This window comes from Aegilops tauschii, chromosome 6, assembly GCF_002575655.3.
Source record: "Aegilops tauschii subsp. strangulata cultivar AL8/78 chromosome 6, Aet v6.0, whole genome shotgun sequence".
Lineage (NCBI taxonomy): Eukaryota > Viridiplantae > Streptophyta > Magnoliopsida > Poales > Poaceae > Aegilops > Aegilops tauschii.
Window position 1 is genome coordinate 400,948,246 of NC_053040.3, and position 72,089 is coordinate 401,020,334.

The 72,089-nt window shown below is 45.1% G+C and overlaps 1 protein-coding gene across 1 annotated transcript; it reads right to left on the reverse strand.

The window, feature by feature from the left end:
* Positions 1-25,401: 25,401 nt before the first annotated feature.
* Positions 25,402-26,342, reverse strand: LOC141026118 (uncharacterized). Its single transcript, XM_073502091.1, has 3 exons — positions 25,685-26,342; positions 25,547-25,609; positions 25,402-25,436 (listed from the first exon to the last, which is right to left on the reverse strand). The coding sequence occupies exons 1-3, from the start codon at positions 26,340-26,342 to the stop codon at positions 25,402-25,404; spliced, it is 756 nt and encodes a 251-aa protein (XP_073358192.1).
* Between the last annotated feature and the right edge of the window lie 45,747 nt (positions 26,343-72,089).

Sequence of the window (72,089 nt, forward strand, 5' to 3'; positions counted from 1 at the left end):
CTTGTTATCCTCGATGGCAACAATACAATACGTGCCTTGCTGCCCCTACTGTCACTGGGAAAGGACACCGCAAGATTGAACCCAAAGCTAAGCACTTCTCCCATTGCAAGAAAGATCAATCTAGTAGGCCAAACCAAATTGATAATTCGAAGAGACTTGCAAAGATAACCAATCATACATAAAATAATTCAGAGAAGATTCAAATATTGTTCATAGATAATCTTGATCATAAGATAACTCCAAATGATAGGCGCTCCCACCCCCACCCCGGCGATCGCCACCACCTCCGGTGATCTCCTCCCCTAGCCACCAAATTTCATTTCCTTTCCACTAGATCTCTCTGGCGCACTGAGATCTACGTTTTAATACCCATCTCTATGGGTTCTGCTGATGGATCCACCCTTGGCTTGGACTTCTCCAAGGGTCTGGTTTTTGCGGAGAAGGTTTTTCAATCTACGGGTTTTCCGGTGCACCCCATGGATGACACGGGCTTCTTCACCATGGTAATTTCTTTTGGCCGGCATGATTTTCGTTTGACTGAGGATTCGGTGGCAGCGGCGCTTGAGGCGGCCATCGGAGGTTCTGCTATTGAGTTCATGGTTTTTATGATCACGGAGAGGGTTTTTGGTTTTCACGTTTCTTGCAAGGCTGTGGCTTTAATCATTCTCAGGCTCCGTTCTTTCTCTTGTGATCATTTTAAATGCTTCTTTCATCTTTGGGGTAATGGTGGCCCAAATTGGGGCCGTGAGTTCAAGCTTTGGAAATTGGAATGTGATGCCGAGTGGATCATTGTTAGCCCGTCCAAACGTCGAGCTACCCTTGGCATGTTGGCTATGCACACCAAGCCCCGTAAATCTTCGATAAGATCATCGCATGCCCCTGCCAAGAAGCTCTCGTTTTCACAGTTCCAGAATTATCCTGCTTGTCGTGGTTATCGTTATCCGGCCACGCAGACTTGCATTCAAACTGTTGAGGATGCGGGGTACACGCTTCCTGCGCATGAACGGGTGGTCATCCACCCTTCGCCGCCGGCTGAGCTCCGGTGGACGACAACTACCCCCTCCATTTCCTTTGGAACGGTTAGGGATCTTCAACCAGCTGCGAATGGGTCGCCGTCTATCTCGGGCGGAAATTTTGGCTCTCTGAATGTGGACGTGCCTTCCCATGTTGGGCCGTCTCCTTCACGGTCCACGGTCCAGGTGGAGCCGGTGCTATCTTCTGGGCTTTCCATTCCGTCTTCTCAGCAAGCAGACGAAGATTTTGATAATTTGATTACGGGCATGGTAGATGAAATTTTAACGTGTCAGATCTGCTTATCTAAGGGTCATTTTGCTGTGGCGTGCACATCTAAATTGCGTTGTACCTCTTGTCTGCGGGTGGGGCATGGTAAAAAGGATTGTAACAAGTTTGCTAGTATTTTGGGTTTGGTTTGGAAACCAAAACCCGGTAACGTTGCAACTTCCGAGGATCGCTCAGCTCCCACCGAGAATATCTCTCTGACACAGCTTTTACCAAACTTGGACTCCTCTTGCACTTCCGCATTTACTGCTCCGCCTTGTTCCATCAGTCCTGGTCCCAAAACGCCTTCGACAGCGCCGCCTGCGACCCCTCCCCCACCGGACTTCTTGCCACCTAAGACCCCTCCCCCACCGGACTTCTTGCTGCCTGCTTCCAGCCCGGACTGTTCCCCTCCGATGGCTAACTTCCCTCTCAACCCCATGCTCTATGTGCCGGCTGGCCATCACATTGTGGACGGCGGTGATGCTCGTCTGCCTCGGACCTATGTGACGCCACATACCCCACTTGTGCGCCGCCATGAGGAATTCATGCTTGCTGAGGTAATGCCCATCCCCCCTCCCGATCAGATTGGTGCTGCTAGGGAGGAAGTGGTCCAGTGGTTGCAAGCCCATGGGGTGTTGGTGAGGTCTGCTCAGCCTTGGATTAGATCGGTCGGTCTTTTCGAGCTTCGGGATGCTGCAGTTCGGTTTTCTCTTCTTCAGATGCCGCCCCAACCTCTAGGCAATGATCGTTTTGTGCGTTTTATGAAGCACTATGAGGGTGATTCGTTTCGAGGAGCTCAGGGTTTCCGTCAGGGTCTGCTCATGTTCTTGGGGATTCCGCTCGATCTTCGTAATGAGGAGAATATTCGGGCAGCGGTCAACACATTTGGGAAATTTCAGCATTGGATTAGTGAGGATCCCTACCTCGTGCGCACTTTGGTTTTTGCGTCTTTTCCAAAAGATATTTTAGTTCCAAGAGATGTGGTGTTCATGGATTATGCTGCTTGGGGTGGTGCCCGGGTGTCTTGGACGGTGCCGCTGTATATCCCGGGGGCAAATTTTGCTGAACAGATGCCCCAGGATGAAGACTGGATGCCCATGAATGGCAATCCCCATCCCATGCCTGGTGTTCCCTTCCCGGAGATGCCACCTTTTATTCTGCCTCCATTCCCGGCCTTGGGGTGGAACGATGTGCCCCCACCTCCGCCTGAACCTACGCATAATGAGGTGCATGAGGACAATTGGGGCCACTGGGAGGAACCTGCTGCGGAGCCTGCTGTGGAGGATCAAGAATCTGTGGTTTTGAATGCCTCGGCACAACCTAATTCAGCCCACCAAAGCTCTGAAGATCAACCCCAGGTGTCCCCTGCTCCTATCGTTCTTATTGATGGGGCTTCTCCTGCTAATTCGAATGATCAAATGGTAGCACCGGATATGGAGGATGCTAATAATTGGGCCATTGTGGTGTATCAACCTCCCCCTTTTGATGTCCGCACTTTGGAGCAGCCTGTGGTTCCAATTCCTTTTGGTCTCCCTCTGCCGCCGGAGATGATTTGGAGGCGATCGTTTGAAAATTTGCTGACTGCTCCAATGGTGTTTGAGGTGCCTAAACCTCTGCTGTCTCAGCCCCTGTCGCCTGTCATTTTGAGCAAGAGAACCTGGGACTTTGCTTTCCAGCAGGATGCCCTTCCTTTGCTGACATGGAAGGAGTCGGTATCTACTAGACCTGTGGCTAGAGCACTTTTTGTGGATGAATCTGATAGGGTTGTGACTGTGGTTCCTCCTCCTCCTGAGCGTGCACCTGTCAGGAGGCCACGCAAAGTTTTGGCGCCTACTCCACTTGTTGAAACTTCTGTTCGTAGGTGTACCAGAAGTTCGGCCCAGCGGGATGGGTTTAAGCCCACTTTCCATGAGCTGGTTCTGCAGCCCAAGAAGAAGAAGCCCAAGGCCAAGCCACTCTCTGCTGAGAAGTCTGAAGACCCTGCATTTGGAGCTGTCCCTCCGCCTACGCCCATCAGTCACCTGCAAGCTATTGGCAAGGAGCTGGAGATCGATGCAGCTCTGCTCACGGAGGATGCACTTATGGTGGACCCCTCTGCTGCTACAACTCAAGACCCCAATGAATAGTGAACTCCAATACTGTTGGGTTTGGCGAGCCCCCAAATATGCTTTATGTGTTTGGTTTTCTTTTTCTGATCCGGGGCTATGTAATAATGCTGGTTTGGAACTCTTGTGTGCTTTTGGGCATTTGGCACTGTGTGTCCTGTGCATGGGTGACTTGTTTATGTTATTCCTTTATGAATAATCTCTGTAGAAACTGGAATGTTCTGTGCTGGAATGTCAGGGGTTTAAATTCTGAAGCTAGGCAAAGAGCTGTTAGACAAAAGATTGATGAAAGCCACTGTGCTATTGCCTGCCTGCAAGAAACTAAATGTGCTTCATTTGATTCCTGCATGATTAAAAGTTTTTGCCCCAAGAGATTTGATAGCTTTGCTTTCTCTCCTTCCTTGGGGGCCTCTGGTGGAATTCTAGTTGTTTGGAATTCGTCTATATTTGGGGGGACTTTATTGCAAGTCCAACAATTTGCAGTGGTAATTGAGTTTGTTTCTAGGCACAACAATGAGCGCTGGACTCTTGTGGTGGTCTATGGACCCTGTCAGGGGGAAGCCAGGGATAATTTTGTAAACTGGTTGTATCACCTGAACATTCCTGTGGATGAGAATTGGCTGTTATTGGGGGATTTTAACTTCTTGCGGTCTATGGATAACAGGAATCTACCTGGTGGTGATCTGAATGACATGTTTATCTTTAATGAGATAATTGGACACCTCGGCCTTTTAGAGTTGCCCATCAAAGGCAGGTCCTACACTTGGTCCAATATGCAGGATGATCCACTTCTTGAGCAGCTAGACTGGTTCTTCACTTCTGTTGATTGGATCTCTGATTATCCCATGACTGAGGTGTTACCTCTTGCCAGGACTGCTTCTAACCATGTGCCCTGTATGGTTACAATTAAAACCTCTATTCCCAAGTCTAATATCTTTAGGTTTGAGAACTATTGGTTGGAGTTGGAGGGTTTTATGGATTGTGTGGATTCCTCATGGCAGAAACAATCCAGAAAGGGCCATATTACTGCCAGGATAGCTGACAAATTTAAGTCCTTGCGAATGTGTCTCAAAAGGTGGCAGAAGAGCATTTCTAAACTGAAAACTCTCATTTGTAAATGCAATAGTGTTATCCTGCTCTTGGATGAGCTTGAGGAATATAGATCACTCTACAGACAGGAATCAAATTTTAGGATTGTGGTTAAATGCCATATTGAGAAATTGCTCCACCTTCAATGTCTTTATTGGAGGAAACGATGTACTATCAGATACATCAAAGTGGGTGGTGAGAACACCAAGTTCTTTCATGCCATGGCCATGGAGAGATACCGAAGAAATTCTATTGCTAGCTTAAAACTGCATGATGGTACCGTGGTGACTGATCATTCCCAAATGGAGGGTATTATCTGGGACTGTTTCAAGAACAGAATGGGTTCTTCTAGGGGCATTAAAATGGGCTTTGATCTTTCTTCCCTTATTAAACCCGTGGTGGGACTGGATGTTCTCACTAAGCCTTTTGAGAAGGAGGAAATGGACTTGATTGTCAAGCACATGCCAGTTGATAAAGCTCCAGGTCCAGATGGTTTTAATGGTCTTTTCTTCAAAAGATGCTGGCACATAATTTCTCAGGATTTCTATGAATTGGCCCAGGCTTTCTTTCTGGGTACTGCCCATCTGGAGAATATCAATGACTCTTACATAACTTTGGTGCCCAAGAAGCCCTCCCCTGAGGAGGTGGGTGACTACAGACCTATATCTTTAACAGGAATGGGTCTTAAGTTTCTGTCTAAGATGGCAGCCAATAGGTTTCAAGAGGTGATTATGCAGTGTGTTCACAAGAACCAATATGGTTTCATAAAAAGTAGAACAATTCAGGATTGTATTGGGTGGACCTTTGAGTATTTGCACCAGTGCCATCAGTCCAAGAAGCCTATTGTGATTCTAAAGTTGGATTTTGAAAAGGCTTTTGACTCCCTCGAGCATGAGGCCATTGTGCAAATTCTGAGACATAAGGGCTTTAATGAGAAGTGGATCCTTTGGATGAAGGAGCTTCTCTCCACAGGTACCTCCTCTGTTCTGCTTAATGGTGTCCCTGGTAGGAAGTTCAGGTGCAAAAAGGGTGTCAGACAGGGTGATCCAGTCTCTCCTCTCTTGTTTGTCCTAGCTGCTGATCTTCTGCAGACTGTAATTAATGACATGTTCAGAAGGGGCATTCTCCAGTTACCTATTCCTTGTCATGATCAGGATTACCCTGTAGTTCAGTATGCAGATGATACCCTTATTATCTTGCCTGCTGACAAGGATCAGCTTTTAGCTCTAAAGGATATGCTCAAGATCTTCTCTGAATCCACTGGTCTGGATGTCAACTATCATAAATCCTTTATTATTCCCATCAATGTGGACACTGTTGTCATGGCTGAATTAGCTTCTGCTTTTGGATGCCAGATTGGGAAAATGCCTTTTACCTACCTTGGGTTGCCAGTGGGAACTACAAGGCCTAAAATGCTAGATTTTATGCCCCTGGTTGATTGCATGGAGAGGAGAATGACAGCTAGTTCATCTTTTCTGAATCAGGGGGAAAGGCTACAGTTCCTTAATTCTGCTTTGTCATCTATGCCCATCTTCTTCTTGTGCAGTTTGGCTGTCCCAGCTGGAATCCTTAAACAATTGGAAAGAATCTAGAGGCAATGTCTCTGGAGGAGGAATAGGGGTCAGCCTGCACCCTCCCTAGCTGCTTGGGACCTTATTTGCAGGCCAAAAAACAGGGGAGGTCTTGGCATCCTCAACCTTGGTTCCCAGAATGTTGCACTTTTGATCAAACATGCCAATAATTTCCTTAATAGAAAGGATCTTCCTTGGGTTTCTTTAATTTGGGATACTTACTACCATAATAGGGTCCCTCAGGGAACTTCTGATTGTGGATCATTCTGGTGGAAGGATATTTGCAAGGTCATGCATCATTTTAGGGAGTGTGCTTGGGTTCAGATTAATGCAGGGAACACTGCCCTCATGTGGTCAGATAACTTGCAGTTTGATGGTCAGGTGTCTAGCCTTCAGCTCAGATTTCCCAGGCTTTACTCTTATGTCAAGGACCCCTGGGTTACTGCTATGGAATTCTTGGGCTCCCAGGATATTTTCCAGCACTTCTACCTTCCTTTGTCCAGCCAGGCTTTTGATGAACTGGCTATTCTTCAGTCTATGTTGGGTGGCCTCATTAGAGCACCTGGGTCCAAGGATGTTTGGTTTTGGAAGGGAACTACCAAGGGATACTCACCAAAGCTGTTTTACACACATACTTTTGTCTCTGCATCTTTCAACCCTTTGACAGCTTGGATCTGGAAGTCCTCTTGTACAATGAAAATCAAAGTTTTTTCTTGGATGCTTATTATGGACAGGTTGAACACCAAGGACATGGTGGAGAGGAGGCATTGGCACTTGGAGGATGGAGTGAGCTGTGTCCTGTGCCCTTTGCAGACTAGGGAGACAAGAGACCATTTGTTTTTCAATTGCAACTTTAGTATCAGAATTTGGAACTATCTGCAAATTGATTGGTCTTCTGGTGACTCCATGGCTCATTTGGTCCTTAATGCTAGAAGGAGTTTTAGGAAGCCCTTCTTCACTGAAGTGGTGTTCATTGCTTGCTGGAATATCTGGATCATCAGGAATGCTAAGGTCTTCAGGCATGAGAGGGCTAGATTTAACAAATGGAGGTCTGCTTTTATACATGACATCAACTTAATGCAATATAGAGTGAAAGCTGCCTACAAAGATGATCTTCTACGCTGAATTTCATTCCTGCCACCTTGAGGACTTTTATATGTACCTTCTACCCTGTTTTTCTACTTCTTCCCCTAGATTCTTTGATTACCTCTTGTAATCCCCCATTGTTTTATACCTGTACTGTATATATTTTCTCAATAAAGTTTTGATATGCTGTGGGGGTTTCCCCTACAGTTACCAGTCAAAAAAAAATCTTGATCATAAACCCACAATTCATCGGTCTCAACAAACACACCACAAAAAGAAGATTACATCGAATAGATCTCCACGAGAGAGGGGGAGAACATTGTATTGAGATCCAAAAAGAGAGAAGAAGCCATCTATCTACTAACTATGGACCCGAAGGTCTGAGGTAAACTACTCACACTTCATCGGAGAGGCTATGGTGTTGATGTAGAAGCCCTCCGTGATGATGCCCCCTCCGGCGGAGCTCCGGAACAGGCCCCAAGATGGGATTTCGTGGGTACAGAAGGTTGCGGCGGTGGAATTAGGTTTTTGGCTCCATATCTGATCATTTGGGGGTACGTAGGTATATATAGGAGGAAGAAGTACGTCGGTGGAGCAACGTGGGGCCCACGAGGGTGGAGGGCGCGCCCCTACCTCCTGGCCTCCTGGAAGCTTCTCTTACGTAGGGTCCAAGTCTCCTGGATCATGTTCGTTCCAAAAATCACGCTCCCGAAGGTTTCATTCCGTTTGGACTCCGTTTGATATTCTTTTTCTGCGAAACTCTGAAATAGGCAAAAAAACAGCAATTCTGGGCTGGGCCTCCGGTTAATAGGTTAGTCCCAAAAATAATATAAAAGTGGATAATAAAGCCCAATATTGTCCAAAACATTAGATAATATAGCATGGAGCAATCAAAAATTATAGATACGTTGGAGACGTATCAAGCACCCCCAAGCTTAATTCCTGCTCATCCTCGAGTAGGTAAATGATAAAAATAGAATTTTTGATGCGGAGTGCTACTTGGCATAATTTCAATGTAATTCTTCTTAATTGTGGTATGAATATTCAGATTCGAAAGATTCAAGATAAAAGTTCATATTGACATAAAAAATAATAATACTTCAAGCATACTAACTAAGCAATTATGTCTTCTCAAAATAACATGGCCAAAGAAAGTTCATCCCTACAAAATCATATAGTTTAGTCATGCTCCATTTTCGTCACACAAGAATGCTCTCATCATGCACAATCCCGATGACAAGCCAAGCAATTGTTTCATACATTAGTAATCTCAAACTTATAAACTTTCACGCAATATATGAGCGCGAGCCATGGACATAGCACTATGGGTGGAATAGAGTATAATGATGGGGGTTATGTGGAGAAGACAAAAAAGGAGAAAGTCTTACATCAACGAGGCTAATCAATGAGCTATGGAGATGCCCACCGATTGATGTTAATGCAAGGAGTAGGGATTGCCATGCAACGGATGCACTAGAGCTATAAATGTATGAAAGCTCAACAAAAGAAACTAAGTGGGTGTGCATCCAACGTGCTTGCTCACGAAGACCTAGGGCACTTGAGGAGGCCCATTGTTGGAATATACAAGCCAAGTTCTATAATGAAAAATTCCCACTAGTATATGAAAGTGACAAAACAAGAGACTCTCTATCATGAAGATTATGGTGCTACTTTGAAGCACAAGTGTGGAAAAAAGGATAGTAGCATTGCCCCTTTTTATTTCTTTTTTTGGGCCTTTTTTTTTATTTGGCCTTTTTTTATTGGGACAATGCTCTATTAAATGATGATCATCACACTTCTATTTATTTACAACTCAATGATTACAACTTGATACTAGAACAAAGTATGACTCTATATGAATGCCTCCGGCGGTGTACCGGGATATGCAATGAATCAATAGTGACATGTATGAAAGAATTATGAACGGTGGCTTTGCCACAAATACTATGTCAACTACATGATCATGCTAAGTAACATGACAATGATGAATGTGTCATGACAAACGGAATGGTGGAAAGTTGCATGGCAATATATCTCGGAATGGCTATGGAAATGCCATAATAGGTAGGTATGGTGGCTGTTTTGAGGAGGATATAAGGAGGTTTATGTGTGAAAGAGCGTATCATATCACGGGGTTTGGATGCACCGGCGAAGTTTGCACCAACTCTCAATGTGAGAAAGGGCAATGCATGGTACCGAAGAGGCCAGCAATGATGGAAGGGTGAGAGTGCGTATAATCCATGGACTCAACATTAGTCATAAAGAACTCACATACTTATTGCAAAAATCTACAAGTCATCAAAAACCAAGCACTACGCACATGCTCCTAGGGGGATAGATTGGTAGGAAAAGACCATCGCTCGTCCCCGACCGCCACTCATAAGGAGGACAATCAAAGAACACCTCATGTTTCAAATTTGCTACATAACGTTTACCATACGTGCATGCTACGGGACTTGCAAACTTCAACACAAGCATTTCTCAAATTCACAACTACTCAACTAGCACGACTTTGATATTATTACCTCCATATCTCAAAACAATCATCAAGCATCAAACTTCTCTTAGTATTCAACACACTCATAAGAAAGTTTTTACTAATCTTGAATACCAAGCATAGTAGGATTATTTAAGCAAATTACCATGCTATTTAAGACTCTCAAAATAATCTAAGTGAAGCATGAGAGATCAATAGTTTCTATAAAACAAATCTACCACCGTGCTCTAAAAGATATAAGTGAAGTACTAGAGCAAAACCATATAACTCAAAAGATATAAGTGAAGCACATAGAGTATTCTAACAAATTCCAAATCATGTATGGCTCTCTCAAAAGGTGTGTACAGCAAGGATGATTGTGGTAAACTAAAAAGCAAATACTAAAATCATACAAGACGCTCCAAGCAAAACACATATCATGTGGTGAATAAAAATATAGCTCCAAGTAAAGTTACCGATGGAAGTAGACAAAAGAGGGGATGCCTTCCGGGGAATCCCCAAGCTTAGGCTCTTGCCACTCCTTGTTCCATAATCCATCAAAATCTTTCACCCAAAACTTGAAAACTTCACAACACAAAACTCAACAGAAATCTCGTGAGCTCCGTTAGCGAAAGAAAACAAAAGACCACTTCAAGGTACTGTAATGAACTCATTCTTTATTTATATTGGTGTTAAACATACTGTATTCCAACTTCTCTATGGTTTATAAACTATTTTACTAGCCATAGATTCATCAAAATAAGCAAACAACACACGAAAAACAGAATCTGTCAAAAACAGAACAGTCTGTAGTAATCTGTAACTAACGCAAACTTCTGAACTCCAAAAAATTAGCCAAAATAGGACGACCTAGTAAAAATTTTTATTGATCAGAAGCAATTGGAATCACTATTTTATCACGTTCTGGTGATTTTTAACAATTATTTTCGTGAACAGAAAGTTTCTGGAAATTTCTGCAAGATCAAATAACTATCATCCAAGAAGATCCTATAGGTTTAACTTGGCACAAACACTAATTAAAACACATCTAACCAGAGGCTAGAACAAATATTTATTCCTAAACAGAAGCAAAAAGCAAAAAACTAAAAATAAAATTGGGTTGCCTCCCAACAAGCGCTATCGTTTAACGCCCCTAGCTAGGCATAGATAATTTTAATGATGCTCGCATGAGAGACAAGAATTGAAGCACAAAGAGAGCATCATGAAACACGTGACAAACACATCTAAGTCTAACATACTTCCTATGCATAGGCATCTTATAAGCAAACAAATTATCATAGCAAGCAAAAACTAGCATATGCAAGGAAGCGGAAAGAAACAATAGCAATCTCAACATAACGAGAGGTAATTTATTATCATGAAAATTTCTACAACCATATTTTCCTCTCTCATAATAATTACATGTGGGATCATAAGCAAATTCTACAAAATAGCTATCACATAAAATATTTTCAATACAATCCACATGCATGCAAAGTTGACACTCTTCCGAAATAGTGGGATTAACATTAACTAAAGTCATGACCTCTCCAAACCCACTTTTATCAAAAATTTCATAAGATTGAATATTCTCCAAATATGTGGGATCTAAAGTTGACACTCTTCCAAACCCACTTTCAATATTATTGCAAACAATATTATCAATCTCATATTCATCATGGGGATTAAATAAATTTTCAAGATCACAAGAAGAATCACCCCAATCATGATCATTGCAACAAGTAGTAGACATAGCAAAACTAGCATCCCCAAGCTTAGGGTTTTGCATATTATTAGCACAATTGACATCCAGAGAATTTATAGTAAAATCATTGAAATCATGCTTTTCATCGAGGGAACTATCAAGCATGGGTGCAATAGCAACGATCTCATTTTTAACATAAGGAACTATAGCAAATTCGTCTTCATAAATATTGGCATCATGGCCACAAGAATAGCAAGCATCATGTTCATCAAGGGATATTTCAACCAAATCATCGGAATCATCATTATCTATAGATTCATGCATATCATTATTTTCTTCCAAAGCAATGGTCATTCTTTCAATAAATTCTTGGACATAGACATTATGAGCAAGGTTTTCATTGCAATATTTAAGTGTGACGGAATTTTCAGATTTGGTGAGAGTAAAATCATACTTTTCAATCAAAGAAGCAACTTCATGAGCACCCTTAAAAACGACAAATTCTTCAATTTGTTCGATATCATAGTAACTATAAACACCCTTTGCATAGGAAGATAAGTTTTCATTATCATTGAACTCACATAGGTAGGGAAGGTGTTTTTTAGGGTTCTTAGAGCAACAAGTAAAATCACACATTTCACAAAGATTCCAAGCATAGCATAGCAAACTATTTATATGATACCATAAGAGCTTCCCTTTTTCAGACAAACGATGACGCACAAAATGAGCATGCTCATCTAAGGATTTCCCATCAACTAGGCTAGTTGGGGTTTCAGCACGAGCGCATAAGGATCGAAGATGATCCAAGTAGAACACTTTAAGTGGATCCATATCAATAGATTTTGAGCAAGCGAAGATGCAAGCATATAGAAGGCACATGGCAACACGAGAAAACAAGAAGCAAGCGAAAAAGAGGCGAACTAAAAAGAGAGGGCGAATAAAACGGCAAGGGTGAAGTGGGGGAGAGGAAAACGAGAGGCAAATGGCAAATAATGTAATGCGGGAGATAAGGGATTGTGATGGGTACTTGGTATGTTGACTTTTGCGTAGACCTCCCCGGCAACGGCGCCAGAAATCCTTCTTGCTACCTCTTGAGCACTGCATTGGTTTTTCCTTGAAGAGGAAAGGGTGATGCAACAAAGTAGCGTAAGTATTTCCCTCAGTTTTTGAGAACCAAGGTATCAATCCAGTAAGAGGCTACGCGCGAGTCCCTCGTACCTACACAAAACAAATAACTCCTCGCAACCAACACGATAAGGGGTTGTCAATCCCTTCACGGTCACTTACGAGAGTGAGATCTGATAGATATGATAGGATAATATTTTTGGTATTTTTGTGATAAAGATGCAAAGTAAAATAAAAGCAAAATAAAAAGCAAAGGAAATAACTAAGTGTTGGAAGATTAATATGATGAAGATAGACCCAGGGGCCATAAGTTTCACTAGTGGCTTCTCTCAAGAGCATAAGTATTTATGGTGGGTGAACGAATTACTGTTGAGCAATTGACAGAATTGAGCATAGTTATGAGAATATCTAGGTATGATCATGTATATAGGCATCACGTCCGAGACAAGTAGACCGACTCCTGCCTGCATCTACTACTATTACTCCACTCATCGACCGCTATCCAGCATGCATCTAGAGTATTAAGTTCATGAAAACAGAGTAACGCCTTAAGCAAGATGACATGATGTAGAGGGATAAACTCATGCAATATGATAAAACCCCCATCTTGTTATCCTCGATGGCAACAATACAATACGTGCCTTGCTGCTCCTGCTGTCACTGGGAAAGGACACCGCAAGATTGAACCCAAAGCTAAGCACTTCTCCCATTGCAAGAAAGATCAATCTAGTAGGCCAAACCAAACTGATAATTCGAAGAGACTTGCAAAGATAACCAATCATACATAAAAGAATTTAGAGAAGATTCAAATATTGTTCATAGATAATCTTGATCATAAACCCACAATTCATCGGTCTCAACAAACAGACCGCAAAAAGAAGATTACATCGAATAGATCTTCACGAGAGAGGGGGAGAACATTGTATTGAGATCCAAAAAGAGAGAAGAAGCCATCTATCTACTAACTATGGACCCGAAGGTCTGAGGTAAACTACTCACACTTCATCGGAGAGGCTATGGTGTTGATGTAGAAGCCCTCCGTGATGGATGCCCCCTCCGGCGGAGCTCCGGAACAGTCCCCAAGATGGGATCTCGTGGGTACAGAAGGTTGCGACGGTGGAATTAGGTTTTTGGCTCCGTATCTGATCGTTTGGGGGTACGTAGGTATATATAGGAGGAAGAAGTACGTCGGTGGAGTAACATGGGGCCCACGAGGGTGGAGGGCGCGCCCCCTACCTCGTGGCCTCCTGGAAGCTTCTCTTACGTAGGGTCCAAGTCTCCTGGATCATGTTCGTTCCAAAAATCACGCTCCCGAAGGTTTCATTCCGTTTGGACTCCGTTTGATATTCTTTTTCTGCGAAACTCTGAAATAGGCAAAAAACAGCAATTCTGGGCTGGGCCTCCGGTTAATAGGTTAGTCCCAAAAATAATATAAAAGTGGATAATAAAGCCCAATATTGTCCAAAACAGTAGATAATATAGCATGGAGCAATCAAAAATTATAGATACGTTGGAGACGTATCACCTGCGGGGGGCCCAGCTTTGTCTTTGGATCCGGCAATGTGTAGCCGGTCGTCTAGCGCGCGAACGACGCCGCTCGCCAGGCTCCGACTGCCTGGGCGATGTTGGTGCTCGCGGACCGTGGCCCGGGTCCTGTACGCGATCGGTCCACTGCTCGTCCGCACCGGCACGGGCCGTTCGGCTCCCAATGAGCCGATCGCCGTGGCTGTCTTCTTCTTAGGAGCCATGGCGACGAAGAACTGCTAGGCTAACTACGAGACTAGATTCTCACAATTGCGCCCCCTACGTGGCGCGCCAAAGATGTCGGTGTGAAACGACACCTATGGGATCACAAGAATCCCTACTACGGTTGACGGGGCGCGGGGTTGCGAGAAGGGCAGGGCTAGTAGACAGCACAAGGATCGTTTACCCAGGTTCGGGCCGCGAGGATGCGTAAAACCCTAGTCCTGCTTTGGTGGGTGTATTTCAGAGAGTTCTTGAGCTCTCGAACTAGCTGTGGTCAGTGTGTGGTTCAAAAGAGCCGAATCCTTCTCCAGTATGCCATGGGCCTCCTTTTATAGTTGGAAGGGGCTGCCACAGTGGCACACCGGAGGTGGAAAGGCGTACAGTGCCCTGAGCTCATCGCTCGTATTACAGGACAAGATGCATTTAATGCGTAGCTTAGGTGTCCCCTTGCTTTATTGGGGACGGGGGCGAGGCCCGTCCCGTCCGTCCCTGCTCCTCCTCGCCTTGACAAGCACCCTGGCCAGCGAGGTGCGTGGTGCCATGTAGGCAGGTAGGCAGCTGAGGTGGCGCAGTGGCGGAGCCTTCACGAAGATCTGCATGCCGCCACGCAGGCGCTCGATGAGTTGGCCTGGGAGCTGCATGTTGCCACGCAGGTGCCCGCCCAGCTTGTTGGGCTGGCAGCTGCATGTGAATGGCGGTGGAAGCTTGGTTGGCGCGGGCCTGGCGGTGGCCCCGCTGGCGTCCTTGGCGAGGGCCTTGCCGGGTGGCCCGGCAAGGGTTTTGCCGTGTGGCCCGGCAAGGGGCTTGCCGCGACGCGTTGTCGTCCACGGCAAGGACCTTCCGGGGGTCTGGTGGCCTTCCTTGGCAAGGATCTTGCCGAGGATCGTCATCATCTAATCCTCATCTGATCTTGAATATGTCTTCACAAAGATCTGCATGCCACCACAGAGGTGCCTTCCCGAGCCCTGGCCCCACGTGGATGATGGCGTTGGGGACCGTGGGCTCAAGGGTGGCTCGCTCTGTTGGTGTGGGGCGAGCTGCCCCGACAAGGGTCTTGCCGGGGCTGCTGAGGCTGCCCCGGCAAGGGTCTTGCCGGGGGAACCTGCTTCGTCCCTCTACTCTTTGTGGTCTTGGCCTTGGCGTTGCTCTGATTATCTTGGGCTTCAGTCTTACCTCGGCTCACCTCCCCTGTTCTGCTTGGCGTGACCGTAGGTGCGGCTCCGACTACCCGTGCACAGGTATAGGGGTACAAAAATGCACCCCTCTTTTTGTACACCGACAATATTTGATTCACCAAATGAAGGGATTGGAAGATGCTTGATGGCTAAAGGCCCCAAGGTATCACACCCCGAGTATGTTGATTTCAATAGTGATGAGGATGATTTGCTAGGTGATGATGATTTACTTGTTGACAACTCTAGTGATGAAAGCTATGATGAAATTGCTATTAATCATGCTAATCAAGATAAAACGAATGACGATGATAAGAAGGAGATTGAGCATCTAACTAAAGAACTAAACACTGTTAAGTTAGGTCATGAAACTACCTTAGAGGATCATCGAGAGCTTTTAAAGACTCTTGAAAAGCTATGCTTTGAAAAGCTAACCTAGAGCAAGATCATGGGTTCTTAACAGCAATCAATGATGATCTTCGTAAGAAAAGTTCTTCTTACATTGCCAAGAGTTTACTCTTGTCTACTTACATGCCACAAGTAAAATCTAGCAACAAGAGTAAGAAAGATTCTTCTTCTAGTAGTAACAATAATCATGTTAAATCCATTGTTGCTTCCAGTAGTTCTCTTGATCCCACTAATGATTCTCTTAGCCAAGTTACACTTGAGAAAGAAAATAGCTTATTGAAGGGAATTATAGAGAAAGGTGTTTACAAGAGCCTTGCCAGAAGTAAGCAATTTGAGGAAATTGTACGCAAGCAAGGAAGGCACTGGAAGAATCAAGGTATTGGTTTTGAACGCAAGTTCAATGCCAATGGAGTTGAGTGGGAAGAAGATCAATACCCCAAGACGAAGTTTGTTCCTCAACAAGAGAAGTATGATCCCACTTCTTTCAAGGGAACACAAGCTCAAGATGATCTTCCACCACAAGACCACAAGCTAAAAGGCAAGGACAAGCTTCAAGTGGAGATTGATGCATTTGAAGAAGCTCCTAAGGCCTTGGTCAAGTGGGTTCCCAAGACTATATCAAGTTCTACTTCATCAAGTATGACTACAACTCCAAGGATCCCCATCAAGATGATGTGGATCCCAAAGAAGAAGAACTAGAGTGTTCTCGAGGGTGACTCCGCCAACATACCTCACTCATATTCATTTCGGCAAGGACAAGTGCAATCAACTTTCACATCTTGCACTAGTTCAAGGAGTCACAAACCCTCTTGTTGGTAAGACAAGGGACAAGGTAACCTAATGCTTTCGTGGAGAACATCATGTGTGTATTTCACTCTATGTCTATGGATATCCTTGTGTGCTCGTTGTGGGACTAACCCATGTAGGTATTGAAAGTGCAACTCACTCCAATGGATTTCTCCAAATGATCTACATCAATATTGAGCATCTACATCTTCAACACCTACATGAAGTCATCATCGACAAAACCCAAGGTTAGTTCATCCCTCTTAGGGGGGATATCACATCTAGGGGGAGCTTTGCTCTAAGAATTGAGTTAAAGCAACTCTAATGGTGTGAACACAACAATGATTTATGTAAAAGTGGTAACCCCACTTGTGCTTAAACGATGAGTATGACCTACGATCAAATGTTCTCATTTGCCTCCTCAGTCAATATACTCATATATAGATCCCAGTCATCGCCAAATTGCTTGATAGATGCTAGAGTGTTTGTGCATGCTTTGTCACATATTTCATTTGCTATCTTATTGTGTGAGCATGTTGGTTGCATATGTTTTCTCATTCGAGGACATCCATTTGTTGGTTTGATTGTTTGGCTTTTCTTTTGCCAAATGGATGAACAAGAATGCCTAAGTACTCCCTCTAGCTATCTATGATTTTCTCGTCTCAAACTCTTTTCATGCTACATCACAAAGTTTTATCAAGTCGAATTCGGACCCTCCGGGTGAGGAGCACTCGGAGCCACCGATCCGTCAAGGGCTTAACTTCCAAAACCTCTCAATGACATCTCGGTCCGACCGATTCATTCCCCTCGGTCTCACTGAACTCATTGGGTTGATCTAGGTTTTCTCCTCGGTGCAACCGATTAGAACAGTTCGGTCACACCGAGTAACTCGGTGCCACCGAGTCATTCCACTCGGTTACACCGACGGTGACTGGGTATATATATCCGCGGGTTGAAAATTGGAAATTTCTTTAAACCTCCAACCGCGCCTGCCCAGCTCTGCCACCCCTCTGGTCTCCCGATCGTCTCCGTCGTTGCCTGCGACCTCCTGCCGCTGGTCGCCGCCACCGTCAATGGGATTCTCCTCCGCTGTTGTCGCCGTAGCGAGTTCATCAGCAAGTTAGGGTGAACTCGACCCCTTGTGCAATCTTTAACTACGATTCTTGCACAAAGGACAATGCCATGATTCTTGCCACGATTGAGATCCTTATATCCAACCAAAACATCCTCTAGATAAGATTTGATGCAAAAACTTAGGGTTAGGTTTCCGCCGAACTCGCCTTGGACCGACCGATTTGGAGTATTCGGTCTCATTGATTTGGCCCGGGCCATTGCACATGTACTACTCGGTCTGACTGAAGTGTACAAATTGGTGTGACCGAGTTCAATTTCTCTGTGAAACCCTAGCATCTCGGAGTCACCGAACTGTGTCTCGGTCTGACCTATTTCACATGTTCAAACTCCAAAGTTGCTTCGGTGTCACCGAGTGTGTCATATCGGTAGCTCCGAAATGCTTTCTGTAGAAATCTAAAATTAAGTTTTTGTCTCAACTTTTTGCCAAAAATAGCTGTGCTTTGTGATGCACATCTACTCTATCTCTACCTATCTATTCACAGGGTCCGTGTCAGCCATGTCAGACAACAGTAACAGCCAGAACATGTCAGAGGAGAATGCAAATCTCAGTGAGGGCACTAGCCCCTCAAACAGCAGCTATGATGAGCATAGCAGAAGCACCCCAAGCAACCTGCCTAAGGCTGCAACCAGGCAGAGGAGGAAGAGAAACTCTGAATCAAAATATGAAGACTTTATGGTTGATGAGGAGGTCACTTCCAAGAAGAAGGTGATCAAGAAGGAACAAGTTGTTGCTGCTGGCATCAAGCCAGGAATGAAGAAGAAGGCTCCTGCTCAGAGGAAGCCCATGTCCAAAGCTAGAGCCTCAACTCAGGAAACCATGGAGTTCAATCCTCAACCAAGAGAAGAAGAGGTTGCTGGAGGCAAGAAAAGGAAAGAAAGAGTCAAGAAGACCATTGCCAGAGTGATTGGCAGATCACCAATGATGAAAGATCCAGATGAAGATGATGAGGAAGAAGTAGATGCTGCACCAGCTCAGAAATCTCAGAAATTGATGGGAGATGCTATCAAGTCTGGGGCTGCTCCATCCAAGCCCAAGACAGCTCCCAAGGCATTAGCTCAAGCTCCAAAGCCAACAATACCTAAGAGAAGCACAAGAAATATCTCAACTGCAGAGAAGAACAAGGCCCCAGTGCCTGAAGTTCAAGAAGATGAGGAGCAACAAGTACTCGGGATGCTCAAACCAAAAATTCCATATCATGATGACACTCATCCAGTAGCAGAGAACATGAATGTGAGAAAATATGTAGGTCTCAGATTATGGAGGCAGACACACCCATATGCTACAAGGAGAAGGACTACTGTGGATTGCATGTTTCACACCAAGGAGCAACAAGACTTCTATGAGACAATTCTTTTGGACAAGAAGCCCATAGTCAGTGACATGAGATGGGTCGACTGGAAATTCATTGATGACAATGAAGATTACTTCCCTGGAGTTCATGAGAGCTGCAGAATGAATGGAGTGGTCATTTTTGTTGGTCAGAAATTAACTAAATGGAATGATGAGATGGTGATGCAATTTTATCCCACTGCACATTTTTACCCAGATGGCAAGATAGTTTGGATGACTGAAGGTACAAGGTACCAATCTTCAATTGCTGAGTGGGCCAAGCTGATCAATGCCCCTGAAGAGGCTGAGGATGACACAGATGTCTATGCCAAGCCCATGAAAGACCATAACTCCATGGCACACATGTACAAGGAGATTCCCGATTCTGCCTTGGAGACTCACAAATTTGGCTTTATTTACTATCTGTTGTGAGGGCTGCCAACCATCAACACTATATTGAGGCATACCTTGTTGTTGGGAAACGTAATATTTCAAAAATTTACCTACGATCACGCAATATCTATCTAGGAGAAGCATAGCAATGAGCGGGGAGAGTGTGTCCACGTACCCTCGTAGACCGAAAACGGAAGCGTTTAGTAACGCGGTTGATGTAGTTGAACGTCTTCGAGATCCAACCGATCCAAGTAGCAAACGCACGGCACCTCCGCGATCTGCACAAGTTCATCTCGGTGACGTCCCTCGAACTCTTGATCCAGTTGAGGCCGAGGGAGAGTTTCGTCAGCACTACGACAATATGACCGAGGTGTAAAACTGTGGAGGGGGGCACCACACACGGCTAAGAGAAACTTTGGTGTGCCTTTGGGGTTCCCCCTGCCTACGTATATAAAGGAGGGGGGAAGAGGAGGCCGGCCTAGGAGGGGCGCGCCTATAGGGGGAGTCCAACTAGGATTCCCAATCCTAGTTGGAGTCCCCTTCCTTTTCCAAGAGGGGAGAGAGGGAAGGAGTAGGAGAGGCAGAAGAAAAGAGGGGGCGCCGCCCCCTCCCTAGTCCTATTCGGACCAGCCCATGGGGGGGGCGTGGCCTCCCCTTGTGTCCCTTCTCTCCTTTCCACTAAGGCCCATGAAGGCCCAATACTTCCCCCAGCGAATTCCCGTAACTCTCCGGTACTCCAAAAAATACCCGAACCACTAAGAACCTTTCCGATGTCCGAATATAGCCTTCCAATATATCGATCTTTACATCTCGACCATTTCGAGACTCCTCGTCATGTCCGTGATCTCATCCGTGTAGGGGAACGCAACAGAAAATGAAATTTTTCGGTATAGCGAGCACGCCCAGGACCACTATGGAGACTACATACAAGGTTTGATCTGACCCGTACCGACTCGAAACGCAACGGAAGAAGAGTCGGTGTAGATCGTCGATGCAGATCCCCGCAGCTAGGATTTACAACCTCCCAACCGCGAGGATGTACTCCCTCTCCGGACAGCTCTTCGGGAGGCGGTCGGACAGTCCCCCGGACGATGTCGCAGACAGCCCTTCGGGAGGACCCTCGAAACTCGGACGGAGACTCGGACAGCCCTTCGGGAGGACACTCGAACAGCCCCTCGGGCAAAAGATCGAAACTACAATCTCTCTACGGGGTTGCACACATACGGTGTCAGCTATCCGGCAGGGCTTCGCCGTCCAGAACTAGTTCCTGCCGGAACCCAGACAACCTTACGGCTCTACGAAACTCTTTTCGTGGGAGGGAGAGAAGAAGCCAGATAATGCATGGCATGTGTATGAGAGAAAGGGATGAAGAGATGGCAGCCCTCACCTCCTCTATTTATAGGAAAACCAAGGGGTAGTGTGCCTCCACAAATTACCAAAAAACCCCATGCATTAGGTCACACATGAGGGTGTTAAGGACAAAATGGGATGCCATGTGGAGCTCCAAGGAGCTCCACCACCCATGGCCGGCCACCCCTAGGGGGCCCCCCAAATGGGGTTCCTTCCCTTGTAAGCCACTTCCTTCTAGAACTTTGACCAAGTCAAAAAGGTGGCTCTCCAAAAATATCCCAAAAAGCACTTTCACTATTCATGACGACATTTTTCAGCGTCCGTTCGAACTGAAAATATTTATGTGGGCTTAGAACATTTCCAGTACCCACTAAAATAATTTTCAACGTGTTCCGAAACAATTCCAGTTTTAGTGATTTTCATCTGCGAAACGCATCTGAAGTGGCTCCGGCAGCTCCGAAACATTTCCGGTTTTTATCTCAGAAAATTCCAAAAAGCTTCCAGAATGATTCTGGCACCCTCCAAGAATTATCAGGCATTTGCCGAAACCAATCTGACTTAATGGTATATCCCGAAACAACTTTTCGGTACCATCGAAACTTATCCGATGACCTCTCTCTGTGGTACGATTCCGCTGTCCGAAACCTTTCCGGTGTCCGAAACTTTTTCGGTGATTTTCTCTCATACTCCCTGTCTAGTATTCAGCAGATAGATGACCCTTAAGCGTGTGACCCTATAGGTTCGGTGAAGTATAGACATGACCCGGAACCCCTTCCGATCAAGGATCAACATCGGAGCCGTGGACACCCATATTGACCCCTATACCCACACGAATAAATATTCGAGTGAACCTCCAGTTGCAGTGAGCTATTCCTTTTGCTTCGCGATATGTCACAAACACCCGAGGTGAGATTTATTGCATTCCTGTGGATCAACAATTTGTCCAGCATGCAAGTTACCTCGTTACCGGTTTTGTTCTCTTATCTCGTTTCCGTGTTCCGGCATCCCAGTGATCAAATCACAATGTGTCTGGCCAGACGATGATGGATACCGTTACACCGAGAGGGCCCGAGTATATCTCTCCATCGTCGGAGGAGCAAATCCCAATCTTGAGCTATCTTGTTACTTCCTATACTTTTCCGTGAACCTGTAAGCTGCCGTAATAGCCACCCAGTTACGGATGACGTTTAACAAACCCCAAAGTTCACGAAGCAAGCACGAAGGAACTGATACTCTCATGGTCTAAGGAATTATGCAAACATTAACTATCTCAATGATATTAACCATAAACTTGTGACGAACGTATCTCATAGCATAACATCAATCCGGGTTGATTCAACACAAGCGTTCTACCAACATTGTGCCCTCAAAATTGCCGACATAGTCATGCCCATGATCAGGAAAACAAGATCATCATGCAATACTTGAGCTAGTCTCAGAGGCAAGACTAGGAATATATTTTACCGTTTATTATACCACACGTGCAGATGAGTTCCCTCCGAGCCTCGTGGATATTGTAGACTCGAGAATCATTGCAGTTATAGCATGGATCATAAACATTCATTACAAACTTGGAGATACAAAATAACTGTTATTACTGCCTCTAGGGCATATCTCCTACAGACTCCCACTTGCACTAGAGTCATAATCCAGTTACATGGCTTCCCTAACACCAATGGCTATCCTGTGCTGCTCATGTTTTGCTCATGGTAGAGGCTTTGTCATCGGGTTTGATACGTTCAGATCCGTGTGAACTTTGCGTACTTTCACTAAACCTTCTTCGACATGATGTCGAATGAGTTTATATTTGCGTTGAATATGTCTTGTCTTATGGTGCGAACTTGGCTCCCTTGCCTGAGCCACGGCGCCACTATTATCACAATAGATCTCCACCGGGTCCTGGGCACTAGGAACCACACCAAGGTCTTCAAGAAATTTCTTGATCCATACCGCCTCCTTGGAGGCTTCTGAAGCGGCAACATACTCCGCCTCCGTCGTAGAATCCGCCACAGTCTTTTGTTTGGAACTTTTCCAATCAACTGCGCCGCCGTTCAATATGAAAACATAGCCTGATTGAGATTTGAAGTCATCTGGGTCAGTCATGAAGCCTGCATCAGTGTAACCACTTACAATGAGCTCTTCATCACCTCCGTACACAAGGAGTAAATCCTTGGTCCTTCTGAGGTACTTAAGAATACCCTTGACTGCGGCCCAGTGTTCCAACCCTGGATCACTTTGGTACCGGCTGCTAACACTTAGCGCATAGATAACATCTGGTCTTGTACATAGCATGGCATACATAATAGAACCAATTGCCGAGGCATATGGAACATCATTCATTTGTACTCGCTCATCCAGAGTCCGAGGACTCTGGTTCTTGCAAAGCACTGTGCCAGGTGACATGGGGAGTAGGCCTTTCTTGGAGTTCTCCATGTTGAACCTTTTCAACACCTTGTCAATGTACGTGCTTTGGCTAAGCGCTATCAGGCGTTTTGATATATCTCTATAGATTCTGATGCCCAATACATATGCCGCTTCACCTAAGTCTTTCATTGAAAAACTTTTCTTCAATGAGTCTTTTATTTCGCTAAGAAAATTCACGTCATTTCCAATCAACAATATGTCATCCACATACAAGATTAGAAATGCTTTTGCGCTCCCACTAAACTTCTTGTAAACACAAGATTCTTTGTCATTCCTGATGAAGCCAAACTCTTTGACCACTTCATCAAAACGAATGTTCCAGCTCCTTGATGCTTGCTTCAGACCATAAATGGCTTTCTGAAGTTTGCATACCTTTCCAGCATCCTCATGAATGACAAAACCTTCTGGCTGTATCATGTATACATCCTCTTTGAGGTTTCCATTTAGGAAAGCCGTTTTGACATCCATCTGCCATATTTCATAGTCGAAATAAGCAGCAATTGCTAGCAATATCCGAACAGACCTAAGCATAGCTACTGGCGAGAAAGTCTCGTCGTAGTCCACTCCTGGAACTTGTGTGAACCCTTTCGCGACAAGTCTAGCTTTGTGGATAGTAATGTTACCATCCGCATCCGTCTTTCTTTTGAAAATCCATTTACAACCGATGGGCTTTACGCTTTCTGGAAGTTCTTCCAAGTTCCAAACTTGGTTTTCGTACATGGATTCCATTTCGGATCTCATGGCTTTGTGCCATTCTTTTGAGCTGGGCCCCGCCATCACTTCCTTGTAGTGCGCAGGTTCATCGTCTTCAAGAATGAAGATTTGTTTATGAAACCACTCAGGTGGCTGGATAGCCCTACCTGATCTGCGCGGTTCAGTTACAACATTGTCTGAAGTCTCCGCATCACATGCGACAACTTCCCGCTCGGTTGTAGGGATAATTAGCGGAATTTCTTCCGGTTCCTTAGCCATATCAACGGTTGCCGAAGATTCACTAATCTCATTAAGTTGTACTGTCCTCCCACTCACTTCTTTAGTGAGAAACTCTTTCTCTAGAAAGACTCCATGTTTTGCAACAAACACTTTGTTCTCGGAGGCGTGGTAGAAAGAATACCCAACCGTCTCCTTGGGATAACCTACAAAGTAACATTTGTCTGATCTGGGATCAAGTTTGCTTGGCTGTAAACGCTTTACATAAGCTTCACAACCCCAAATTTTGAAAAACGACAGGTCGGGTTTCTTCCCGTGCCACATCTCATGTGGCGTCGTCTCAACAGATTTAGACGGTGCTTTGTTTAGTGTGTGAGCAGCAGTAAGTAGTGCATGACCCCAAAAAGATATCGGAAGATTTGTAAGAGACATCATTGACCTTACCATGTCCAACAAGGTTCGGTTACGTCGTTCCGATACTCCATTTCTCTGTGGAGTTCCGGGAGGCGTAAGCTGTGAAACGATTCCACGATCACTCAAATGTTGGCCAAACTCATGACTAAGATATTCGCCTCCGCGATCAGACCGCATAAACTTAATCTTTTTGTTATGATGATTTTCTACCTCATTCTGAAATTCTTTGAACTTTTCAAAGGTTTCCGATTTATGCTTCATTAAGTAGATATAGTCATACCTACTCAAATCATCAGTAAAAGTCTCGAAGTAAAAATATCCACCCCGTGCGCCTGTGTTCATTGGACCACATACATCACTATGTATTATTTCCAATAATTCACCCGCCCGTTCAGGATGACCCGTGAACGGCGTCTTGGTCATTTTCCCCATCAGGCAAGCTTCACATGTGTCAAATGATTCAAAATCAAGGGTCGGTAAAACTCCACTTTATGGAGTCTTTGCATGCGTTTCTTACCGATGTGGCCAAGGCGACAGTGCCACATGAAAGTGGTGGTGGTATCAGCCTTCTTAAGGCGTTTAGCATTCACGTTAAAGACATCATTTCCACATTCAAGATTTAGTATGAAAAGGCCCCCAACAATGGGTGCAAATCCATAAAACATATCCTTACAATAAAGTGAACAACCATTGTTCTCAGACTTGTACGAATACCCATCGTGTACCAAACATGATCTGGAGATAATGTTTCTACACAACAGTGGAACAAAATAACAGTTACTTAGTTCTAAGATAAATCCTGAAGGGAGACGCAGAGGCATAATGCCGACGGCTTGAGCGGCGATCCCAGCGCCGTTCCCGACGCGCATCATGACTTCATTCTTTGCTAGCTTGCGCACCTTCTGAAGTCCCTGTATCGAGTTGCAAATGTGAGCAACCGATCCGGTATCAAATACCCAAGACTTAGAGTTTTCGCTAGCAAGCAAAACGTGAATGACATTAACTTGTATAACAATTATACCTTTTCCGGTTTTCCCGGTCTTCTTATCTTCCAAATACTTCTTGCAGTTTCTCTTCCAGTGTCCTGTGCCCTTGCAGTAAAAGCACTCAGTTTCATTCTTGGCTCCGCCCTTAGAGTTGCTTTGGGAGCCGGTCTTACCGGTGCCCTTGCCCTTCTTTGGCTTGCCTTTCTTCTTTTTGAAACTGGCGGTTTTATTCACAAGCAACACTTGCTTGCGATTTTTCCGCAGTCCTCCTTCTGTAGTTTTCAGCATGGCGAGCACCTCTTCCGGTGTCTTCTCCATCCCTGTCATGTTGTAGTTCATGACAAAACCGTCGTAAGACGGGGGGAGTGAAGAAAGCAACATGTCCATCATATGGCCAGGTGGAAGTGGAAATTCTAGGGCTTTAAGCCTTTCAGAATAGCCAATCATTTTGACCACGTGTTCGCCAACTGAACTACCCTCAGCCATCTTGCATTCCATCAAAGCCTTCATGATATCAAATCGTTCAGACTTTGCGGTTTCCTTGTACAGAGCATCCAATTCCCGGATCATATCACGGGCTTTATGGAATTCAAAACGTTTTTGAAGCCCTGGACTCATGCAAGCTAGCATGAGGCACTGCACTAAGTTGTGATCATCATCCTTAGTGGCCCAGAAATTTTGTTCATCTTCCGGTGCATCTGCCGCTGGTTTAGCTGGAAGAGCAGTTTCAAGCACGCACAATTTCTTAGCGCTCCTGAGGACAATCCTCAGGTTACGAACCCAGTCCGCATAGTTGTTTCCAGTCGTAGCTAACTTCTCTTTCTCTAACATCGGGCCTAAGTTGAACGCGGTGTTGTGAGCCATTTGATCTACAACGGAAACACAAGTTTCACTTAGACTTTGTTTATAATGAAATTTGCACTAGTGAATAAACATTTTATTCTAAAATGCACTCCCACTCAAATCAATATCTCTCAAAATTTATTATGAGTGATTCAAGATCCGTGTCTTGCATGTTCGCCATTGGTGTAACACCACTGATGACGAAAATCTTAACCGGTAGGCCAACTTGCCAATCACATCACTACGTGACTCTTGTTCATATTTTGATGCGTGTGTTCTGAGCTCATGACGGCCATGCCTGAAAGTCAAGACAACCAAGTGATCTCGCTGCGAGGTCTCAACTCACCCGCCTCACACTTCTCTAATCGTTCGTACCCGTGTGACACGGCGCACCCTGAAAAGATAGGTGCCGTGACGGTGCTACACTTGGGAGAACACTACCTACTTGATATCTTTAAGTGAGAGATCACCCTAATAAAAGCAACTACCGCGCAATCAAGAAGGGTGCATCATAGGGGATAAACATCTCAGGCAATTCATAATTAGCATGATATGGTATAGCGCTTTCTGACGGAGAAGTCTTTCAATTCTTCGTCTTCGGCATTTGCGTCGGTGTTCACCTTTGCGAAGATTGCCACCACCTTGTCGATGCACCAGATAATATTGCTATCTCTATAGCTAATAATATAAGTGCATTACTTAAGGTTGACACGCAGGTCATTAAAGTGCAATCATATGGCTCCAGCCATCATGCCGAATCATGACACGCAGGTCATGTTAATTACATCATATAGTCATCTCATACACAATCAAATTGAATATGAGCATTGCTATACCACATCACATGCACATCCTGCAAAACCAAGTTAGACGCCTCTAATCGGTTTATGCAAAATTTTATTTTACGTGGCTTCTAAGGTTTTGACTTAAACCGCAGCTACCAACGTTTTATCATCAAGTATGATTATTCAAGTTGCTAGATTAACATCTCGGGATGTATGAAACACGAGATAATTAAATCTCGAGCCCCATACTAAACTTCGTCATACGCATGACCCCCGTGCAGATCATATCTGCAATGCCCTTTCATCTGCGAATTTCATCTTTCTTTTGACTATGGCAGAACCCAAAGAACTGATAGCACTTCCACGATCAATCAGGATCACGGATTGCCAGAACTTTGTCAAATTCTACCATGCTGTCTCGAGATTGAGCAAACACAAATTCTAGGGAAGCAACAAGAACGTCGGGTAACAGATTTCATCTGTCACCCGCATAAATAATTTTTAGCAATAGATCATCTACTCCAAAATTTATATTATGCAATACCCAAACATCTCCATGTATTCTAGATCGTAACCTGCATCTACATATAGCACGGCTCTTGATGCCACTGTAGGGGAACGCAACAGAAAACGAAAATTTTCGGTATAGCGAGCACGCCCAGGACCACTATGGAGACTACATACAAGGTTTGATCTGATCCGTACCGACTCGAAACGCAACGGAAGAAGAGTCGGTGTAGATCGTCGATGCAGATCCCCGCAACTAGGATTTACAACCTCCCAACCGCGAGGATGTACTCCCTCTCCGGACAACTCTTCGGGAGGCGGTTGGACAGTCCCCCGGACGATGTCGCGGACAGCCCTTCGGGAGGACCCTCGAAACTCGGACGGAGACTCGGACAGCCCTTCGGGAGGACACTCGAACAGCACCTCGGGCAAAAGATCAAAACTACAATCTCTCTACGGGGTTGCACACATACGGTGTCAGCTATCCGGCAGGGCTTCGCCGTCCAGAACTAGTTCCTGCCGGAACCCAGACAACCTTACGGCTCTACGAAACTCTTTTCGTGGGAGGGAGGGAAGAAGCCATATATTGCATGACATGTGTATGAGAGCAAGGGATGAAGAGATGGCAGCCCTCACCTCCTCTATTTATAGGAAAACCAAGGGGTAGTGTGCCTCCACAAATTACCAAAAAAACCCCATGCATTAGGTCACACATGAGGGTGTTAAGGACAAAATGGGATGCCATGTGGAGCTCCAAGGAGCTCCACCACCCATGGCCGGCCACCCCTAGGCCCCCCCCAAATGGGGTTCCTTCCCTTGTAAGCCACTTCCTTCTAGAACTTTGACCAAGTCAAAAAGGTGGCTCTCCAAAAATATCCCACAAAGCACTTTCACTATTCACGACGACATTTTTCAGCGTCCGTTCGAACTGAAAATATTTATGTGGGCTTAGAACATTTCTAGTACCCACTAAAATAATTTTCAACGCGTTCCGAAACAATTCCGGTTTTAGTGATTTTCATCTGCGAAACGCATCTGAAGTGGCTCCGGCAGCTCCGGAACATTTCCGGTTTTTATCTCAGAAAATTCCAAAAAGCTTCCAGAATGATTCTGGCACCCTCCAAGAATTATCAGGCATTTGCCGAAACCAATCTGACTTAATGGTATATCCCGAAACAACTTTTTGGTACCATCGAAACTTATCCGATGACCTCTCTCTGCGGTACGATTCCGCTGTCCAAAACCTTTCCGATGTCCGAAACTTTTTCGGTGATTTTCTCTCATACTCCCTGTCTAGTATTCAGCAGATAGATGACCCTTAAGCGTGTGACCCTATAGGTTCGGTGAAGTATAGACATGACCCGGAACCCCTTCCGATCAATTATCAACATCGGAGCCGTGGACACACATGTTGACCCCTATACCCACACGAATAAATATTCAAGTGAACCTCTAGTTGCAGTGAGCTATTCCTTTTGCTTAGTGAAATGTCACAAACACCCGAGGTGAGATTTATTGCATTCCTGTGGATCAACAATTTGTCCAGCATGCAAGTTACCTCGTTACCGGTTTTGTTCTCTTTTCTCGTTTCCGTGTTCCGGCATCCCAGTGATCAAATCACAATGTGTCTGGCCAGACGATGATGGATACCGTTACACCGAGAGGGCCCGAGTATATCTCTCCATTGTCGGAGGAGCAAATCCCAATCTTGAGCTATCTTGTTACTTCCTATACTTTTCCGTGAACCTGTAAGCTGCCGTAATAGCCACCCAGTTACGGATGACGTTTAACAAACCCCAAAGTTCACGAAGCAAGCACGAAGGAACTTGATACTCTCATGGTCTAAGGAATTATACAAACATTAACTATCTCAATGATATTAACCATAAACTTGTGACGAAGGTATCTCATAGCATAACATCAATCCGGGTTGATTCAACACAAGCGTTCTACCAACATTGTGCCCTCAAAATTGTCGGCATAGTCATGCCCATGATCAGGAAAACAGGATCATCATGCAATACTTGAGCTAGTCTTAGAGGCAAGACTAGGAATATATTTTACCGTTTATTATACCACACGTGCATATGAGTTCCCTCCGAGCCTCGTGGATATTGTAGACTCGAGAATCATTGCAGTTATAGCATGGATCATAAACATTCATTACAAACTTGGAGATACAAAATAACTGTTATTACTGCCTCTAGGGCATATCTCCTACAATCCGAGACTCCGAACAAACTTCGGTCATCAAATCACATAACTCATAATACAAATCGTCATCGAACGTTAAGCGTGCGGACCTTACGTGTTTGAGAACTATGTAGACATGACCGATACACTTCTCCGGTCAATAACCAATAGCGGAACCTGGATGCTCATATTGGCTCCTACATATTCTACGAAGATCTTTATCAGTCAAACCACATAACAACATACGTTGTTCCCTTTGTCATCGGTATGTTACTTGCCCGAGATTCGATCGTCGGTATCATCTGACCTAGTTCAATCTTGGTACCGGCAAGTCTCTTTACTCGTTCTGTAATGCATCATCCCGCAACTAACTCGTTAGTCACATTGCTTGCAAGGCTTATAGTGATGAGCATTACCGAGAGGGCCCAGAGATACCTCTCCGACACTCGGAGTGACAAATCCTAATCTCGATATATGCCAACTCAACAAACACCATCGGAGACACATGTAGGGCATCTTTATAATCACCCAGTTATGTTGTGACGTTTGATAGCACACAAGGTGTTCCTCCGGTATTCGGGAGTTGCATAATCTCATAGTTAGAGGAACATGTATAAGTCATGAAGAAAGCAATAGCAATAAAACTCAACGATCATAATGCTAAGCTAACTGATGGGTCTTGTCCATCACATCATTCTCTAATGATGTGATCCCGTTCATCAAAGGACAACACATGTCTATGCTCAGGAAACATAACCATCTTTGATTAACGAGCTAGTCAAGTAGAGGCATACTCGGGACACTCTGTTTTGTCTATGTATTCACACATGCACTAAGTTTCCGGTTAATACAATTCGAGCATGAATAATAAACATTTATCATGATATAAGGAAATATAAATAACAACTTTATTATTGTCTCTAGGGCATATTTCCTTCAGTCTCCCACTTGCACTAGAGTCAGTAATCTAGTTCACATCGCCAACACCAATAGTTCACATCACCATGTGATTAGTTCACATCACCATGTGACTAATACCCAAAGGGTTTTACTAGAGTCAATAATCTAGTTCACATCGCTATGTGATTAACACCCAAAGAGTACTAAGGTGTGATCATGTTTTTCTTGTGAGAGAAGCTCAGTCTATGGGTCTGTCACATTCAGAGCCATATGTATTTTGCAAATTTTCTATGTCTACAATGCTCTACATGGAGCTACTCTAGCTAATTGCTCCCACTTTCAATATGTATCCAGATTGAGACTCAGAGTCATCTGGATCGGTGTAAAAGCTTGCATCGGCGTAACTCTTTACGACGAACTCTTTATCACCTCCATAACCGAGAAATATCTCCTTAGTCTTCTAAGGATAATTTTGACCGCTGTCAAGTGATCCACTCCTGGATTAATATCGTACCCCCTTGCCAAACTCATGGCAAGGTACACAATAGGTTTGGTACACAACATAGCATACTTTATAGAACCTATGGCTAAGGCATAGGGAATGACTTTCATTCTCTTTCTATTTTCTGCCGTGGTCGTGTTTTGAGTCTTACTCAACTTTACACCTTGAAATACAGGAAAGAACTCCTTCTTTGACTTCCATTTCGAACTACTTCAAAAATCTTTTCAAGGTATGTACTCACTGAAAAATCTTATCAAGCGTCTTGATCTATCTCTATAGATCTTGATGCCCAATATGTAAGCAGCTTTACCGAGGTCTTTCTTTGAAAAACTCCTTTCAAACACTCCTTTATGCTTTCCAGAAAATTCTACACCATTCCGATGAACAATATGTCATTCACATATACTTATCAGAAAGACTGTAGTGCTCCCACTCACTTTCTTGTAAATACAGGCTTCACCGCAAGTCTATATAAAACTATATACTTTGATCAACTCATCAAAGCGTATATTCCAACTCCGAGATGCTTGCACCAATCCATAGATGAATCACTGGAGCTTGCACACTTTGCTAGCACCTTTAGGATTGACAAAACCTTCTGGTTGTATCATATACAACTATTCTTTAATAAATCCATTAAGGAATGCAATTTTGATATCCATTTGTCCGATTTCATAAAATGTGGCAATTGCTAACATGATTCGGACAGACTTTAAGCATCGATACGAGTGAGAAAATTTCATCATAGTCAACATCTTGAACTTGTCAAAAACCATTTTTGACAAGTCGAGCTTTGTAGATAGTAACACTAATATCAGCGTCCGTCTTTCTCTTGAAGATCCATTTATTCTCAATGGCTTGCCGATCATCGGGCAAGTCCACCAAAGTCCACACTTTGTTCTCATACATGGATTCTATCTCAGATTTCATGGCCTCAAGACATCTGTCGGAATCTGGGCTCATCATCGCTTCCTCATAGTTCGCAGGTTCATCATGGTCAAGTAACATGAATTCCAGAACAGGATTACTGTACCACTCTCGTGCAGATCGTACTCTGGTTGACCTACGAGGTTCGGTAGTAACTTGATTGAAGTTTCATGATCATCATCATTAAGTTCCTCACTAATTGGTGTCGGCATCACTGGAACTGATTTCAGTGATGAGCTACATTCCAATTCGAGAGAAGGTACAATTACCTTATCAAGTTCTACTTTCCTCCCACTCACTTCTTTCAAGAGAAACTCCTTCTCTAGAAAGGATCCACTCTTAGCAACAAAGATCTTGTCTTCGGATCTGTGATAGAAGGTGTACCCAACAGTTTCTTTTGGGTATCCTATGAAGACACACTTCTCCGATTTGGGTTTGAGCTTATCAGGCTGAAACTTTTCCACATAAGCATCGCAACCCCAAACTTTAAGAAAGGACAGCTTAGGTTTCTTGCTAAACCACCGTTCATACGGTGTCATCTCAACGGATTTTTAGACGGTGCCCTATTTAACGTGAATGCAGGTGTCTCTAATGCATAACCCCAAAACGATAGTGGTAAATCGGTAAGAGACATCATAGATCACACCATATCTAATAAAGTACGGTTATGACGTTCGGACACACCATTACACTGTGGTGTTCCAGATGGCGTGAGTTGCGAAACTATTCCACATTGTTTCAAATGAAGGCCAAACTCGTAACTCAAATATTCGCCTCCGCGATCAGATCGTAGAAACTTTATTTTCTTGTTACGATGATTCTCAACTCCACTATGAAATTCTTTGAACTTTCGAAATGTTTTAGACTTGTGTTTCATTAAGTAGTTATATACATATCTTCTTAAATCATCTATGAAGGTCAGAAAATAACGATACCTGCCGCGAGCCTGAACACTCATCGGACCGCATACATCAGTATGTATTATTTCCAATAAGTTAGTGGCTCGCTCTATCGTTCCGGAGAACGGAGTCTTAGTCATCTTGCCTATGAGGCATGGTTCGCAAGCATCAAGTGATTCATAATCAAGTGATTCCAAAAAGCCCATCAACATGGAGTTTCTTCATGCGCTTTACACCAATATGACCTAAACGGCAGTGACACAAAATAAGTTGCACTATCATTATTAACTTTGTATCTTTTGACATCAATATTATGAATATGTGTATCACTACGATCGAGATTCAATAAACCATTCACCTTGGGTGTATGACCACAGAAGGTTTTATTCATGTAAACAGAATAACAATTATTCTTTGACTTAAATGAATAACCGTATTGCAATAAACATGATACAATCATATTATGCTCAACGCAAACACCAAATAACATTTATATTAGGTTCAAAACTAATCCCCAAGGTAAAGGGAGTATGCGATGGTGATCTTATCAACCTTGGAATCTCTTCCAACACACATCGTCACTTCGCCCTCAACTAGTCTATGTTCAATTTGTAACTCATGTTTTGAGTTACTAATATTAGCAACTGAACCGGTATCAAATACCTAGGGGTTACTATGAACACTAGTAAAGTACATATCAATAATCTATATATCAAATATAACTTTGTTCACTTTGCCATCCTTCTTATCCGCCAAATGTTTGGGGCAGTTCCGCTTCTAGTGACCATTTCTTTTGCAGTAGAAGCACTTGGTTTCAGGCTTAGGTCTAGCTTTGGCTTTCTTCACGGGAGCAACAACTTGCTTGCCATTCTTCTTGAAGTTCCCCTTCTTCCCTTTGCCCTTTTTCTTGAAACTAGTGGTCTTGTCAACCATCAACACTTGACGCTCCTTCTTGATTTCTACCTCCGCAGCTTTTAGCATCGCGAAGAGCTCGGGAATTGTCTTATCCATCCCTTGCATATTATAGTTCATCATGAAGTTCCAGTAACTTGGTGATAGTGACTAGAGAACTCTATCAATCACTATCTTATCTGGAAGATTAACTCCCACTTGATTCAAGCGATTGTAGTACTCAGACATTCTGAGCACATGCTCACTGGTTGAGCTATTTTCCTCCATCTTGTAGGAAAAGTACTTGTTAGAGGTCTCATACCTCTCGACTCGGGCATGAGTCTGAAATACCAATGCCAACTCTTGGAACATCTTATATGCTCCATGGTGTTCAAAACGTTTTTGAAGTCCCAGTTCTATGCCGTAAAGTATGGTGCACTAAACTATCAAGTAGTCATCATACCGAGCTTGTCAAACGTTCATAACGTCTGCATCTGCTCCTGCATCAAGGATATAATTCTTCTATGCAGCAATGAGGATAATCCTCAGATCATGGACCAAGTCCGCATCATTGCTACTATCATCTTTCAACTTATTTTTCTCTAGGAACATATCAAAAATAAAACAGGGGAGCTATACGCGAGCTATTGTTCTACAACATAGATATGCAAAAACTATCAGGACTAAGTTCATGATAAATTAAAGTTCAATTAATCATATTACTTAAGAACTCCCACTTAGATAGACATCTCTCTAGTCATCTAAATGATCACGTGATCCATATCAACTAAACCATGTCCGATCATCACGTGAGATGGAGTAGTCATCAATGGTGAACATCACTATGTTGATCATATCTACTATATGATTCACGCTCGACCTTTCGGTCTCAGTGTTCCGAGGCCATATCTGCATATGCTAGGCTCGTCAAGTTTAACCCAAGTATTCTGCGTGTGCAAAACTGGCTTGCACCCGTTGTATGTGAACGTAGAGCTTATCACACCCGATCATCACGTGGTGTCTCAGCACGAAGAACTGTCGCAACGGTGCATACTCAGTGAGAACATTTATACCATGAAATTTTAGTAAGGGATCATCTCATAATGCTACCGTCGTACTAAGCAAAATATGATGCATAAAAGATAAACATCACATGCAATCAAAATATGTGACATGATATGGCCATCATCATCTTGTGCCTTTGATCTCCATCTCCAAAGTACCATCATGATCTCCATCGTTACCGGCATGACGCCATGATCTCCATCATCTTGATCTTTATCAATGTGTCATCACAAGGTCGTCTCGCCAACTATTGCTTTTGCAACTATTTCTATCGCATAGCGATAAAGTAAAGCAATTATATGGCGCTTGCATCTTATGCAATAAAAGGACAACCATAAGGCTCTTGCCAGTTGCCGATAACTCTAACAAAACATGATCATCTCATACAACAATTTATATCTCATCACGCCTTAACCATATCACATCACAACATGCCCTGCAAAAACAAGTTATACGTCCTCTACTTTGTTGTTGCAAGTTTTACGTGGCTGCTACGGGCTTCGAGCAAGAACCGTTCTTACCTACGCATCAAAACCACAATGATTTTTCGTCAAGTGTGCTGTTTTAACCTTCAAAAAGGACCGGGCGTAGTCAAACTCGATTCAACTAAAGTTGGAGAAGTAGACACCCGCCAGCCACCTGTGTGCAAAGCACGTCGGTAGAACCAGTCTCATGAATGTGGTCATGTAATGTCGGTCTGGGCCGCTTCATCCAACAATACCACCGAATCAAAGTAAGACGTTGCTGGTAAGCAGTATGACTATTATCGCCCACAACTCTTTGTGTTCTACTCGTGCATATAACATCTACGCATAGACCTGGCTCAGCTGCCACTGTTGGGAAACGTAGTATTTCAAAATTTTACCTACGATCAGACAAGATGTAGCAACGAGCGGGGAGAGTGTGTCCACGTACCCTCGTAGACCGAAAGCGGAAGCGTTTAGTAAGGCGGTTGATGTAGTCGAACGTCTTCGCGATCCAACCGATCCAAGTACCGAACGCACGACACCTCCGCGATCTGCACACATTAATCTCGATGACGTCCCTCGAACTCTTGATCCAGTTGAGGCAGAGGGAGAGTTTCGTTAGCACGACGACATGGGGACGGTGACGATGAAGTTACCGGCCCAGGGCTTTGCCTAAGCACTACGACAATATGACCGAGGTGTAAAACTGTGGAGAGGGCACCGCACACTGCTAAGAGAAACTTTGGTGTGCCTTTGGGGTGCCCCCTGCCCATATATAAAGGAGGGGGGAAGAGGAGGCCGGCCTAGGAGGGGCGCTCCTATACGGGGAGTCCAACTAGGATTCCCAATCCTAGTTGGAGTCCCCTTCCTTTTCCAAGAGGGGAGATAGGGAAGGAGTAGGAGAGGGAGAAGGAAAGAGTGGGCGCCGCCCCCTCCCTAGTCCAATTCGGACCAGCCCATGGTGGGGGGCGCGGCCTCCCATTGTGGCTCTTCTCTCCTTTCCACTAAGGCCCAATACTTCCCCCGGCGAATTCCTGTAACTCTCGGGTACTCCAAAAAAATACCGGAACCACTCAGAACCTTTTCGATGTCCGAATATAGCCTTCCAATATATCAATCTTTACGTCTCGACCATTTCAAGAGTCCTCGTCATGTCCGTGATCTCATCCGGGACTCCGAACAAACTTCGGTCATCAAATCACATAACTCATAATACAAATCATCATCGAATGTTAAGCGTGCGGACCCTACGGGTTCGAGAACTATGTAGACATGACCGAGACACTTCTCCGGTCAATAACCAATAGCGGAACCTGGATGCTCATATTGGCTCCTACATGTTCTACGAATATCTTTATCGGTCAAACCGCATAACAACATACGTTGTTCCCTTTGTCATCGGTATATTACTTGCCCGGGATTCGATCGTCGGTATCATCATACCTAGTTCAATCTTGGTACCGGCAAGTCTCTTTACTCGTTCCGTAATGAATCATCCCGCAACTAACTCATTAGTCACATTGCTTGCAAGGCTTATAGTGATGAGCATTACAGAGAGGGCCCAGAGATACCTCTCCGACACTCGGAGTGACAAATCCTAATCTCGATCTGTGCCAACTCAACAAACACCACCGGAGACACCTGTAGAGCATCTTTATAATCACCCAGTTACGTTGTGACGTTTGATAGCACATAAGGTGTTCCTCCGGTATTCGGGAGTTGCATAATCTCATAGTTAGAGGAACATGTATAAGTCATGAAAAAAGCAATAGCAATAAAACTCAATGATCATAATGCTAAGCTAACGGATGTGTCTTGTCCATCACATCATTCTCTAATGATGTGATCCCGTTCATCAAATGACAACACATGTCTATGGTCAGGAAACATAACCATCTTTGATTAACGAGCTAGTCAAGTAGAGGCATACTAGGGACACTCTGTTTTGTCTATGTATTCACACATGCACTAAGTTTCCCGTTACTACAATTCTAGCATGAATAATAAACATTTATCATGATATAAGGAAATATAAATAACAACTTTATTATTGCCTCTAGGGCATATTTCCTTCACTTGTTGCCCAAATCAGGAGATGACAGGATGATCAGAGGACACTCAATCAACTTGTTACATATGTTTGATGTGCCAGAGAAGTTCAAGGTCATGACCTTGATTGTTGAAACGATTAAGAGGACTGCAGCATATCAGAAGAGGTCATGTGGATATGCCCCACACATTCAGATGCTCATCAACTCCAAGATGGGTACATGCACATATGTACTAGACAGAGAGCACCTTCCCTTGAGGCCAGACTTTGAGGACAATGTTGTTGTCATGGATGCATCACATCCTATATCTGTAGAGGCTCAGGAGAAGAGAGAGAAAGCAAAGACATCAAAGACTTCCAAGATTCCAGATGTCTCAGCTGTAAATCTCAAGACCAAGCAGGATTAGCTCAGCTATCTTCTTGAAGCCACAGTGAGAATTGAGAAAGGACTAGCCACCCTGACTCGAAATCAAGAAAGTCTTCAGAGGATCATTGAAACAAAATTTTATGATCTAGACTTGAAGGTCACAGAGATTCAGACCACAGTTGAGCAACCTCAAGAAGAAGCAGAGGACATGAGAGGAAGAGCTACCACAGAGGCATTTCAGAGAGTGCCTAGAGCACACAGGTCTATAGCTGTGCCAGCTAGTGACACGTGAGCTACCACTTCAGCACCTGTAGCCACTTCCCTAGTTTCCCCTCCAGTTCCTCAGACATCATCGGAAGCTTTTGCAAATGATGTCCTCGGCACGCCATCTTCGCACACCGGAGCTCCCGGAGATCATGCTTAGAGTGCCGCATAGCACTATGCATTTTCAAGCTTTTTGGTAACTTGTGGCCAAAGAAAGTGTATAGATCATAGGCTTCGAGAGAGAGAGAGTGTGTGTTTTGCTTTTGTTTGCCTCTCTTGCTACTTGTTATTTGCTTGTTTGTTTGCTACAATATTTGTGCTTGTGTGTGAGATACTCTTATGATCATGTGATTGATCATATCATGCCTTAATGTGTGCTTGAACGATGATATCTTATCACTTGTGTATGATCAATCATGTTTGCCTTGGTGATGAGTGCATGCTATTTATATTCTATCATTTTGAGCACTCCGCCAAGATGTATGTGACATGGAAGAGTAACCCATGATCCTAATCGATTGTGCATTTGCATTCACAAGCAATTTTTTTAATAATGCACAAATTTAGGGGGAGCCCTTGCTTATCACATACTTCTCAAAGCGATGATATATTTCAATCTTATTATCATTTGTCGAAGCTTTGACCTATATGTTGTCATCAATTACCAAAAAGGGGGAGATTGAAAGTGCAACTAATCCCCGAGTGGTTTTGGTAATTCATAACAACATATAGCTCATTGAACTAATATCCATTCAAGTTGATTATTTCAGAAAGTTCAATGATTGGCAATGGCATGGACTAGAGATGTGGACCCCTCAAAATGCTAAGGACAAATATTCGCAAAAGCTCAAGACTCTTCATTTCTATTTTAGTGATCCAAGATCACATTGAGTCCATAGGAAAAGCCAATAGTATTAAAAGGGGATGAGGTGTTGCTTAATGGTCTACTTGATCAAAATGCTTAGTGATATGCTCCAAAGCCCTCAACCACTTTCTCAAATCCAAATATGTCCTAAACCTAAAGTCAAACTCGGCCCCACCGATTTGATCCATCCGTCGCCACCGAGTTCTTTTGACATAGCCATAGCCAGAAACCCTAATAAATTCGGTCTCACCAAGATGGGATTGCAAACTCTCTGTTTCCCTTCATAATGTTTCTGTCTCACCGAAATGAGCGATCGCTCCCACCGAGTTCGCAATGCAAACTCTATGCTTCCCTTTCGTAACGTTTCGATATCACCGAAAGGAGCGATCAGTCCCACCGAGTTTGCCTGGCCAACTCCCTATATGCTCATTGCTGAAATCGGTCTAACCGAGTTTATGCAACCGGTCACACCGAGATGAGGTTTTGCCCTAACCCTAGCACATCGGTCTCACCGAGTTGATCATGTCGGTCCCACTGAGAATCCTAATGTTCACATTTTGAACTGAATCGGTCTCATCGAGTTCACCTATTCATTCTGACCGAGTTGGGTCAAATGTGCGTAACGGTTAGATTTTGTGTGGAGGCTATATATACCCCTCCACCCCCTTCTCTATTCAAGAGAGAGCCATCAGAACGTGCCTACACTTCCACTACTCATTTTCTGAGAGAGAACCACCTACTCATGTGTTGAGACCAAGACATTCCAATCCAACCACAAGAATCTTGATCTCTAGCCTTCCCCAAGTCGCTTTCCACCCTTATCATCTTTCCACCATAGCCAAATCTATGAGAGAGAGTTGAGTGTTGGGGATACTATCATTTGAAGCAAAAGAGCAAGGAGTTCATCATCAACACACCATCTATTACCTTTTGGAGAGTGGTGTCTCCTAGATTGGTTAGGTGTCACTTGGGAGTCTCCGTTGTTAGTGTAAAAACCGGTTGATCTCGGGTAGTGGGTCCCGAACTGTGTGTCTGAGGATCGATAGTAACAATGGACGATGGGGACACGATGTTTACCCAGGTTCGGGCCCTCTTAAAGGAGGTAAAACCCTACGTACTGCTTGATTATATTCAATGAGTATAGAGGTTACAAGAGTTGATCTACCTCGAGATCGTAATGCCTAAACCCTAGCTATCTAGCCTATGAATATTCTGACCCTCCGGTTTATATACACACCATGGGTGTATCTAGCCTATGAATATTCTGACCCTCCATGGACTAAACCCTCCGGTTTATATACACACCGGAGGGGCCTAGGGTTGTACAAAGTTGGTTTGCAGAGGAAAGAAATAATACATCCAGACACCGAAACTTGTCATTCACGCATATAGGAGTCCTACCCGGACACGGGAGATAATCTTCGGATTTTATCTTCACGGCCCATCAGTCTGGCCCATATTGAATAGGTCGGTCACCTGAGGACCCCCTAATCCAGGACTCCCTCAGTAGCCCCCGAACTTGCCTTCAATGACGATGTAGTATCCGGCTTATGTCTTCAGCTTTGCGAGGCAGGTTCTTCATCATACCTCGAACGTATAACAGTCCGGCCCTGACCTTCATGTTTTGCCTTTATGACTCCTCCCTGTCGTTGCCTTGATTTCCACGCGCCGGGCGAATGCGAACGGTCCATAATATTTTTTTACAAATAAGCCCTTGACCACACAGGGATGACATATATATAAAGAGGTTAGATCCCAAATGCCATCCACATCATGTAGAGAACATCAGAACCAGCCATGAAAAACTTCAAAACATGGCCAGTGCTCCTAGCTCTTCTTCGTGCCCTCATGGCCCTCAAGAGGGTGACTGGTGAAGCTGCTCAGTGTCTCACCTTCAGTTGAGTCGACTTCAGACGCAGGGATATCTACCTCTCACAGATCTAGTCTCTGTGCGAGCGGGATTGGCCCCGATCGGCAATATGTGCTAGCAAAGAATTTCCCCAACCCCAAAAAGGAAGAGTGGGTGTGTTTTGTTTCGTTTCTTTTGCAGGGATTAGGATTTCCGATCCATCCCTTTCTCAGGGGTTTGTTGGAGTTCTACGGGATCCAGTTGCACAACCTCACCCCAGGTTCTATTCTACACATCTCGGGCTTTGTCGCTCTCTGCGAACTATTTCTGGGCTGTGAGGCCCATTTCGAACTATGGAGAAAGTGCTTTTACCTCATCCCTCGTCATTGAGGGGGTGCTATATTTGAAGTGGGCGGCGCCGAAGTATGGCACATAGCCGGATCAGGCTACCCTATCGGAACTCCCAAGGAGGTATCCCAAGAATGGTCTTCGGAATAGTTTTACATTGAGGACGTTCCCCTTCTGGACCCAGTTCAGCGCGGCCTCCCCGAATTCTCCAGTGCTCCTTTGAAGAAACGCCTCAATTGGCGCCCCTGGAGTCCCAAGGAAGAAGACAGTGCGGTAGTGAAGAGGTTGGTCAGCAAGGTCAAATACTTGCTCATTCTGAGCTCTCGATAATCGAAGTCATGGCCATCGCGATAAAGCGATGTATTCAGCCCCTCCAATCCAGAGTGACTCCTTTATGGTGTTACAACGAAGAGGACAACACATCTCATTACAGATGCAAGGGCCCAGATACCCCGGCCGAACTGGCCATAATCCTGGCCGATCTGTATAAGGGGGAGAAATAAGACTTCCTCCTTTTAAATTGCGGGGAAGGTTTTTCTATGTACAACCCCATCGAACGGGTAAGTTTTTGATTATCAGTATTGTTCTTCCTTGTTATCGAGGCATGCTAATTAAATTGTTATTGTTGTCTTATAGCAGTCATGGAGGAAGGTGGTCGAGAACATTCATTGCCCCGCCCCACAACCAGAGGATTATGCTTGCAACGAAGACCCCGACTTCCATGAGGATCTGGATATATACATAGAGTTTGATGATGGAGTATTTTATCAAGCGAGCCTTGACGGCTCGGAAGTGGCTATTATGGCCGACTACACCCGCCTTTACCCTTTATCCATTGTAAGTACTCGGAAAGCTTCCAAAAAAGGAAACCCCAACTTGCACCTTATCCATCACACTGAACTGTGTTTCATAGGATCGGCACTCGGCAAGCCGCACCTCATCGAGAGCGGCCTCTAATCAGGGCGATCGTTCAAAATGAAAGGAAACCAGGAGCTCTGTAGAGCCCCCTCCTTCTTCAAAGAGGTATGTCCTTTGATATATGCCTAAGCATGAGATCAGATTGTTTAAGTTATCCTCCACCTTATTCTAGGAGGAGCACACGGCAGATCATGGGCAAACGCCCTGCTAGCCGAGTATCGGCTGATCCGTCTCCGGGTTCGTCAACCAGGACGAGAGCTGATACAGTGCCAGATCCGTCCCTTCATGAGGATTCGGATGACGTATCCGTCATGAATTTCTAGGTGGAGAGCGTGATGAATCATCGTTGATTAAAAGAGGCCATGCGCGCTCCAGTTTTTACTGAAGAGGAATTTACCGCCCTTAGCTCCGTGGATGCTTATATCCGAGCCGCCTGGGACGGACTTGCTGGAGTTACTCAACTGTTTTCAAAGGATATGCAGGTAATAGCTCGTGTAAATTTAATAGATATATGCCAGTAGCCCCCCGACACTTGAAGCGGTTAGGCCAACCGATTTAAGGATCGTTATGACCGCAGGTTCTCAAAGAGAAGAACAACGCGTTGACCCAGGAGCTGAAAACAAGCTAGGCGAAGCTGAATGCCGCCACCATAGAGCTTGCGGAGATGAACAAAGCCATAATGACCACCGATCAAAAGAACAAACTCGAGGAGGAAAGGACAAACAAGCCAAAGAGATAAAGAGCTTAAAGGCTCAGTTATCGGTTGCGCAAAAAGAAAATAAGAAGTTGAAGGGCGACATATTCGGTGTGACCTTTTGAACCATCCAAGGGACTCATAGTATCCCATAATTCAGATTGTCACAACTCTGTTGTTGCAGGTCTGTTAACCTGTCGGCCTGAAGAGGAAGTATCTGGATTTCGAGGCGACGTGCTTAGGGAGCTGTCTATGGTGCATGAGCGGGCCCGGAAAGCTATGAGAAGTATGGCTAAGGCCCTATGGCCATCCGATGCCCCTCTAGAAAGTATGGAGGGGTTGGCGAACCTGTTCAAAGGTGCCCAGCGCCGTTTCGGGATATGGAAGGCGTCCGCATGCCGGGAAGGTGCACGAGAGGCGTGGGCGATGGTGAAAACGCGCTACACCGGACTCAATCCGAATCATATGGCCCGAGTTGGACCTCAGGGACCAGACGGAAAAGAGATTCCCGTGAACTTGGTATATGACCAAGTGATGATAGTTGCGAAATATTCGCAAGAAGATTGTAGCTTAGACAGTCTTATAGAGTGTATAGATAAAGAGTAGGCATTTGATTCAATGTATCAATGTACTTTATCATCAAACTTATCTCCAACCGAACATGTCAAAAAATTTCATCGCCGGCCTTCTGCTTCAACCTCCAAACCAAGAAGGTGGAGTGTTTCTGGATACCATGTTGGAATGTAAGAAACATTCATTATGTTCGGAAACCAGGCAATCCAGCCATATTGCTCAAACAGACAAAAAAATTGTTCGGGAGTTATGTTATATTACTATTTAACGTAAGAAACATCTTCCAAGGAAAATAGTTCCGTTAAGGGTTCCATTCCTTGGGTTGGCATGCTTAATTACGCGTGCCTAGGATTTGATCCGAATTACGGGGAGTTGATCCCGTATTTTTAGAAGAGTTACAAAAACATAAACAATCTGTCGTTGCTTGCCGACCAATTCTTCTCTTAAGAACGCTAGCTTTCAGCTTCACCCGTCTGAGGTACAGGTCCAGATTACCCGGTTGTAGCAATCGTAGAGGTGCTCCCTTTACACCCTAGCCGAACAATCGGGAACATAGGGTATAAACACAGGAGCGAGGCAACCCAGCTTGGCAAAACATTTAGTCATAGAGGTGCATATAATGGCAAAAGGTATATATAACAAACGACATAGAAAATGTGAGCCACAAGCTTTTAATAATAAGCTTCGTCAAAGAAGCCCCAAGTCAAAGTGGGGTGTATACATTTAAAGATGTGTACACCTAACAGTTCGGCAGATCCGAACATACCCTGGGACGTATATATATATATATATATAAGCTAAAAAGAAGGGGAGAAAAAAGGAAACTAGAAAAAAAAGGATGCGGCCGAACTATCCGTAGAATCGTCGGAGCCGAGTAGCGTTCCATGGATTCGGCTCAAGGCGATTATCCGATGCATTACGAAGGCGATAGGCTCCTCCTGTGAGAACTTCATCTATGATGAAGGGGCCCTCCCATTTTGGTTTGAGCTTATCCTTCTTCTTCTCTGGGAGGCGCAGAACGAGTTCGCCGACGTTATAAGTCTTGGCCCGCACTTCTCTGCTTTGGTATAGCCTAGCCTGTTGTTGATAAAATGTGAAACGGGCTCGTGCAATATCACGCTCCAATTCAAGGCCATCTAGGTCATCCTGCCGATCGAGCTCGGCTTCTCTCTCTTCGTACATGCGTACTCGAGGTGAGTCATGAATAATGTCGCAGGGCAAGACAACTTCTGCGCCGTACACCATGAAAAAAGGTGTGTATCCGGTCGTTCGATTAGGCGTAGTCTGCAGCCACAAGAGTACAGAATCGAGTTCCTCAACCCAGTGCTTATCTGACTTCCATAGGGAGCGCACCACTATGCGTTTAATGCCGCTCATTATCAGGCCATTGGCCCGTTCAACCTGACCGTTTGTTTGAGGGTGGTAGACGGATACATAGTCGAGCTTAATGCCCAAGTTAGCACACCAGTTTTTCACCTCATCAGCTGTAAAATTAGAGCCATTTATCAGTGATGATGTTGTGCGGGACACCATAATGGTGTACTACGCTGGATATAAAGTCGATCACTGGCCCTGGTTGAACCGTTTTTACTAGTTTGGCCTCTATCCATTTAGTGAATTTATCCACCATGACCAGTAAATATTTCTTTTTGTGGCTTCCCCCTTTAAGGGGTCTGAGCATGTCTAGCACCCAGACCACGAAAGGCCAAGTGATGGGGATTGTTCTTAAGGCGGTGGGAGGCATATGACTTTGATTGGCGAAAAGCTGACATCCTACACAACATTGCACGAGGGCTTGTCCGTCTGCTCGGGCCGTTGGCCAGAAGAAACCAGTCCGGAAGGCCTTGCTTACAAGGGCCCGAGCTGCGGCGTGATGGACGCCCAGACCAGCATGTATTTCAGCCAAGAGTTGCCATCCCTCCTCTTCGGAGATGCACCTTTGGAGGACTCCGGTAGTGCTTTTCTTGTACAGTTCACCTTCGTGAACTTTATAGGCTTTAGAACGTCGAACTATGCGACGGGCCTCATTTCGATCACCGGGAAGCTCCTGCCCTTAAGGTAGGCCAGGAAGGATTTGGTCCATGGAGCAATAACAACCATGATTTCATGAGCAGAGGGTGTTATTTCGTTATATGATCCCCCGACGATATTTGTATCTTGTTTGGCTGCTGGGGGTGTTATCAGGTCCAGACTGGTGTTGCCGCTCTCGTCCTGCCACACTACGGATGGCTTGAAGAGCCTTTCCATAAAGGTATTAGGCGGGACAGGGTCGCGCTTGGCCCCCGTTCGAGCAAGTATGTCCGCTGCCTGGTTACTGTCTTGAGTGACGTGATGAAACTCAAGCCCCTCGAACCGAGCCAATATTTTTAATACGGCGTTTCGATATGCTGCCATTTTTGGATCTTTTGCATCGAACTCTCCATTTATCAGGGATATTGCGAGGTTTGAATCACCGCGCACCTCTAGGCGTTGTATGCCCATGGAGACAGCCATTCGGAGACCATGTAAAAGTGCCTCGTATTCGGCTGCGTTATTGGAGTCCGTGTAAATGATTGCAGCACGTAACGGACTGTGTCCCCCGTAGGGGATGTCAAGATGACACCAGCCCCCAGTCCGGCTAACATTTTAGAGCCGTCGAAGTACATGATCCAGTTGGAGTATGAACTGTACTCTTTAGGGAGCTCGGCTGCCGTCCACTCGGTGACGAAGTCGGCCAGCACCTGAGATTTGATAGCTCGGCACGGCTTGTATGTTATTTCAAGTGGTAAGAGCTCAATGGCCCGTTTAGCTATGCGGCAGGTGGCATCCTTGTTGTTTATAATGTCATTGAGTGGTACTTTGGATGCCACCGTAATTGAACACTCTTGAAAATAGTGCCGAAGTTTTCGGGATGCCATAAAGACCGCGTAAGCTATCTTTTGGTAGTGAGGGTATCGGGATTTGCATGGTGTAAGGACCTCTGATACGTAATACACTGGTTTCTAGATGAGGAATTTATGTCCTTCTTCCCCTCGCTCAACGACGAGTACATCACTCACTACCTGGTGAGTGTGGATACGTAAAGCAACATAGGCTCGCCAACACTTGGGCGGCTAGGATTGGGTTGCCTGCTAATAAGGTTTTTATTCTTCCAATTGGGCTGTAGCCGCATCAGTCCACTCGAAGTTGTTGGTGCGTCTAAGCATTCTATAAAGTGGTAATGCTTTTTCTCCTAATCTGGAGATGAGGCGTCTTAACGCTGCCACACACCCTGCTAGTTATTGGACCTGTTTTAAGTATGTTTGTATGGCCAGTTGTGACAAGGCTCGGATTTTGGCTGGGTTGGCTTCAATTCCTCTATTGGAGACAATGAACCCTAGTAGCTTTCCGGCTGGAAAGCCGAAAACACATTTTTTCGGATTGAGCCGTATGTCATATGTTCGGAGGTTGTCAAATGTGAGGTGGAGATCGTCCACCAATGATTCGACGTGTTTAGTCTTGATGACCACGTCGTCCACATATGCTTCCACTGTCATGCCGATTTGTTTTTCCAAACATGTTTGAATCATGCGTTGGTAAGTGGCACCAGCATTTTTAAGCCCGAAAGGCATAGTGTTGAAACAGAAAGGCCCGTACGGGGTGATAAACATCGTTGCGGCCTGGTCGGACTCCTTCATTTTAATCTGATGGTATCCGGAGTAAGCGTAGAGGAAACACAAGGAGTCGTCTCCTGCGGTTGGGTCAATAATCTGGTCAGTGTGGGGCAATGGGAAAGGGTCTTTGGGGCAAGCCTTATTGAGGTCTTTGAAATCGACACAAAGGCGCCAAGACTTATCCTTCTTCGGCACCATGACCAAGTTGGCTAGCCAATCTGGGTGTTTGGTTTCTCTGATGAATCCGGCTTCGAGTAGTTTGGCTAGCTCCCCCACAGCTTGTCGTTTGGGTTCGGAAAATTGTCGTTGCGTTTGTTTGACTAGTTTGAACCCTTTGATTATGTTGAGGCTATGTTCGGCCAGCCTGTGTGGGATCCCGGGCATGTCCGAAGGGTGTGATGACCCACAAGTATAGGGGATCTATCATAGTCCTTTCGATAAGTAAGAGTGTCAAACCCAATGAGGAGCAAAAGGAAATGACAAGTGGTTTTCAGCAAGGTATTCTCTGCAAGCACTGAAATTATCGGTAACAGATAGTTTCGTGATAGGATAAATCGTAATGGGTAACAAGTAAATAAAGTAAACAAGGTGCAGGAAGGTCGCCCAATCCTTTTTGTATCAAAGGAAAAGCCTGGACAAACTCTTATATAAAGCAAAGTGCTCCCGAGGACACATGGGAATTATTGTCAAGTTAGTTTTCATCATGCTCATATGATTCGCGTTCGTTACTTTGATAATTTGATATGTGGGTGGACCGGTGCTTGGGTGATGCCCTTCCTTGGACAAGCCTCCTATGATTAACCCCTCTCGCAAGCATCAACAACTACGAAAGAAGTATTAAGGTAAACCTAACCATAGCATGAAACATATGGATCCAAATCAGCCCCTTACGAAGCAACGCATAAACTAGGGTTTAAGCTTCTGTTACTCTAGCAACCCATCATCTACTTATTACTTCCCAATGCCTTCCCCTAGGCCCAAATAATGTTGAAGTGTCATGTAGTCGACGTTCACATAAGACCACTAGAGGAAAGACAACATACATCTCATCAAAATATCGAACGAATACCAAATTCACATGATTACTTATAACAAGACTTCTCCCATGTCCTCAGGAACAAATGTAACTACTCACAAAGCATATTCATAGTCATAATCAGAGGAGTATTAATTATCATTAAGGATCTGAACATATGATCTTCCACTGAATAAACCAACTAGCATCAACTACAAGGAGTAATCAACACTACTAGCAACCCACAGGTACCAATCTGAGGTTTTGGGACCAATATCGAATACAAGAGATGAACTAGGGTTTGAGAGGAGATGGTGCTGGTGAAGATGTTGATGGAGATTGAGCCTCCCTCGATGAGAGGATCGATGGTGATGACGATGGCGATGATTTCCCCCTCCGGGAGGGATGTTTCCCCGGCAGAATAGCTCCACCGGAGCCCTAGATTGGTTCTGCCCAGGTTCCGTCTCGAGACGGCGGCGCTTCGTCCCGAAAGCTTCCTTATGATTTTTTCCAGGCTAAAAGACACCATATAGCAGAAGATGGGCACTGAAGGCCTGCCAGGGGATCCACAAGGTCGGGAGGCGCGCCCAGGGGTTGGGGCGCGCCCTCCACCCTTGTGGCTGGCTGGTGGCCCCCCTCAGGTTCATTCTTCGCCCAATATTTTTTATATATTCCAAAATAATCTCCGTGAAGCTTCAGGACTTTTGGAGTAGTGTAGGATAGGTCTCTAATATTTGCTCCTTTTCTAGTCCAGAATTCCAGCTGCCGGCATTCTCCTTCTTCATGTAAACCTTGTATAATAAGAGAGAATATCCATAAGTATTGTGATATAGTAATGTGTAATAACAGCCCATAATGCAATAAATATTTTCATAAAAGCATGATGCAAAATGGACGTATCAACTCCCCCAAGCTTAGACCTCGCTTGTTCTCAAGAGAAAGCCGATATCGATAAATATGTCCACATGTTTAGACATAGAGGTATCGATAAAAATAAAATACGGACATGAGGGCATCATGATCATCTTTAGAACAACAACATATAATGCCATATAATTTCTTATGATAAAGTAACAATTCATTCACAAGGCAAAGTACGACTCAGAAACTTCATTGAGAACTAACAAACTATGATCTCAGTCATTGAAGCAATTGCAATTTATCATAATATCGGAATGAGTCAATATAAGGGCTTTTCAGCAAGTCCACATACTCAACTATCATATAAGCTTTCACAATTGCTAACACTCACGCGATACCTATGGGTACAATGTTCCAATCGGACACAGAGAAAGATAGGGGCTTGTAGTTTCGCCTCCCAACTTTTTACCTCAAGGGTAATGTCAACAATAATACTTTATGGAAACCTACATCCTAGTGGATATATATATATATCCGGATCTCTCCAACACATAGAGCTTGCCAAAGGAAAAGGTGTGAAAAGGAAAGGTGAAGATCACCATGACTCTTGCATAAGGGTAGGAGATCAAAATAAAACATAGGCCCTTCGCAGAGCGAAGCAGAGGTTGTCATGCGCTTTTATGGTTGGATGCACAAAATCTTAATGCAAAAGAACGTCACTTTATATTGCCACTTGTGATAAAGACCTTTATTATGTAGTCCGTCGCTTTTACTTCTTCCATATCACAAGTTTGTATAAAGCTTATTTTCTTCACACTAATAGATCATGCATATTTAAAGAGCAATTTTTATTGCTTGCACCGATGACAACTTACTTGAAGGATCTTACTCAATCCATAAGTAGGTATGGTGGACTCTCATGGCAAAACTGGGTTCAGGGAAGTTTGGAAGCACAAGTTGTATCTCTACTTGGTGCAAAGGATTTGGCTAGCATGAGAGGGAAAGGCAAGCTCAACATGTTGGATGATTCAAGACAATATAACTTCTATTCGGATATAAGCAAACATAACTCATTACGTTGTCTTCCTTGTCCAACATCAACTTTTTAGCATGTCATATTTTAATGAGTGCTTACAATTACAAAAGATGTCCAAGATAGTATATTTATATGTGAGGCCTCTCTTTCTTTATTACTTCCTATTAATTGCAACAATGGCCAAAACTATGTTTGTCAACTCTTAGCAACTTTCATTCATCATACTCTTTATATGTGAAGTCATTACTCTACATAAGATCAATATATGATCTTTTTATTTCTTTAATTCTTTCTTTTATTTAATTCCCTCAAGATCATAGCAAGAAAGCCAAGCCCTTTACTCAAAACTACTCTTTATTATATATCTCACGGACTCGATTACATAGAGGGATCATAAGGCAAAACTCAAAACTAGATCATACTAAAAACTCTATTCTACTAGATCAAGATATAACCAAAAGGATCGAACTAAGAAAAAACAATAAAGATAAAGATGTGATGCTGATATGATACCAGGGCACTCCCCCAAGCTTGGCAGTTGCCAAGGGGAGTGCCCATACACATGTATTTAGATCTCTTTCTTCGGAGGTGGTGATGATGGAGTTGTATTCTTCTTCTCCAACTGGCATCGGAGGATAAAATTTTCCTCCCTTAGCTTCTCGTTATTGAGCTCAAGCTTCAATATCTTTTTGCATAATGCTGCCTTGCTGTCCTGCGAAAAACATGGTGGGATTGATCGGTCCTTAGGGAGGCTTGACTTCTTGAACTCCACTTGCATATCGCCAAGTTGGGGTAGTGAATCGTCCTCTTCATCGGAACTTGTCTCCTTCTTCCCCTTTGGCTCTTAATCTTCTTTTTCCTCCGTAGTCCAACCATAATGTTCCACATCCCCATATACTTTTGGGTTTGTGATATAATCAGCCATGTAGCTTTCTCCCTCTAAATCTTGGGACGACATCTTGCTTCTAATCTGCTGCAGAAAAAACTCAAAACGAAAACAGGGGATTTTTGCGTGGTACGGTGGTCAAAACCTTCGGGAGATTATATAATGATTTTTTGTTGACCATAAGAAGTATTCTGCAAGAAAACGGAGTCCGGAGGGCACACAGGTGGCCACAAGGTTGGGGGTGCGCCCTCCACCCTTGTGGTGGCCTCGTGTCTCTTTTGGACTACTTTTAATTTTCCTAATTCTTTAAATATTCCAAAACAGAGAAAATTTATCATTGGAAACGTTTTGGAGTTAGTTTACTTACCGTACCACATACTGATTCCTTTTCGGAGTCTGAAACATTCTGGAAAGTATCCATTATGTACTCCTCCGGTGTTATGGTAGTAATTATATTGGTCTCAACATTTATGGGAGTACCTAACATATAATGTTTGATTCTTTGACCGTTTACTACCTTTGGATTTTACCTGCAGCATTGTTAATTTTTATGGCACCAGAATGATAGACCTCCTCGATAATGTAAGGGCCTTCCCATTTAGAGATAAGCTTTCCTGCAAAAAATCTTAAACGAGAGTTGTATAGCAAAACATGATCACCTACATTAAACTCACGCTTTTGTATCCTTTTTTCATGCCATCTTTTAAATTTTTCCTCAAACAACTTGGCATTCTCATAGGCTTGGGTTCTCCATTCATCAAGTGAGCTAATGTCAAATAACCTCTTCTCACCGGCAAGTTTGAAATCATAGTTGAGCTCTTTAATAGCCCAATATGCCTTATGTTCTAGCTCAAGAGGTAAGTGACATGCTTTTCCATAAACCATTTTATATGGAGACATTCCCATAGGATTTTTATAAGCAGTTCTATATGCCCATAAAGCATCATCAAGTTTCTTAGACCAATTCTTCCTAGATTTATTAACAGTCTTTTGCAAAATTAATTTAATCTCTCTATTGCTCAATTCTAATTGACCATTAGATTCAGGATGATAAGGAGATGCAATTCTATGGTTGACATCATATTTAGCAAGCATTTTACGGAAAGCACCATGAATAAAATGTGAACCACCATCAGTCATTAAATATCTAGGGACTCCAAACCTTGAAAAAATAACTTCCTTAAGCATCATAATAGAAGTGTTATGATCAGCACTACCAGTTGAAATAGCTTCTACCCACTTAGTAACATAATCAACAACAACTATAATATGTGTATACCCATTAGAGGAAGGAAAAGGTCCCATATAATCAAAGCCCCAAACATCAAATAGTTCAATAACAAGTGAATAATTCATAGGCATTTCCTGACGTCTACTAATATTACCAATCCTTTGGCATTCATCACAAGATAAGACAAACTTACAGGCATCTTTAAAGAGAGTGGGCCAATAGAACCCGGATTGCAATACCTTGTGTGCAGTTCTATCTCCAGCGTGGTGTCCTCCGTAGGACTCGGAGTGGCACTTGTGTAGGATATGTTCCTGTTCATGCTCAGGTACAAAACGTCTAATAACACCATCTACTCCTTCTTTATAAAGGTGTGGGTCATCCCAGAAGTAATGTCTTAAATCATAGAAAAACTTTTTCTTTTGCTGGTATGTGAAACTAGGTGGTATAAATTTAGCAACAATATAATTAGCATAATCAGCATACCATGGAGCATTATGAGAAGCATTTATGACATTTAGTTGCTCATCGGGAAAGCTATCATAAATAGGTAGTGGGTCATCAAGAACATTTTCTAACCTAGACAAGTTATCTGCAACGGGGTTCTCAGCTCCCTTTCTATCAACAATATGCAAATAAAATTCTTGTAGTAAGAGAACCCATCTAATAAGTCTAGGTTTAGCATCTTTCTTTTCCATAAGATATTTAATAGCAGCATGATCAGTGTGAACAATTACTTTGGAATCAACAATATAAGGTCTAAACTTATCACATGAAAAAACAACTGCTAAAAATTCTTTCTCAATGGTAGCGTAATTTCTCTGGGCACTGTCTTGAGTTTTACTAGCATACTGAATGACATTCAATTTCTTATCAACTCTTTGTCCTAGGACAGCACCAACAGCATAATCACTAGCATCACACATAATTTCAAATGGTAGGTTGCAATCAGGTGGTTGGACAATAGGAGCAGAAATCAAGGCTTTCTTAAGTATTTCAAATGCTTCTACACAATCATCATCAAAAACAAAAGGAATATATTTTTGTAAGAGATTAGTGAGAAGCCTAGAAATTTTAGAGAAGTCTTTAATAAACCTCCTATAGAAACCAGTATGACCGAGGAAACTTCTTATACCTTTGATATCCTTGGGACACGACATCTTTTCAATAGCATCCACTTTAGCTTTATCAACTTCAATACCTTTTTCAGAAATTTTATGCCCCAAGACAATACCTTCATTAACCATAAAGTGGCACTTCTTCCAATTCAAGACAAGATTAGTTTCTTCACATCTCTGCAAAACTCGATCAAGGTTGCTCAAGCAATCATCAAAAGAAGTTCCGTAAACTGAGAAATCATCCACGAAAACCTCAACAATCTTTTCACAAAAGTCCGAGAACATAGCAGTCATACATCTTTGAAAAGTAGCAGGTGCATTGCATAAACCAAAAGGCATACGTCTATAAGCAAAGGTACCGAAAGGACAAGTAAACGTGGTTTTCTCTTGATCTTCTTTTGACACGGGTATTTGAGAGAAACCAGAATAACCATCTAGAAAGCAAAAATGAGTATGTTTGGATAATCTTTCTAGCATTTGATCGATAAAAGGTAGAGGGTAATGATATTTTCTAGTAGCTTTATTCAATTTGCGAAAATCTATTACCATTTTATAACCTGTAACTATTCTTTGAGGAATCAATTCATTCTTATCATTAGGAACAACAGTAATACCTGACGATGACATGTGCCTAGGGTAGGGTCATAGGCCTGACCTAGACACCCTACCCAAGGACACTGCCCTAAGAGTCAAAGACATTCAAAATACAACAGAAGGTACCGATTGAGTTGACCTAGGAGTGCAATCCACTCGACCATCTATCTCACTCAGATATCCCAATTCCATTCGACCAAGACAGAGTCACTCGACCATATGAGAAACCACTCGGAGTATAGAAGACCAAGAGTCACCCAGGATGGCAACGGTCAGGCGTTCACTCCGTAGTCTTTAAGATCATTTATAGCCCTTTATAACTGGCGTTACCAGTAACGCCCTGTCTTAGAACATTGAACTCTGTGTAACATGGGATGGCTGGGGTCCTGGCGCACTGTATATAAGCCACCCCCTCCTCTGGCACAAGGGTTCGCACCCCCTGTAACTTTCACGCATAATCCAGTCGACCAAGCCTCCGGGCACTGAGACATAGGGTTGTTACTTCCACTGAGAAGGGCCTGAACTCGATCTTGTGTGCACAACCTCACCGTAGCTAGGATCTTGCCTCCTCCTATGTACCCCCTATTCTATTGTCAGACTTAGTCCCACGATAGTTGGCGCCCACCATGGGGCAGGTGTCTTAGCGACTTCCGGCGTTGTTGCAATTTTTCCGATCTTCATCATCATGGTTTCCAGCGGTGGTCTGGCTTTGGGCCGCGAGATCCGACTCGGCGTGCTCTTTTTCATCGCCGACGACACCGCTTGGCTCCAAGAGGCCCCCGTCGACGTCGAGGCCCTTCCCATCCGTGGGGCGGAGCACTTTCGTGTGAGTGCCTGCGGCGTCCTCCTGCGGCAATCGTCGACCCAGTATCAGTCGGCTTCCGCATCGTCCACCCTTCCGGCTGTACGCCACCTGAAACGATTCGGTCGATCGTGGTTTCAGCGGTGGGTGAAGCATGTGGTGGCCCGCCAGTCGGCCACCCCTCAAGTCGCGGCAATCGAGCCCGACGAATCTCTCTACGGTCTGTTCGACTAGTTCCGCTGAGACTCTGTCCGAGTGCGGGAGCAGCGACCCGACGGTGGAGGTCCTGATGGTCGACACGCCATGCAGTCCGCCTGGTTTCCATCGTAGTGGCGGCGGTCCGTCGCGCGGTCATGACGAGTATCATCCCGAAGCCCTCACTTTGGAGCAGAGGGAAGAGCTGCATCGACGCAACGTGGAGGCCCTCCACACCCCCATCATCGGGGAAACCTCCGAGGCTCAGGCCTTTGAGACTGCGCGCTTGGCCACCTTGGCTGAGCGCGCACGTCTGGAGAATCTCCGACATTCACTCGACGAGCGCGCTCGTCAACAGATCCCCGAATCCAGTCGACAACACCGACAGTTGTTCCCGCCTGAACCTCAGGTATATCGCACACCAGTCCAGAATGTTGCAGCCGCAACTCGTATAGCAAAGTCAATTCAGCCATCCCGTTCAGAGGCTGGTAGAGGTTTGATGCAAATTCGAGCTTTGCTTCGGGCGGCTGTGGAACAAAACTCAGCAATTTCCCAGTCACGCAACAGGATCCACAGCAGGTCCATGGTGGCAGACACACTCCAATCGGCTCACAGCCCAAGATCGCCTCCGCAGCGTGAGGGTCGTGGGCACCGCCAAGAGCTGTACCTAGGTCGGAACCATGAGCAGTATGATCATCGACTCGGCCGTGATGACCGCGGTCGAGTGCCTACGCCCCCTCCGAGGGGCGGATCGTATGTGTCCCGGCTGTACGATGACAGGCACCCGTATGGCGATGAGCGAAGGATCCCAGTCAACCCAAGAGAGCCCGGGTTCGATGCAAGATCAATTCTTGTGCAAGGTCTGGTCGACAGAAACTGGGCACACAGAGAAGGTCAAGATAGCAATCACCCGAGTGGAGGCAGAGTTCACGTGTCTGGGCCTGAATCTTTCAGCAGAGCCATCAGAGCTGCTAAGATTCCGCCCAACTTCAGGTTGGCGACGGGAGTAAGCAAGTTCACCGGTGAGTCAAAGCCCGACACTTGGCTAGAGGATTACTGAGTGGCTATGCAGATTGGCGGTGGCAATGATGATGTAGCCATGAAGCACCTCCCCTTGATGCTGGAAGGCTCAGCCAGAGCTTGGTTGAATCAGTTGGCTCCTGGAAGTATTTTCAGTTGGGAAGAGTTGGCCCGAGTGTTTGTCAAAACGTTTGAGGGCACTTGCAAACGACATGCTGGGCTTACTGAGTTGCAGCATTGCGTCTAGAAACCGAATGAAACTTTGAGGGATTACATCTAGAGATGGACCACCCTTCATCATACAGTGGAGAATGTGTCACAACATCATGCAGTTTGCGCCTTCAAAGAGGGCGTTCGGTACAGAGACTCAATCTGAAATTCGCACGGATAGGAGACATGACCCTGGCTTGGATGATGGAAATTGCCACTCGGTATGCTAACGGCGAGGAAGAAGACCGACTCCACAGTGGCAAGAATAAATCATTCGCCCAGGACACTAGAGGAGGAAATTCTGGTCGGAAGCAAAAGCGCAAAGCCGAACCCGCAGGTCCTGGTGAGGCCGCAGTTGTGAACCAAGGGAAGTTCAAAGGAAAGCCTAAGGGCCCTTGGATCCCCAAGAAAGTGAAAGATCAAGCGGGAAATGACGTGCTTGATTTACCGTGTCATATACAGACCAAGAAAGATGAAGAGGGAAACCTGATTTACCCCAAACATACCACTCGACATTGTCGACTCCAGATTCAGAGCTTCCGAGAGGGTCAACCTAGTGAAAAGGAAAAGGAATCTGATAAGGATGAGGACAAAGAGGAGGATGATGGTTACCCCAATGTTAACGCCACTTTGGTGATTTTTGCTGATATTGAGAGCAAAAGTCGACTGAAAGTTATTAACAGGGAAGTAAACATAGTTGCTCCGGTGACGACAACGTATTTGAAGTGGTGAAAGACTCCCATTACATTCGACCAGTCTGACCACCCAGCGCATGTTGCTACCCCTGGGTGGCAAGCGTTGGTGGTCGACCCAGTCGTTGGGGGCACCCGACTGACCAAGGTTCTGATGGATGGTGGCAGTGGTCTGAACATTTTGTATGCTGAGACCCTCCGAGGGATGGGCATTCCGATGTCCAAACTCAGCGAGAGCAACATGCGATTCCGCGGAGTCATCCCAGGAAAGAAAGCCGACTCACTCGGTCAGATCACTCTTGATGTGGTTTTCGGTGATTCAAAGAATTACCGTAAGGAAAAGTTGACATTCAAGGTGGTGGACTTCCACATCGCTTATCATGCAATTCTGGGTCGGCCTGCATATGCTCATTTCATGGCTCGACCGTGTTACGTGTACCTCAAGGTGAAGATGCCTAGCCCCAGAGGTGTGATCACAGTCACGGGAAATCGGCAGAGAGCAGAAGAGTGCCTCCAGAAAGGCCAAAAAATGTCGATGAACAGATGGCAGCAGTAGAAATGGAAGAATACAAGAAGACTGCAGATCCGAGTGATTTGTTGCGTGCTAAGAAGCCTGCTTTGGAGTCTGCATTTCAGTCGTCCGGTGAAACAAAGTCTGTACACATTCACCCGACCGATCCCAATGCTGATCCAACTCATATATCAACAACACTCGACAGTAAATAGGAAGAAGCGCTCATCCAGTTCCTCCGTGAGAACTGGGACATCTTTGCATGGAAACCATCTGACATGCTAGGTGTACCCAGGGGACTGGCTGAGCACCATTTGTGAGTTGAGCCAAAAGCAAAACCCGTTAAAGAGCATCTCTGTCGGTCCGCCGTGGAGGAGAGGAAGGCAATTGGCAAGGAGGTGGCTCGGCTTCTGGCAGCTGAGTTCATCTACGAGATATACCACTCCGAGTGGCTCGCCAATGTTGTCATGGTCCCCAAGAAAGGTGATTCACTTCATATGTGCATCGATTTCAAACACATCAATCAGGCCTACCTGAAGGATCACTTCCCTCTCCCCCGCATCGACCAAATTTGACTCGACTGCGGGATGTGAATGTTTGTCCTTTTTGGACGCATATTCCGGGTACCATCAGATCCGACTGTATGGGCCCGATGAAATAAAAACAGCTTTCATCACCCCATTCGGGTGTTTTTGCTATGTTACCATGCCTTTTGGTCTTAATAATGTTGGCGCCACATTCATGCGCATGATTCAGAAGTGTTTGCTCACTCAAATCAGTCGGAATGTGGAAGCATACATGGATGAGATTGTGGTCAAGTCACATAAAGGTTCTGGCCTACTGACTGACCTCGCCGAAACCTTTGCCAACTTGAGAAGATACGATATCAAGCTTAACCCATCAAGGTGCACATTCGGAGTCCCAGGCGGAAAGTTACTCGGTCTCCTTGTTTCCGAACGAGGGATTGATGCAAACCCAGAGAAAGTTGGAGCAATCCTCCGAATGAAACGCCCCGTGTGTGTGCACGACATTCAGAAGCTTACTGGTTGTTTGGCTGCATTGATCCGATTCATCTCTCGTCTCGGTGAAAAGGCATTACCTCTTTACCGACTGATGAAAAAGTCTGACAAGTTCGAGTGGACTCCTGAAGCCGAAGCAGCGTTTGTAGAGCTCAAAGCCCTGCTTTCCACCCAGCCGGTGCTTGCTGCCCCAATCAGCAAAGAGCCTTTACTACTATACATTGCAGCCACTGGACAAGTTGTCAGCACAGTGCTCACGGTCGAGCGGGAAGAAGAAGGCAAAGCCTACAAAGTTAAGTGCCCAGTATATTATATTTCTAAAGTCTTGAGTCCATCCAAGCAGAGATATCCACATTATCAGAAGCTTGTTTATGGAATTTACTTGACCACGAAGAAAGTTGCACACTATTTCTCAAACCACTCGGTTTCAGTCGTCAGCAATGCTCCATTATCAGAAATTCTGAACAATAGGGATGCAACTGGTCGAGTGGCAAAGTGGGCGATTGAACTCCTTCCGTTAGATATCAAGTTCGAGGCAAAGTAAGCGATCAAGTCCCAAGCAATAGCAGATTTCCTCGCCGAGTGGATTGAACAACAGCAACTGACTCAGATTCACTCGGAACATTGGATTATGTTCTTTGATGGGTCCAAGATGTTGAATGGCTCTAGTGCAGGTGTGGTTCTGGTATCTCCCAGAGGTGACAAGCTCAGCTATGTCCTCCAAATTCACTTCGATTCTTCAAACAATGAAGCTGAGTATGCGGCACTTTTGTATGGGTTGCGTATGGCCATCTCACTCGGTGTCCGTCGCCTGATGGTTTACGACGACTCAGACTTGGTAGTCACTCAAGTGATGAAGGAATGTGATATCAGGATTCCATCAATGACTGGTTATTGCAATGCAGTAAGAAAGTTAGAGAAGAAGTTTGAGGGGTTAGAGCTCCACCACATACCCCGAATCAAGAATCAAGCTGCTGACGATCTGGCAAAGTTAGGTTCCACTCGGAAACCTATACCCATCAATGTGTTCTTGGAGCATCTCCATACCCCATTAGTCCAAGAAGATCCTTCCACAGAGGAGCCCCCGCAACCAAAAAGTTCTACCGATCCGACTGAGATTGAAGTCCCGGCTGTAGTCGACCTAATCATGGAAGTTTTGGTAATCACCCCCGACTGGAAGGTGCCATACATTGTGTATCTGCTCAGGAAGGAGCTTCCGGAGGATGAAGACGAGGCCCTCAGATTGTCCATCGATCCAAAGCCTTCACGATGATAGGTGGTCAGCTTTACAGAGAAAGTGTCACCAGGGTCGCTCAGCGATGTATCACACCAGAAGAAGGTCGAATGATCCTAAATGAGATCCACTCGGGGACCTGTGGTCACCATGCGTCCTCTCGGACCATCGTGGCCAAAGCATACCGAGCAGATTTCTACTGGCCATGTGCGAATGAGATGGCAAAAGATATAGTCGACAAGTGCGAAGGCTGCCAGTTCTACTCAAACATGTCTCACAAGCCTGCATCTGCCCTGAAGACTATTCCACTCGTCTGGTTGTTTGCTGTTTGGGGGTTGGATATGGTTGGACCCTTCAAGACCGATAGGAGTGGTTTCACTCATTTTCTTGTGGCAGTCGACAAATTCACCAAATGGATCGAAGCCAAGCCTATCAAGAACCTTGCAAGCACTACCATCAGTTTCATCAGGGAGCTGATATTCAGATATGGAGTCCCTCGTAGCATTATCACAGATAATGGCTCCAACTTTGATTCTGATGAGTTCAGGGCATTCTGTGCTTCCCAAGGTACTCGGGTCGATTATGCATCTGTTGCGCACCCGCAGTCAAATGGACAGGCAGAAAGGGCGAATGGTTTGATCCTTCAAGGGCCGAAACCCCGACTGATGCGCGATCTCAAGCATGCTGCTGGAGCTTGGGTGACTGAATTTCCATCTGTTTTATGGGGACTGAGAACAACTCCAAACTGGTCGACTGACCGAACCCCTTTCTACATGGTGTATGGCGCTGAAGCAATGCTTCCGAGTGACTTGCTGCACAATGCTCCCCGAGTGGAACTTTTCTCAGAAGCTAAAGCTGAACAGGCACGCCAAGATGCACTTGATCTCCTGGAGGAAGACCGTGAAATGGCTCAGATCCGGTCGACCATTTACCAATAAGACTTGCGTCGATTCCATGCCCGTAATGTCAGAGGTCGAGCATTCCAAGAAGGAGACCTTGTGCTCCGAGTGCATCAGAAACGACCTCACAAGCTCGCTCCGGCCTGGGAAGGTCCCTTCATCATCACAAAAGTGCTCCACAATGGGGCGTATCACCTCTACAACGTAGCCAAGAAAGAAGACGAGCCACGCTCGTGGAATGCGGAGCTGCTCCGCCGTTTCTATTCCTAAAAACTCGGATCAATGAGTTGTAATAAGAATCCTTCAGTTTGCTTATCAAAGACAAGATTTTTGTAGTATCTTAATGATTGTTATCCCGTAAACACAGGTGTTCAAATCCCCCAGTGGGTGGCTTAGCCGCGAATCCGATTCGCCTAAGTTTCAAAAACACTCCGATTGAAAAGCAACCCTCTCACTCGGGGGCTTAGACGCGAACCTGATTCGCCTAAGTTTCAAAAACACTCCGAGTGAAGTGCAACCCTCTCACTCAGGGGCTTAGCTGCAACCCCGTATTCGCCTAAGTTTCTAAAACACTCTGAGTGAAGAACAACCCTCTCACTGGGGGGCTTAGCTGCGACCCCGTACTCGCCTAAGTTAAAAAACCACTCTGAATGAAGAGCACCCCTCTCACTCGGGGGCTTAGTTGTGACCTCGTACTCGCCTAAGGTACAAAACCACTCCGAGTGAAGAGCAACCCTCTCACTATGGGGCTTAGCTGCGACCCCGTACTCGCCTAAGTTACAAAACCACTCTGAGTGGACAGCAACCCTCTCACTCGGGGGCTTAGCTGCGACCCCGTACTCGCCTAAGTTACAAAAACACTCCGAGTGAGGAGCAACCCTTTCACTCGGGGGCTTAGCTGTGACCCTGCACTCGCCTAAGTTAAAAAACCATTTTGAGTGGAGAGCAATCCTCCCACTCGGAGCTGAGTCACAAGTGCAACGTCTGCTCCATCCCAATATGCAAGGACGACGAGGTGCAGGTCGTGTGCAGCACCTAGTGCTCATGTCCACGACCCTCTCGTCGGAGCTGAGTCACAAGTACAATGACCGCTCCATCCCAATCCGCAAGGACGAAGAGGTGCAGGTCGTGTGCAGCACCTAGTGCTCATGTCCACGGCCCTCTCGTCGGAGCCAAGTCACAAGTGCGACGTCCGCTCCATCCCGATCCAAAAGGACGATGAGGTGCAGGTCGTGTGCAGCACCTAGTGCTCGTGTCCACGGCCCTCTCGTCGGAGCTGAGTCAGAAGTGAGACATCCGCTCCATCCCGATCTGCAAGGACGACGAGGTGCAGGTCGTGTGCGGCACCTGTTGCTCATGTCCACGGCCCTTTCGTCGGAGCTGCGCCACAAGTACAACGTCTATTCCGAGTGAAGAATCAAGCTTCACTCGGAGTTAAGAGATCTGAAAGTGGTAAAGACAAAGCAACCATATTCAAAGAAAAACTAAGTGCGGATAAATCCAGCAATGTTCGGAACCACGAACGGAAGTACTTGGGCATCAGGCCCGAAGGAGTTTAACGGTTACAAAATCACTCGGCATTCCGAGGCAAATAAAAGTGAGGCATTAAGTTGGTTCACTCGGCAGGAGGAGGGCTAGCTGGCTCGACGAACACATCCAGGTCGATTCCATCAGCAATGCCAGTTGCAGCGTCAATGAAGGTCTCCATGAAGGACTGGAAGTGAAGCTTCTTGGTATTGGCGACCTTGAGAGCCACAAGCTTTTCTTCTTTAACTTCCTTGCAATGGACGCGGACCAGAGACAGAGCCACGTCAGTGCCGCAACAAGTAGATGACTTCTTCCACGCCTGCACTCGACTAGGGATCTCGTTGAGTAGGGTCATCAGAGACTCGAGGTCATTCTGGAATGTCACACCTGGCCAGAGCTCCATGTCAATCCGCGATACCTCCACCTTCGGTCGAGCAAGATAGTCAGTGACGCTGGCGAGGCGGGATTCCAGTTGTAGCACATTCATCGCAGCTTCGTCCTTGACGGGGGAGTTAATGGGGTATAGATTCATCTCAATCCGCCTAGTCTCTTCCTCGAAGTTTTCACAGAATTCTGCACACACGGAAAAATGGTGAGTCGACAGTTGTATGATGGGTCGGCAGTGGAAAATCAGTCGGACAAGAGAAGGTACCTTCAAGCATAAGGAACATCTTCTTGGCGAGTCCTCCCAGATAAGCCTCCAGTTCATCCCTCTTCCGAGTGAGATCTCCAACCTTGTCAGTCAGGGCCACCTTGTCCTTCTTCAGCTGCACGACTTCTTTGTTGGCTTCATTAATGGCAGTCTTCAACTTGGCGTTTTCTTCTTCTAACTTGTCGACTAAAGCCAGCTTCTTGTCGGCAAGTTCAGTTCTTCCCCGCGCCGTCTTCTGCGCTGCGGCAAGGTCGAGGTCCTTCTGCTCCAGAGCCTGCTTCATTTTGTCTAAAGAAGTAACATTCTTCAGACGAGCTTGGAGTTGTCGATTTTCACCATGCACATCTGTTCGAGTGGATTCACTTGGTTCAAAAGATGAAAAGAGAGGATGACAAGGCAAACAGTCGACAAGTTATTACCTCCCATGGCAGCTGCTTCATCCTTAGCCTTCTGCAAGTTCTCCTTGGCCAACTCTAGGTCGAGATTGAGCTGGATCTACTTCTGCTCCAATTCAGTGAACTGGACCGCGAGCTCACAAGATTTCTGCAAGTCAACGAATAAGACATGTCAGTCGACAGGAACAAGGACGGATTGCCTCTGGGCGATAAGATACAAGTTTAGGTCATTACGGCAAAAAGAGTTCTAAGACTACTGCCGAATCAAACATTCAACGGTAGTCTCGAGGACTACACCCAGTGGGTCCACTTGCCGTGCCCCCACTGGTTTGACTTCCCACTCGACATGGTCCATCCAGTCGGAATAAAACGACAACAATTATTCTCAGACCACCGCCGACTGCCTGCAGTCGACCGCGGTCTAGGGGACTACACCCAGTGGGTGCACTCGGCGTGCCCCCACTGGTTCGACTTTCCACTCAGCACGACCTGTCTACACCGAGTGGAAGGACTGTAAAGAGACATTTGACAAAGACCCCCGCCGAATCAAACATTCGACGACGATCTCGGGGACTACACCCAGTGGGTGCACTCTGCGTGCCCTACTGATTCAAGGATACACTCGACGCGACCTAGTCGACTCAAGTGGAAGAACTATTCAGCAAAAGTTAAAGCACCCAGTGGGTGAACGGATGCAAGGTGCATATTCATGATAGATGCACATTAATGGTTTCAAAATGCTCATCCACGGACATCTTACAAATAATAAAGTAGCAGTTTTCAAGTACCATATCCTAACAGAGCAAAGATCAGTCAGAAATCAACTCACCTGGACATTGATTTGAAGAGCAGAGCTAGCATCGTAGGCAGCCTTGCTAGCTTCATGCACCACCTTCATTTGCTCCATCATAAGGCCTGCTTGGCGTATAGCTTCCTTAGCAGCGCCCACTCGGTCCTATGGGACATGATGGGTGACAAAGAGCGGAGTTGGTGGAACAGTCGGAGCAGCCAAGGGATCTGAGGCATGGAGTTGCATAGACGAAGCAAGGACTTGGGCAGTCGATGTCAAAAGATGATCAGTCAACACAGGAACGACAAAAGAAACAGAAGCCCAAACTGGATCTCCAGATTGCTGGATCACTGGTTCTAGCACCGGTGTCGACTGAGGTACCTTGCTGGCAGGCACCCTCCTGCTCGAAGTCCTGCCCTTTCTTCCCGTGGTCTTCTGAGGCATGTCTTCATCATCGTCTCGAAGTACAATGACATTTTGCGGCGCTGCAAAAGACTCGACTGTAAAAGGTCGGTCGACCGACAGTTCAATTGAAAAAATGAAGGTAAGATTGCAGAGTCATACCCGCTTTGGAAGTGGCCGCGTCTTCAGTTTCCTCATCATCTTCATCCTTGTAAATGTCCATGGAGGTCCAGAAGTAGCAGCACCGAAAGTTTCAGAATTCACTCGGTCAAACAGGCGAGTGAGTCGGCAACAAACATAGGAATTCTCGTGCAAAAGAAAAGCAAGGAGGAAAAACACTTACGCGGAGGCAACGGGAACGTCCACCTTGATCTTAGGCAGGGCCTTCCGAGGCTTTGTAGGTGCAACCTTGGGCTGCTTCGGGGCCTTCTCTATCGGATCGGGAGTGGATGTCCGAGTGCGCTTTGATGCCTGCGTACTTGGCGCAATCGCTTTGCCACGTCCACCTACTAGGTCGTGTTTCTGCTTGGAGCGTCTTTCAGAACGAGGCGGTGAGTCGACTTCCTCGCTGCTGCTTGAGTCCTCATTTTCTTCATCACTTTCATCATCAGATCTCCAGTCGGCACTCTCGCCTCCGCTCTCCGCTCCCTCCTGGACTTGCTCTCCAATTGGCATCGAGTACATCTCGGTATAAATCTGCAAGGCAAGGAGTTGAACAAGCATCAATCAGATTCAAGGACAGTTTCAAATCAGAATAAGAAGACATTCGGTAACAAAGGTCAGACCTTGTCAGGCTCATTGCTGGCGTCGAGTGGTGCAACTCTCCTGGACCCCCTGGGGTTGTCTTTGTTTCCAGTGATGCTCTGCAACCACTATGCCACCGTCTCCTCGTTGACCTCCTCTGGGTGGACCCAAGCGGTGTCATTGGTGCCCGAGCACATCCACATTGGATGATCGCGAGCTTGGAGGGGCTAGATGCGTCGACTGAGAAACACCTCCAACAAATCCATGCCAGTCACACCGTCACGAACCAATTGAACTACCCGGTCAACTAGCATGGACACCTCTACTTTCTCTGCTGGAGTCACGGTCAAATGAAGAGGGTCGGCGGACTCGATCCATGGTGAAGGGGGGAAGACCTGTCGACTGAACAGGGGTCAGAACATCCTGGCAATAGAACCAGGTCGACTATCATCCCCTAACCGACTCAGGAAGGGTCATAGAAGGAAAAGTACTCCTACCCCTCGTCTGAATCCCTAAACCCCCACACATTTGGATCACACGTGTCTTTTTGTCAGTCGGACTGGCCTTCTTCACAGTTTGAGAGCGGCAGGTAAAGATGTGTTTGAAAAGACCCCAATGCGGTCGACAACCCAAGAAGTTTTCACACAGAGAGACATACGCAGCGAGATGTGTGATTGTGTTGGGGGAGAAATGATGAAGTTGGGCACCAAAGAAGTTCAAGAAACCACAGAAGAAAGGATGCGGAGGCCGAGTGAAACCATGGTCAACATGGGTCGCAAGGAGAACGCACTCACCCTCTTGCGGCCGAGGCTCGGTCTCGTTCCCCGACAATCTCCATGACTTGTGGGCAGTCAAGCCCGCACCGGCCAGATCCTCCATATCTTCCTTCTGGACCGTGGACCGAATCCAATCCCCGTGGATCCAACCAGGCGGCAATCCGGACCGCGACGATGACCCCCCGACTCGTCTTCTTGCCCTTCGTCGTCGCCTTCTTCGCGCGCTCCAGGGCCGCCGTCTTGTCCTTTCCCATTGCGGCGGACTGCGCACGGGCGGGGCAGCGGCGTCGCGGGTGGAGGAGGACGCGGTGGAGAAGCAGAGGAGTAAGAAGGGGAATAAGGCGCACTTTACAAACACATCAGCCTCGACACCTTTTATGGGCCTGCTTTCGAGTGGCTGACTCGTGGGCCCAAGTGATCCTGTCAAATCCCGCAACAGTCGCGCACCCAATACATGGCAAAAAAAGGTGGCGCGAGAATCAAGGCACCAATCTCTATCCACTGCGTTTACTGCAGCACGCTCCATCTCGCGCGCTTCCCGAAATTTCGAATCCCGTGAGATCCACGGACCGTAGAGCAACCAATCGCGCCAAAGATTTCGTTCCATCTCAACACTCGAAGATTGTCAGTATAATTCACTCGACGATGGCCTCTGAATGGATCAAGGCGACTGATGTCTACTACATAACCTTCTTCTTGTAGACGTTGTTGGGCCTCCAAGTGCAGAGGTTTGTAGGACAGTAGCAAATTTCCCTCCAGTGGACGACCTAAGGTTTATAAATCCGTGGGAGGTGTAGGATGAAGATGGTCTCTCTCAAACAACCCTGCAACCAAATAACAAAGAGTATCTTGTGTCCCCAACACACCCAACACAATGGTAAATTGTATAGGTGCACTAGTTTGGCGAAGAGATGGTGATACAAGTGCAATATGGATGGTAGATATTGCTTTTTGTAATCTGAAAATATAAAAACAGCAAGGTAGCAAGTGGTAAAAGTGAGCGTAAACGGTATTGCAATGCTAGGAAACAAGGCCTAGGGTTCATAATTTCACTAGTGCAAGTTCTATCAACAATAGTAACATAATTAGATCATATAACAATCCCTCAACATGTAACAAATAGTCACTCCAAAGTCACTAATAGCAGAGAACAAACGAAGAGATTATTGTAGGGTACGAAACCACCTCAAAGTTATCCTTTCTGATCGATCTATTCAAGAGTCTGTAGTAAAATAACACGAAGCTATTCTTTCCGTTTGATCTATCCTAGAGTTCGTACTAGAATAACACCTTAAGACACAAATCAACCAAAACCCTAATGTCACCTAGATACTCCAATGTCACCTCAAGTGTCCGTGGGTATGATTATAAGATATGCATCACACAATCTCAGATTCATGTATTCAACCAACACAAAGAACTTCAAAGAGTGCCCCAAAGTTTCTACCGGAGAGTCAAGACGAAAACGTGTGCCAACCCCTATGCATAAGTTCACAAGGTCACTGAACCCGCAAGTTGATCACCAAAACATACATCAAGTAGATCACGTGAATATCCCATTGTCACCACAGATAAGCACATGCAAGACATACATCAAGTGTTCTCAAATTCTTAAAGACTCAATCCGATAAGATAACTTCAGAGGGAAAACTCAATCCATTACAAGAGAGTAGAGGGGGAGAAGCATCATAAGATCCAACTATAATAGCAAAGCTCGCGATACATCAAGATCGTGCCAAATCAAGAACACGAGAGAGAGAGAGAGAGAGAGAGAGAGATCAAACACATAGCTACTAGTACATACCCTCAGCCCTGAGGGTGAACTACTCCCTCCTCGTCATGGAGAGCGCCGGGATGATGAAGATGGCCACCGGCAGGGTGCCGGAACAGGGCCCCGATTGGTTTTTGGTGGCTACAGAGGCTTGCGGCGGTGGAACTCCCAATCTAGGTTATTTTCTAGAGGTTTGGGTATTTATAGGAGAGGTTGGCGTTGAGAACAAGTCAGGCGGCCCCACGGAGAGTCCACGAGGCACAGTGGCGCGCCCTCCACCCTCATGGGGCCCACGGGACTCCCCTCCGGTAACTCTTTGTTCCAGTATTTTTTACATTTTCCAGAAAAAAAATCTCCTTTGATTTTCAGCGCATTCCGAGAACTTTTATTTCTGCACAAAAACAACACCACGGTAGTTCTACTGAAAACAGCGTCAGTCTAGGTTAGTTCTAACCAAATCATACTAAAATCATGTAAAAAATATTATAAACATGGCATGAGTACATCAAAAATTATAGATACGTTGGAGACGTATCAGCATCCCCAAGCTTAATTCCTGCTCGTCCTCGAGTAGGTAAATGATAAAAACAGAATTTTTTATGTGGAATGCTACTTAACATATTTATCAATGTAATCTTCTCTATTGTGGCAAGAATATTCAGATCCATAAGATTCAAAACAAAAGTTTAATATTGACATAAAAATAATAATACTTCAAGCATACTAACAAAGTAATCATGTCTTCTCAAAATAACATGGCCAAAGAAAGCTTATCCCTACAAAATCATATAGTCTGGCTATGCTCCATCTTCACCACACAAAATATTCAGATCATGCACAACCCCGATGACAAGCCAAGCAATTGTTTCATACTTTAGTGTTCTCAAACTTTTTCAACTTTCACGCAATACATGAGCGTGAGCCATGGACATAGCACTATAGGTGGAATAGAGTGGTGGTTGTGGAGAAGACAAAAAGGAGGAATATAGTCTCGCATAACTAGGCGTATCAATTGGCTATGGAGATGCCCATCAATAGATATCAATGTGAGTGAGTAGGGATTGTCATGCAACGGATGCACTAGAGCTATAAATGTATGAAAGCTCAACAAAAGAAACTAAGTGGGTGTGCATCCAACTTGCTTGCTCACGAAGACCTAGGGCATTTTGAGGAAGCCCATTATTGGAATATACAAGCCAAGTTCTATAACGAAAATTCCCACTAGTATATGAAAGAGACAAAATAAGAGACTCTCTATCATGAAGATCATGGTGCTACTTTGAAGCACAAGTGTGGAAAAAGGATAGTGGCATTGTCCCTTCTCTCTCTCTCTCTCTCTCTCTCTCTCTCTCTCTCTCTTTTGGCTTCTTTGGCCTCCCTTTTTTCATTGGCTTCTTTGGCCTCTTTTTTTATTTCCTCGCACGGGACAATGCTCTAATAATGATGATCATCACACTTCTATTTATTTACAACTCAAGGATTACAATTCGATACTTAGAACAAAATATGACTCTATATGAGTGCCTCCGGCTGTGTACCGGGATGTGCAATGAATCAAGAGTGACATGTATGAAAAAATTATGAATGGTGGCTTTGCCACAAATACGATGTCAACTACATGATCATGCAAAGCAATATGACAATGATGATGTGTGTCATAATAAACGGAACTATGGAAAGTTGCATGGCAATATATCACGGAATGGCTATGGAAATGCCATGATAGGTAGTTATGGTGGCTGTTTTGAGGAAGGATATGTGGTGGGTTTATGGTACCGGTGAAAGTTGAGTGGTACTAGAGAGGCTAGCAATGGCGGAAAGGTGAGAGTGCGTATAATCCATGGACTCAACATTAGTCATAAACAACTCACATACTTATTGCAAAAATCTATTAGTCATCAAAACAAAGTAGTACGCGCATGCTCCTAGGGGGATAGATTGGTAGGAAAAGAACATCGCTCATCCCCGACCGCCACTCATAAGGAAGACAATCAAAAAATATCTCATGCTCCAACTTCGTTACATAACGGTTCACCATACGTGCATGCTACAGGACTCACAAACCTTAACACAAGTATTTCTCAAATTCACAACTACTCACTAGCATGACTCTAATATAACCATCTTCATATCTCAAAACAATCATAAGGAATCAAACTTCTCATAGTATTCAATGCACTTTATATGAAAGTTTTTATTATATCCCTCTTGGATTCCCATCATATTAGGACTAAATTCATAACCAAAGCAAATTACCATGCTGTTCTAAAGACTCCCAAAATAATATAAGTGAAGCATGAGATTTCATCTATTTCTTCAAAAAAAACTACCGTCGTGCTCTAAAAAGATATAAGTGAAGCACTAGAGCAAATGACAAACTACTCCAAAAGATATATGTGAAGATCAATGAGTAGTTGAATAATTATGTAACTATGTGAAGACTATAAAATTTAAGAATTTCAGATCTAGGGATATTATTAAAACAGCAAGCAAAACAAAATAAAATAAAATGACGCTCCAAGCAAAACACATATCATGTGGTGAATAAAAATATAGCTCCAAGTAAGGTTACCGATGAACAAAGACGAAAGAGGGGATGCCTTCCGGGGCATCCCCAAGCTTAGGCTCTTGGTTGTCCTTGAATATTACCTTGGGGTGCCTTGGGCATCCCCAAGCTTAGGCTCTTGCCACTCCTTATTCCATAGTCCATTGAATCTTTACCCAAAACTTGAAAACTTCACAACACAAAACTTAACAGAAAACTCGTAAGCTCCGTTAGTATAAGAAAATAAATCACCACTTATGTACTGTTGTGAACTCATTCTAAATTCATATTGGTGAAATATCTACTGTATTCCAACTTCTATATGGTTCATACCCTCTGATACTACTCATAGATTCATCAAAATAAGCAAACAACACATCGAAAACAGAATCAGTCAAAAACAGAATAGTCTGTAGCAATCTGATTTGTTCGAATACTTATGGAATTCCCAAAATTCTGAAAACCTAGGAAAACCTGGATAATTTGTATATTGATCTTCTGCAAAAATAATTAGCATTTTATCACATTCTGGTGAATTTCAACAATTATTTCTGTGAGCACAAAGTTTCTGTCTTTTTCAGCAAGATCAAACAACTATCACCCAAGAAGATCCTATTGGTTCTACTTGGCACAAACACTAACTAAAACATAAAACCACATCTAACCTGTCACAGCCTGATTTTTGGCCCTTTCTTTTTCTTTTGATTTTCTGAGGTTTTTGCCTGAGATTTCTTTTTCCGTGGCTATGTGGTCTGGAAACTGAAGAAGATGACCTGTTGTTTGCTTCCAGAGTGGTTTGTCATACCCAAATCCTTCCCTAGACCTTTCCATTTTCATCCTAGACCAAATCCCAATATTCTTTTTATTGGGAATATTCCTTTTCTATTAAAGGAATAACCCTAATTGCCCTAGGTTGTGAAGCAACCTATATTTGTGTCACTCCTAAAATTCCCAAATAATTCTCATAAATTGTTTGGGTCATATATTCCTCAAATGTGGCAAAGTATTTCATTTGCCATGTTTATCATCATGCTCAAATAATTCATTTCCTATTCTGTCCTGAGTGGCAGATTGTGAAGCAAGCGCCATTTATCTTTACCCAAGTGACTCCAAACTTCTTGGACATCTTTTCATGTCCAAATAATTGCCTCATGACAAATTTCAACTTAGTTTGCCTAGTAAATATTCCTGAGCAATTTTTCAAAGTTCATGTCTAAGGGAATTGGTTGTGAAGGAATTACTAGCTAGGTTAATCCAATTGAGTTGAATTTTTGCATGGTCTTTCATATCATCAATTAAAAGCTCTCCACAAGATTTGAGCTCATGCAATGTCGGAGTAAATAGCCACGGGTAGCCTCACCGACTACCCCTGGTTCTTCAGAAAAATTATCCGGCCTTCGGGCCTCCAAGCACTTCAAGCATTGGACCGCCTCCCCTGGCCAGCTAGCCCCGAAGCCAACTCACGGGAGGTGGCCCAGCCTCAGCAACCTCCCCCCCAGGATACCCGCGGGGTGGCCGACTCCAGGAAGCCGGCCTCGAAGAGCGCCGACTCCAAGAAGCCGGCCGAGACCACAACCACCAGAGCTACACCCACATAACAGTGACAAGACGGGGTGTGGCCACAGTGCGGCCCACTACCCCCAAAGCCCGAGGCGGGCATGGCTACAGGAGGCCGTACGGGACGGCCGTCTCCCGTTCGGCTCGGCACTGTAGCCATGCCAGCCTCGACGTCATCCACGACAGACTCCCGTACGGCCCACGGGCGGCGGGCCCCTTCAGCCAGAGAGAGGCGTGAAGGCGGCCCGGCCTCCCCCAGTCGGCCAAGGGCGTAGCCGGCCCCCAGAAGCCGGCTACTCCCTCCCTCGAAGCATGTGCCCCATTAAGAAGACAAGACGAGGTAAGGCTACAGTGAGAGCCCCCGAGGCGGCCCACTGTAGCCACGCTTACCTCGACGTGGCCCTCATCATCAAGGGCGAGGCTACAATAAACAGCCGCCGACAAGACCCTAGGCGGTGGGGCCGGCCTGTCGACCAAGAAGCCGGCAGCCGGCGGGACCCACCAGTCGGCGGGACCCAACAGCCAGCGGAGAAGCCGGCGAACGTAGACACTGACGGCTG

What these genes read in the sequence shown, in the direction of transcription:
- LOC141026118 (XM_073502091.1), bottom strand. Translation starts at nt 26,342, where the DNA reads ATGTTAGAGAAAGAGAAGTTAGCTACGACTGGAAACAACTATGCGGAC. An exon ending in AAAGAAGGGCAAGGGCACCG is followed by an intron (nt 25,610 to 25,684) that starts GTAAGACCGGCT and finishes GCAAGGGCACAG; the next exon opens with GACACTGGAAGAGAAACTGC. An exon ending in GACCGGGAAAACCGGAAAAG is followed by an intron (nt 25,437 to 25,546) that starts GTATAATTGTTA and finishes AACTCGATACAG; the next exon opens with GGACTTCAGAAGGTGCGCAA.